Source organism: Onychostoma macrolepis, chromosome 13 (assembly GCF_012432095.1).
Source record: "Onychostoma macrolepis isolate SWU-2019 chromosome 13, ASM1243209v1, whole genome shotgun sequence".
In the NCBI taxonomy this organism is placed as follows: domain Eukaryota; kingdom Metazoa; phylum Chordata; class Actinopteri; order Cypriniformes; family Cyprinidae; genus Onychostoma; species Onychostoma macrolepis.
The window spans coordinates 31,749,508-31,821,596 of NC_081167.1; the positions used below are offsets into that span (position 1 = coordinate 31,749,508).

The 72,089-nt window shown below is 34.7% G+C and overlaps 2 protein-coding genes and 2 long non-coding RNA genes across 6 annotated transcripts in view; 1 reads left to right on the forward strand and 3 right to left on the reverse strand.

Moving 5' to 3' along the window:
• Positions 1–6,190: 6,190 nt before the first annotated feature.
• valopa (vertebrate ancient long opsin a) lies at positions 6,191–34,580 on the reverse strand. Of its 2 annotated transcripts, XM_058795735.1 has the most exons (6): positions 34,142–34,580; positions 29,246–29,456; positions 18,365–18,482; positions 17,914–18,153; positions 16,391–16,461; positions 9,435–9,483 (listed from the first exon to the last, which is right to left on the reverse strand). In XM_058795735.1, the coding sequence occupies exons 1-5, from the start codon at positions 34,479–34,481 to the stop codon at positions 16,426–16,428; spliced, it is 945 nt and encodes a 314-aa protein (XP_058651718.1). In that variant the 5' UTR covers positions 34,482–34,580; the 3' UTR covers positions 9,435–9,483; positions 16,391–16,425. The 2 variants fall into 2 exon arrangements, with proteins under 2 accessions (XP_058651717.1, XP_058651718.1); XM_058795734.1 differs by lacking the exon at positions 16,391–16,461 and having other exon boundaries at positions 6,191–9,483.
• A 2,792-nt stretch (positions 34,581–37,372) lies between these two features.
• On the reverse strand, positions 37,373–40,525 carry LOC131552168 (uncharacterized). The gene is made up of 3 exons (XR_009273919.1): positions 40,444–40,525; positions 40,258–40,344; positions 37,373–37,627 (listed from the first exon to the last, which is right to left on the reverse strand). It is a non-coding gene; the product is annotated as an uncharacterized LOC131552168 (long non-coding RNA).
• A 12,368-nt stretch (positions 40,526–52,893) lies between these two features.
• LOC131552167 (uncharacterized) lies at positions 52,894–69,094 on the reverse strand. Its single transcript, XR_009273918.1, has 3 exons — positions 68,973–69,094; positions 68,078–68,265; positions 52,894–53,464 (listed from the first exon to the last, which is right to left on the reverse strand). It is a non-coding gene; the product is annotated as an uncharacterized LOC131552167 (long non-coding RNA).
• Positions 69,095–69,144: 50 nt separating this feature from the next.
• LOC131552166 (transmembrane protein 254-like) overlaps positions 69,145–72,089 on the forward strand; it is a 9,890-nt gene continuing 6,945 nt past the window's right edge. The window contains exon 1 of one of the 2 annotated variants that reach the window (XM_058795737.1): positions 69,145–69,353. In XM_058795737.1, the coding sequence (XP_058651720.1) occupies positions 69,267–69,353 (87 nt within the window). In that variant the 5' untranslated portion in view covers positions 69,145–69,266. The remainder of the gene's footprint in view (positions 69,354–72,089) is intronic. The other variant, XM_058795736.1, reaches the window with a different exon arrangement.

Below are 72,089 nucleotides of genomic sequence, written 5' to 3' on the forward strand. Positions count from 1 at the left end.
TTTTATTTTATTTTATTTTATTTTATTTTATTTTATTTTATTATATTTTATTTTATTTTATTTTATTTTATTTTATTTTATTTTATTTTATTTTATTTTATTTTATTTTATTTTATTTTATTTTATTTTATTTTATTTTATTTTATTTTATTTTATTTTATTTTATTTTATTTTATTTTATTTTATTTTATTTTATTTTATTTTATTTTATTTTATTTTATTTTATTTTATTTTATTTTATTTTATTTTATTTTATTTTTTTTATTTTATTTTATTTTATTTTATTTTATTTTATTTTATTTTATTTTTTTATTGACATTGCTTTGGCAATACCAGACATGGCAACAAATTAGAATTTTACTCTGAATTTTTTAATTATATTTTCATATTCGAGTATATATTTATTTATTCAAGTATTTCTTTTTTTTATTATTTATTTTGTATGTAGTAGTATATGAGTCCACCACAAAGGAGCTGATTTGATATCTGTCTGACCACTTTGAATTTTCCGAGCATTAATTTCTCAGGTGAAAAGTAACAGAAACACCGTTTAATTAAAAATAGTTGTTAAATACAATTTTTTATTTTTTATTTTTTTTACATTAACAGAGTTAACTGTGCAGAGTCAATGAAAGAATAAATAAATAAAACACATACATATATACAGATATATATTAGTTACCAAATATAGTATTATTTTGTTTAAGACCAATTACATGTTAAGTAACTGGACTCAGTAATTCCTGTCCCTGGCCAACACTGTCTAACACTGACACAATCTGTATTGTTGAAAGCTTTATATAAGGTGTCTTGACTTAATCTAATCTAATGTAATGTAGTTTTTCCAGAGTAAAGCATCAGGCGGCGTATTTGCTGTGAGATCTGCTCCTTCAGTGTCTCTGTGGAACTGCTTTACAAACTAAACGAATCACCACACCGAGCCATTTTTCTCCGTTTCTCTCCTGAAGGTGAGGAGGAGTGTGATGAAGATGCAAACCGCTCTCCAGAGACCAGAACCCCATGCAGTTTTACCACGGTAAACCACGACCAACAGAAGCGAGTGTTTGCTGTGTATCCCGTGGTGGTTTCTGTCATGATTTGATATTATGAAGCTGTTGTTCTGCATGAGTGTCGAGCAGTGTTTCATTAAAACAGCACGTCATTTAGAGAATTAAATTACTGTAATGAAGACAGATCAGCAGATGAGCGCTGGAGGAGGATGATGATGTGTGATGATGAAGAGCGTCTGTCAGCATCGCCGCCGCTGATGTACAGCTCCATAGTTATTTATTTATTTTTATTATTAACAAGACAAACAACAACACTTCCAGAGTCACACCGACAACATCCGCATCATTTCTGTGATGGACTCAGAATCAGAAAAGCTTTATTAGGACACAATGATAACCAGCTGATGCCTTTCAAAAGAACAGTAGTCTTCAGCGTTATTTTAGTATAACTGAGTTGTTGTAGTTTTTAGTGTTTGAATTTTTTTATATATATTTTCTATTTTAAGTTTAGTTGTAAATTTAGTAATGTTTGTTTTCTGTCTTTTTGATGTTTTTAGAATGTCTTTTTATTTTTTTTTATTTTTTATTTTACTTAAAGTTCAACTAAATTGAGAAAATTAAAAATGTTGCCATACAAACCATAACATTTTTTTTTTTTACTAGAAATAAAATGTTTAAATGTCACCTAATATATATATTTATTTATTTCAAGGCATTTCTCTTTTCAGTTAGCTGAAAATATAACTTTACAATAAAGACAAAACAAAAAATATATTATATTATAAAAATATTCCCAAAGAAATACAATAAACCTAACAACAAAGTACATTTAAAATAATAAAGTAAAAAAATAATGAATACAATGCAGAAATAAAATTTAAAAAACAATAAATAATAAAAATGACAAATATCAACAAAGTTTTAAAACTTTAACTAAAAATAAAGTAGAAACAAAATATATATTCATAAAAATCTAAACTAACAAAAACTGTAAATTAAAATGATATGAATTGAATAAATACTATATTATAAATACTATAAAATGTAAAAACAAACAAACAAAAAAAAATATATTTGAACTATTTTACAAAAATATAATATACATATATATATACATACACATAGCCTACATAAGGCTTCCTTTGTTTTCAGAACAAATGCATATCTGTGATGCCCTGCAGTGCTATCTATGTAGGTGACTCGCAGGGTTTTATAGTTTCATCTGGGTTTGTGTTTGATTTACGCTGCATGAGAACTCGATTACAGAAGTAATGACAGTCGTATGTTATTCTGTGTGTGTGTGATGTGAAAACTGAACGTCTGAGCTCCTGGTGAGTGATTTCCAGTGCAGTATACAGTACTGAAACAGCTCATGAACTATTAATACAGTGACAGATCCAAAGTGTGTTCACAAGCAGCGTGGAGGAGGAGAGACGAGACCCAATACAGTGCCAAAACCATTTATCAAACTAAATGTCATGCAAATCAAACTTTGACATTTGCTAATTAATGGGAACAACAACATGCAAAAATATCAAGATGACAATTTGAAGACTTTGGTTTGTAAATGTCTTATGAATTTCAATGCTTCAATTAATGTTTCATCAAACAAAACCAGGTTTATCGGTGCTGTCAGTGCAGCTGTATTTAATGTCATCTAGGGTGTATTTTCACAGTGTTGTTGATGTTTTTAAGGATGAGGGCATCACACGACCTGTCCGCGTTTCATCCCTCTGATTTGACAAGCTTCTGCTAAATCAGACATCAGCAACAAAAGATACCGCAAGAGTTTTTGTAAATATGCATCAGTTTAAAGGTTTTTGCATTTTATTATTTGAATATAACATTATTCGTTACATGCTAAAGTTGATAAATCTTTATATAAAAAATATGCATATATGTCTTTATATTATTAATATGCATGAGTATAAATTTTTGGCATTTTATTTTTTGCATAGCATTATTTGTTACATGAAAAAGTTGATATGCATATTTACAATATTCTGTAAAAACATGAGTATAAAGGTTTTTGCTTTTTATAATTTGCATGTTACATTATTTGTTACATGCAAATTTTGAATAAGACTGACTATTGTATACAGTCATGGCCAAAAATATCGGCACCCTTGGTAAATATGATCAAAGAAGGCGGTGAAAATTAATCTGCATTGTTAATACAAAAAATATAATAAATTTTTATATAACAAAGAATTCACAAAAATCTAACCTTTCATTGGATAATAACATTTTAAAATTTAAAATAGGGGGAAATATTTTTCTCTAATACACATTGGCCACAATTAATGACCTTTTATTCAATACTTTTTGAAACCTCCGTTTGCCAGTTTAACAGCTCTAAATGTTCTCCTGTAATGCCTGATGAGGTTAGAGACACCTGACAAGAGATCAGAGACCATTCCTTCATCCAGAATCACTCCAGACCCTTTAGATTCACAGCTTCTTCTCTTCAGTTCACTCATGTTCTGCAGGGTTCAGGTCAGAGGACTGGAATGACCAGCAGAAGCTTGGTTTTTGTGTTGTTTTTGAGGTTTGTGTTTGGATTATTGTACGGTTGGAAGATCCAAACATGGCCCATTATAAGATTTCTAACAGAGTCAGTCACTTATTGATTTTTTATCTGTTGGTATTTGATAGAATCCATGATGCCATGCGTCTAAACAAGATGTCCAGGACCTCCAGCAGAAATATAGGCCACAACATCAAAAATACAGCAGTATATTTCATTGTACACATGGGGTACTTTTTATCCCTGTGTTCACCAAACCCATCTTGAGTGTTTGCTGCTAAAAAGCTCATTTTTTAGTTTCATCTGACCATAGAAGCCAGTCCCATTTGAAGCTCCAGTCGTGTCTGATAACTGAATATGCTGGAGTTTGTTTTTGGATGAGCGAGGAGAATTTTTCTTGAAACCCTCCCAAACAACATGTGCTGAGATGTTTGACCATTTTTTTTAAGGTTTTCTGACCCCGAGACTCAACTATTTTCTGCAATTCTCCAGCTGTGGTCCTCGGAGAGTCTTTAGCTGCTCAAACTCTCCTTCTCACCGTGCATTAGGACGATATAGACACACGTCCTCTTCCAGGCAGTTTCCTAACATTTTATGTTGATTGGAAATTCTTAATTATTGCCCTGATGGTGGAAATGGGGATTTTCACTGCTCTAGCTCTTTTCTTAAAGCCACTTCACTAATTTGTGAAGCTCAATTATCTTTTGCTGCACATCAGAAATATATTCTTTGGTTTTTCTCATTGTGATGGATGATTAAGGGAATTTGGGCTTTGTTTTCCCTCCTATTTATATTTCTGTGAAACAGGAAGCCATGGCTGGATAATTTCATGTTCATAATCACCCTGGAGAGCTCAAAATTGTGAATATGAATGGGAATATACTTCAGAGATATTTTACTCATAAGAATTTCTAGGGGTGCCAATAATTGTGTCCAACGTGTATTTGAGAAAAACATTTACTTCATAATGATATTTCCCCCCATTTTAAATTCTTATTATCCAATGAAAGGTTATATTTTTGAGAATTTTTTTTAATAAAAGATCAAAAGGATTAACAACACTGATTAATTTTCACAGCCTTCTTTGATCATATTTACCAAGGGTGCCGATATTTTTGGCCATGACTGTATATATGCATGAGTATAAGGTTTTTGCATTTTATTTTTTGCATGTAACTTTAAATTTTCTTGCTGCCCAGACACAGACCTTAGAGCATCAGAAACACTGAAGCAAGTAGTTTGAACCTTCTCTCTCTGTCTCTGACTCAGCACAACTGTATAAGCACTCCAGCGGCCAATTAATCATCCTGAAGGTGTGCGTTTCTGTTTCCTCAGCTTGATAAATCAAAATGAGTTCTGTAAGTGCTGCACTCTATATAAACATGTAAATTACTCTTTGAATTAATCACCGTCTGCAAACTATCATCTCACTCACGTTCTCTCCGTATTCAGGTCTGAGAGACGGTGGAGTGTTTGGAATTGGCTGCTGGTGTAATTTATCATGGTCCCGGTGTGTGAGAGTGTTTTATTCAGTGTGGTCTGGAGGAAGAGTCACAGCATGGGGTAAAGAGGACAGAGCCACTGATTCTGCCGTCATGATGCAGATTCAGCCCTCGCGAGTTACCGCCGCTGAGCGCATCACATATATACAGTATGGAAGCTTATTTCCACCATGGGGAAAAAATTTAAATAAAAAAAGCGACTTTTATCTCAGAGTTCAGGATTTGTTTTCTCGTAGTTCTGAGTTTAAATCTAACAATGAGTCAAAAAAAACAACAACTGCTAAATATAAAGATAGAATTCCAAGGGAAAAAAATGCAGAAAACGTCAACTTGCAATTGGGAGAAGAAAAAAGTCAGAATTGTGAGCTAAAACGTCACTACTTTGTTTAATAATTTTTTTATTATTATTTTTAATATTTTTATAAAAATCACAACTGCAAAATGTAAAGTTAGAATTCCAAGATATATTAAAATACAGTCAAAACTGCGAGACAAACTCAAAATTCAGATAAAATAGGAAGAAATTTGCAAGATATGAACTCATTATTCTAAGAAAAATCTAAATTGCAAGATAAAGCTCGCATTTGAGTTTATAACTTAAAATTGTCAGATATAAACTCTTGAAAAAAAAATCTAAATTGTGAGATTAAAAATTTGCAATTATCTTTTTTTTTTTAAACAGAAATGCAAGATGTAAAATTCTGAGGGAAAAAGTCAATAATGTTACATAAAAACTTGCAATTACCTCCTTTGTTTAGAAACAAAAACAAACAAACAACAACAACAAAAAAAAGTAATTTGAGACATAAACTGTAATTGTAAGAGGTAACCTCACAATTCTGAGGGAAAAAAAGTCTGAATTGTAAATGAAATGTCACAATTACCTTTTTCTGTTTTAAATTGTATTCTGTGGTAAAATATTTTTTTTAAAACATGAAAAATGCAAAGTTCATGAAATATTCACTGACTTTTCAATACAGCATTCACTGTGTGTCTGATATTGTAGGGTGCAATTTACATCTTTGCGTTTTTAATGTCAGCATAAAATGCATTAATTTCGTTTAACCTGAATCACAAGACCAGAAACATTTATTAAGAAAGTAAGATTTTAATTTCATGTTGATGCAACAGAAGGATCTTACATGGACGGCGGGTGCATTGGAAAATAGTTTACTGAAATACACACATTTTTTGATTCACAACATGCAGGCAGAACATATAACAGTGAATCTTAAACGCGACTCAAGAGAGTTCATCGTGACAGAAAACAGAAACAAATCGCTGACAAAGACTCAGATCATGCTAGAGTGAATCTGGAAGAAATAAAACACAAAATACAGCTGGTTCATCCGTTGTGCTTTAACCTCAGTGACCCTCTTATATCTGATTTAAAACTCACTTTATTATCATTCTGTCTTCTCAAGATAACACTCACGTCAAGATGACCTCAAGAAAATAAGGCAGAAGTGTCATAATAATGCCTGGCTTCTGTGGGCTTCTGTATGTTTGGAAACCTCATTATTTTTGGAATTCCATTCAGTGCCTCTTTCATTTCTTTTAATGATCATCTGAATCCACGTAAAGCCCAGAATTAATGCTACATGTAATGTTATTGCTCTGTCTTATGCAGGTATTAATATTGTATTTGCAGACCGTCTCGATGTAAAAAGTTGTGTTTATATGTAAATTCAAAGTCAGAACTGAGTTTGTGAAGTAAACTCCTCTTGATGTTGGACTGATGCAGTTGTGTTTGTGTGTTTTAGACAATTTGCTGACACCGGCAAACTCATGCTAACCTTGGAGAATCAATCTCTCTGATGTAGACACCAGATTTAGACGTTTGAATGATGGTTTTAACACTATCTGTGTGACGACGGTGTGTTCAAGTGTCCTAGTTCTCAATGTGTTCAATGCGTTTGTCAGTCAGCGGAGAGTCGATGCTACAGTAATTAAAGAAATGATCAATATTCATCAGAAAATGTCCAGAAATGCTGCCTGTTACTCCACTTTAGTCATTTACATGAGTGACAAATACATTACACATACAGCCAAGTTCACTCATGAAAAACATTATTTAGCGTTCAAAAGTTTGGGGGTCAGTAAGATTTTTAAAATGTTTGTATTCTGTCAATTTGATCAAAAATGCAGTAAAAATTGTGAAATATTTTTACAATTTTAAATAGCTGTTTTCTATGTGAAAATCTGTTAAAGTGTTATTGATTTCTGTGATCAAAGCTGAATTTTCAGCAGCATTACTCCAGTCTTCAGTGTCACATGATCTTCAGAAATCATTCTAATATGCTGATTTGCTGCTCAAGAAACATTTCTGATTATTATCAATGTTGAAAACAGTTGTGCTGCACAATATTTTTGTGGAAACCGTGATGCATTTTATTTTTCAGGATTCACAGATGAATACAAAGTTCAAAAGAACAGCATTTACTTAAAATAGAAATCTTTTGTAACATTATAAATGTCTTTACTGACACTTTTAACCAATTTAATGCATCCTTGATAAATAAAAGTGTTAATTTATTATTTTTTTAAAAGTGCAAAAAGAGCTGAAATGAAACCTTGTTCAGGCAGATTATCTGGAGCCTGAACTCCAAAAAAAAAAAAAAAAAATCTGAATTTTGATATTCCTTTCATAAAGGAATAAAATAAAAACACATTCAGTTGTTGAGAAGGATGCATCCTCAGAGCGTGTGTGTGTGTGTGTGTGTTTCTCTGGCAGAGATCAGAGCGTACAGTAGACATATAATGCATCAGATACAGTGAAATATGCCATAAAGATAGCAGTGCAGGAGATTTGGGATGTTGTGGATCATTACATAACCGTTGGCAGAAAGTTTGGCCGCCAGTGGTTGATGATTTGATGCCAAAACTGAAGGGCACTTGCAATTTTTGCTTGTTTGTCTGTTTGCATGTACACTTATTCCCTTCATTTTGAAAATCCACATGTACTCCTGTGTTAAGTGCCTGACTTATTTGCATTCAAGTCTGTTTTTCTGTTTGATTTCTTTAATATTTGTGCAAATGATCAACATTCAACAGTCAAGAGTCATTTATGCAGTGTTGGATAGTAACTAAATATAAAGCAACATTAAATGCATTTTTCTGTAGTTCAGCTGTTAAAAAATGCAGTATTTTAGACCACATAGGATTACTGCATTTAAACATTTGTGTTCATATAATTCTTCCAATGAATTCTTTGCAGTTCTTTGGGGTTCCACGTAAATATCATGGTTTAGCACCATGATATATATTGACGTACTGTGATATTACTGTCACTGTACCATGATATTGCCATAGTACTGTACTTTCAGAGCAAGGACAGTTTCAGGATGGTATTAGTGGTAACATTATTTGAAGCCTTTATATAATGCATTATAAAAGTGTCACAATTAACTTTTTTTTATATTTGTATTCCATGTTGGAAAAAAAAGTGCAAAATGTAAATTTAGAATTCAGGAAAAAAAAAAAAAAATCTAAATTGTGAGCTATAAACTCGCAATTCTGAGAATTTTAGCCCAAATTGTGAAATAAAAAGTCACAATTATCTTTTTTATCTTAATGCATTAATTATGCTTTTTAATGCAACTTGTAAGGACATCAAGAATAATTGTAACCACAGTTATATTATAATACTTATCGACTCATTTTACTCATGTTGCACCTTTAAAAAGTATAATGCATTCAAATACATGACAAACAACCAGTTTTAGCTGTAACAAGCAAATCTGCAAATATAATGCATTTTAACTTTGGTTCCAATTATTTATGAAAATATCTAATGCATTACAATACATTATGAATGCCTATATAATGCATTATACATTAAGGCCTCAAGTAGTGTTACCATATTAACTGTATTAAATTAATAACTGTGTTGCAAATTAATCTTTTTTTACTTTTTGCATCCATATTTGTGAAACTGTTGCTAAATAAAGCGTTCAAATAAATGCAAATTATATTTTAAAAGATGTCACTCCTTAACCACCTTGTAGTGAATTAGTTTTTAAGAGTAGTTTCCAGATAGTTTCATCCCCAACACTGAATATTTCAGTGTTTTTTAGCGCACAAGCTGCAGAATTTAATGCTGAATCAATGTCTTTTAGACTAAAATTTGGATGCCAGCATTCGAAAGAAAATATGCATTCAGCCAGAGAACATGAGTGACAAACAGGTATGTTGGTGCTTGTCTTCACATCGGACATACTTTATTCTCAGGAATGGGAATTTGGGCGAAGGAGCTGCGTTCATTGGGCTGCTCTTCTGTTTTAGACAGGATGGTTCCAGCTGCGGGGATGCGTGCGGCGATGGCGGACATCTCCCCTGTGTTGCTCTCATTGGTCATGCCTGCGCGCTCGGTGGTCTGGTTGATGTTCCCCTCAATGACGGTGACGTCACTGCAGCTCAAGAGCTGAACCACACACTTTCTGAACTGAGGAGATCACAGGGAAGAGAAATGCACAGGATTATTCTCCACTGAACTCTGCTCTGAGCTAGAAAAACATCCTTGAAATTAATTTGACCTCCACTGAACATCTCCCAAAAATTCATAAACTCAAGATTAGGGTTCAACATGTCTAAATTTGTAATTTCCTTAAGGCGAGACACTGCAGGTGAAAAAAACTAATAGTTATCGCCTTACTTACCTAGTTAATTGATTATATTGATAATTGCAAAAATCTCAAAATCTCAAACTTGACAGGTGCATGAAAAACAGTGTTTTTGTAAGGAAATGTGTTTTTGGTCCCAAACTGTCTTACAACAAATTATAAGGCAAGAAACCACAGGTAAATAGAGTAAAATGTTAACTAATAGATATCAACATACATTTTGTTGACATGAGAGTCAAGGTTTTTACAGAGGAAGCTTTGGATTTCTCTTTTTGTTACTCCATTAATCATAAAATACTATCAACAGACAGAAAAAAATGTAAATTTTTATCATGTTTTTCGTAAAATGTTGTATAAATCAGTGTGAATGATGTATGAACAAATCCCACAGTAAAAATCTTCAGAATATAGAGAGGAATAAAACTGTAAAGTTTGGTGTATGTTAGTGTTACTGAAGTGGAGAATAAAACTTTTAAAGATATGGAATTGAAATCTACAGTCGCAAATAGATAATGTTTTAGGAATAAAAAGGTTTAATAATGTTACATGAACCAGGCTAATGTTATGAACAAACCCCACAGTAAAAATCTTCAGAATATAGACAGGAATAAAACTGTAAAGTCTGGTGTATGTAAGTGCTGCTGAACTGGAGAAGAAAACTTTTAAAGATAAGGAATGGAAATTATGGAATTGAAATCTACAGTTGCAAATAAAACGTTTTAGTAATGTTACACAAACCAGGAAAATGCTATGAACAAACCCCTCTATAAAAACCTTCAGAATATAGATAAGAATAAAACAGTAGATTTTGGTCTCTGTTAGTGCTGCTGAAGTGGAGGAACAAACTCGTTTTGAGAAAACGGCCTTTAAAGATATGAATTGAAATCTACAAACACAAATAGACAAAGTGTAAAAATAAAACCAGGCAAATGATATAAAAACAAATCCTTCTGTAAAAACCTTCGGCATATAGATAGGAATAAAACTGTAAATTCTGGTGTATGTAAGTGTTACCGAAGTGGAGAAAAAAGCTCATAGCCTTTAAAAAATTGTATTGTATGTGAAATCCACAGTCACAAATAGATAACGTTTTTAGGAATGTTACATACAGTAAATAAGAAAAATGTTATAAAGTACAAAAATAAAACCATGCAAATGATATATGTACAAACCCCTCAGTAAAACCCTTCAGAATACAGACAGAAATAAAACTGTAAATTTTGGTGTTTGTAAGTGCCACTGAAATGGAGGAAAAAAGGTATTAAAGGTATGGATTGAAACTGAAATCTACAGACGCAAACAGATAAAGTTTTTTAGTAATAAAATGAGAATTTTGGTTTGAATGTTGGTTACATAAATCAGGCAAATGTTATGAACCAATCACTCAATAAAAACCTTCAGAAAACTCAAGCACAATAAAATGCAATAATAATAATAATAATAAAACATTTAAATGTAGATTTAAGATGCTTTAGAGGTTTTCTTTGCATTGCATCTGAACATAAGAAGACAAGAAATAAACAAATAGCCAGTGATCTCAAATTCAACCAGTGCATTAAAAAAAAAACAATGCCTGAAGTGTCTCGCCTTAAATTAATGACCAGAGACTGTGAAGTTCAGTGGATTTTACTGATGCAATCAGGCTACTAAACCCACAGTGAAATCGAGTGATCAGTTGCTGTGGTGCTTCTGTGTGTAACATGCGCGTACAATTAGTCAATCGTGATGAGGTCATAATTGCACAGTAATCATTAATTGTTTCCACATTAGCCTGCGGTTCACATCGTCCTTCTCATTCCTCATTAGTCCTTGTCGTTAAACTACAGAGTCCGATAGACTAATTAGTTTGTGTCCTAAAGTCACTTTAAAAACCCATCTGTGTCTCTGCTCTTCTGAGGATGAAGCTTCACAGTATTTAGAAAAGATTATGTGATTATGGAGGATTTCAACTACTTTTCTTGACTGTAGGTTTAAAATCACTTTTAACATGCGATATTACACTGTAAACACAGAGTTATTAAAGTAACAATTTTATGTTCAATTCAGTGTTACTTGTCATTTTCACATAACACATATAACCAAGTTAAGTCTGTCATAACTTAAATATATTGGGTTTCTTCTGTGTGTATGTGTATATGTATATATATATATATGTGCATGTGTGCGTATGTGTATGCATATATATAGTAGAAACTTAATTTCCTGTAAAGCTGCTTTGCAACGATTGTATCGTAAAAAGCGCTATACAAATAAACTTGAATTGAATTTCTTTGTGATTATTTGTCAAATTTAGTTTGAAAAAAGTTTCAATGTAAATCCTAAACATTTTTTAGTGTACACTTAACTTGTCTTTGAAACCATTTTTACTCAGAAACTGATTAAAAAGTTCACAAATAAGAAAAAAAAAAAAAAAGGCAAGAAACATATTGAAATAATCATTAAAATTTTGAAGTGGAAAGACAGTATTTTTTTTTGTAAAATGTACTTCAATAATCATTGGGTTATTTACAAGTTTAAAAAATACAGTGTATTAATATGTCCAGCACTAATTAGTAAAACACCAAGACACTAAATTCTACAAATTTTATTACTCGTTGCTTTTCAGTCTAATTTCTCAGTATAAACTGTGATCAGCACTAAAACTGTAGGTGTGTTTGTGTTATTAAGATATGATTATAGTTTTACGGTTATTAATATTTTTGCATCATTTTCATTTTATTTAAAGTTTTGGTAAATTCATTGTGTTTTTGTCATTTGTAGTATTTTTGTTTATATATCTTATATATATATATATATATATATATATATATATACACATACACACACACACACACACATATACATATATATATATATATATATATATATATATATATATATATATAGTATTTTCTTGTTTTCTTTACTATTTTGAAAAAAAACATTTAAAAATATCTCTTTTATTTTTCACCCATTTTCTTTTTTAAACCATTTAAGAAGTGCATCAAACTGACTGAGCATCAGCCTTCAGCAAATCCATCTGACCACTGACAACGTTATTTAGTCTGAGATGACCATCATTGTGACAAAAATCACAAGCAAACAAGAATGTCGTGTTGCTGTTCATGTATTTTTGCAGGTATCTATTCCTGACGAGTGTGGACAGAATCCAGATGTCAGTGTTTGAATGGAGGAAACCAGCAGCTAAACTGACAGCTCCAGCTCAGCAGGAAGATGGAAAGACACGGCGCTGCCAAACACTGTTTACGTCCAATAACCTGCACAGCTGTTCAATAATTCAACATATTCTCCTTTGGAGTGCACCAGGTTTGATCCAAACCACAGGTATTTATTTATTTTTTATTTTAGCAATGTATGTCAGATATGTCAGCTCTGGTGAAGTGATATCATCCCACCATGACAGCTTTAGGATTTTTCTAAATCCATAAACTGTGTCCTGTGCTCTTCTCAAACACTCTATGGGAAAGCAACCTCAATCCTAAATGGCTTGCATAAAGATTTATTTCTGTCAGGCGAAACCTTCAAGCTCTTTCAGCTACAGTAACCTATTTAACCAGTGGGGATTTTAAGTGGGGCGCTGGAAACTTTCTCGCCGCGCCTCGAGATCTTCATGCAATATTACGCTTAAGATCAAAATTTAAGTACAAGCATCACCACAAAATCACTGAGCAAAGCAAATTGCAAACTGCGTTCGAGTTTGGCCTTTCTACTATTAATTATACATACATGCATACATGTATATATATATATATATATATACACAGTATATGGGCCATTCTACAGAATTGGTGCAAACTGCTGTTCCACAAAAAAATAAAATAAATAAATAATAATTTTAAAAGCATTTAAGTAATCAAATCTTAGATGTTTACAAAGATCTTTCTATTATCTATTGAAACCTACAATAGTATTTAAAATATTAGTAAGCTTAATATATACAAAATCATCATTTTTTGGGTACTTTCAATTGGGAGGTGGCTGTCCCGAACCCTAACCCTTAAATTTATGAAAATTATATTGAAATAATTTTTGTATTTTTTTTTTTCCATTGTTGTTTTTAAAAGTATCTTTCTGATTCTTTTAAAAAGTGAAGTTCCAAAAAACCTTTTCCAACCGCATTTTTCATGTCACTACTGAAACAGTGTATGTTTTAGTCCATTGGCTGAGAATGATTTTAACTAAATCCATAAATTTATGATCAGGAAATATTCCTGTGTCCCCCTCTCTTATAGCTACAAGGTGTGAGTAGATAGGTCTCATCATTGAGGTAAACAGTTTTAAAAGTCTGAAAATCTGCATTTATTTCTGCAGCTTGGTTTTTTGGGTGTTATCTCATTAAATTGTCACTACCGAAACTGTCACAAACGAAACATGTTTCTGTAGTGACAAAAGGGAACACATAATCCTCATATTTGGGAGAAATATACAATTTTTTTTTTTTTTTAAATGCATAACTGTACTAAAATTTTGTTTGTTTTAGTATGCAATTTAAATATCTGTAATGTGATGTGGTCGCTACCAAAGCATTACTGTCACTACCGAAAATATGCTGTCTACTGAAACATGGGATGTTTTGTCAAAAATAAAGTATACTGAATTAATAACTAAGATGTTTTTGATTCAATGTATGTTCAAACTAATGAAATCAGTATGATCAACTTTTTGCCTTTTACAAATAAAAATTGGATTTAAAATTAAATTTAATTAAAATTAAAAATCTCATAAATCACTCTTGAAATATTGTTAAAAATGTAATTTTTATTGATTTATTGATTGTTTTTTTTTGTTTTTTTATAAAATAGCAAAAAATATATTTACAATGTAGATGTAAACAAAATAAATAGGTCAATATAACCCTTCTAATTAAATTATTGCTGTGTTTCGGTAGTGACAAATTTGGGAAGACTTTCTGAAAATACAATATGAGAATTACTTGCACAATTACTAGAACAACTCTGTATTTGGATCAATTCTGTAGAATGCCCCATATATATATATATATATATATACATATATATATATATATATATATACAGTATGTATCTGTGTGTGTGTGTGTGTGTGTGTGTGTGTGTGTGTTTGTACAGTATATATATATATATATATATATGTATGTATGTATATGTATATGCATGTGTGTGTGTGTGTGTGTGTATAGGTACAGTATATATATATATATATATATATATATACATTTTATCTTCAGACTTTGTTTCTTGTAATTCAGTTTGTAGCGATTCTGACATTTTTTCATAAAAAATCAAAAGATAATGGCAACTTTTTGACTTTTTTTTCTCATAATTGTGCCTTTATATTTTTCATTTTTCATTTATCATTTTATATTCTGATTTTTCTATGAATTTACATCTTTTTATGAATTTACAAGAAAAAAAGTACAAAGATATAAACTCAGAAAAAAAAGTAATTTTGAGAAATTCTGAGAAAAAAGTCAAAAGTACAAGATATAAACTCAGCATTCTCAGACTTTTTCTTGCAATTCTGGGTTTATATCTCACAGTTCTAAGAAAAATGTCAGAATTGTGATATAAAAAGTTGCAATTACCTTTTTTGTTCTTTAATTCCATTGTGGAAAGAAGCTTCCATAAGAAACACTAATAAAAATGCATAGGTTTGTCTGACGCTGATGTAATATCACTGTAATCAACATTAAAGTAATTGAAATGAAGATGTTTTTAGCGCCTTTTTGATCATGAGAAGCTTATGAGCACGAACCCAATGGAAATACGGTAAGACGGTGGTCTTACTTTCAAAGGAACTAGAATTGTATTTCCATTGGGTTCGTGCTCATAAGCTTCTCATGATCAAAAGATCAAGTTTAATTCTTCAGACGTTTGAACTGCTTTATTAAATAACGCATCCATTTATAGAGCGTTTAATAATAAAAACACTTTCCTAGCGATAAGAAGAGGAGAAAAGAATGGGAAGATGCCTGTGGACGAATAAAACTTCCTAAAGACCTGCTTCTTTGTTCTCTCCACTTTAGCCCTGATGCCTTTGAGTCTTTTAGTAGACCACAGCTCCTGAAAGAGCTTACAAACGGCTGAGACAAGAAACGCTAGATGCCATCTGTTAGGATGTAAACATGACGCGCGGCCACTAGAGGAGTTTCTCAGTGCGGATTTCCCTCGATATCCGGGACGTTTACACTCCTTGTGGGGAAAAATCGATGGTACAGCATTTGGTTTAAACCTATACTTATATCCATCGCCACCTGTAAGCTCTTTCAGTAGCTGTGGTCATCATATCAGTATTTTATTTTCCGAGTTGTGTATTCTGAGTTGTGTTGTGGTAAAAATAGTAACAGGTAGCGCTAGTAGCTCACCGAGTGCAACCATTTTACGTCATCAGAATAATGGCGCCCCCCATAGTCCAAAATATGCATAAAACGATGTGATTTTTAAAAATAACAAATCTTTAATGGGTTTTCTACTACATATTTCAGTAAGAGACATCATTTACTTTATATTAAGCCATACAAGTCTTAATACCCAGGGATCCCTTTAAAACCATCCTGTGCTCGCTTCTCGCTGCATTTTACTCCTCATTTATTGATGATTCATGTATTATTTAAGATGAAGCTGACAACTAACAACACCAATCAAAGGGTGAGTTTATGTAACGCTGTCGCTCTGCTTTCTACCGAGGTTCTAATAACACATGATGATGATGAAGATAGATCATCTTCACCTGCCTGTCCAGTAAACAAACCTCTGGAAACACTGGCTAAAACTCAAGGCTGATCATCAGAAGGTAGACTTCAGGACTCCTGTGCTCTGATGCTATAAGAAAGATTAAACAAAAATCTCATTCTTCAAAAATTCTTCTTTTGTTCTTTACAGACAAAATAACAGCATATGGGTTTGGAACAACAAGAAACAGGTGAGATTATGACAACAATGGCCTTCTCCTTTAAATTTTAACATTCATTGAACATTACTTTAAAACATTAATAAATAAATAAAAATAAATAATAAAATAAATAAATTAAAAAACTTTATATTTTGGGTGAAAAAGTTAGTGGAACGTTGTAAGAAACGCTTTTGTAACCTTTAAAAATCATTTTAATGTTTGTAAAATAATAATAATATATATTTTTTTAAATTTCAAAAATATAATGGGCAAAAATAAAGGTAATACAACATTGTAAGATAAGTTTTTGTAACTGATAAATTACATTTTAACCATGGCAAGAAAACTGGACGAGATTTTAGAAACATTTAAAAACTGTTTTTTTAATCATCTAAATGTGTTACCTGATCTAATTTGTTACCTGGTCAAATGACTAATGGGTATTATTATAGTCTGACATATGAAATAATAGTTAGAAAAATCTTTTTTTCTTTTTTTTTAAAAAGTATAACAGTTTATTAAACCTTTAAACAAAATATTTAAAACAATCTAACAAAACAATACAATCTAAATCATATTTGCTCAATCAGGCTTTTATGGCTCATATAATCTGATATACAGCCTGGAAAAAAAACGGCTTAATTTTATTCAGAGACTCAAACTGAGCAAAATTTGCTGCAGATGCTGATATTTCTATGATGAAATTCTGATGCTTGTAATGTAAATAAACGAGATGTTTATAACAGTGCAGCAGATACTGACATAAAATGAATATCAGCGCTCGCTCTATATCTCCAATAATGTGTCTCAGTAAAATGAGAGTGAAATGATCCAAACATATAATGCAATGCTGATTGAGAGATGAAGACATAAAGGCTCCTCAGAAGATGTGAGATGAAGATCATTCCTCCGCTGAGGAACAGTGAAAGTAAAGCTCCTCAGAAGATCCTGATGATCAGATTTGAGACGCGCTGATTTTTCTAGAAAATGATTGATGGAGAATCAAGTAAAGCTGAGCTGCTTCAGTCCAGCAAGTGTTCATCTGGAGACATGACTGCAGTTATTCTGACGTTTACTTGATCAAAATCAGTCGAAGATCTGACACGAGAAGCAGCAGCTGATGCTGGACGCTTGTACAATTACACTAAAAGAGCTTTTACTGGATAAAAAGCTCTAAACGATCAACCAGACGACAGAAAACACGAGGAGACTGAATGTGAAACAGGTTTAACAGAGCTTTAGAAATGTGTGCATCAAATGTAATACATCATGGGTTTGATTCTCAGTCGATGCATGAACTGATAACATGTTTGCACTGAATGCATTGTAAGTCACTGCGGATGAAAGCGTCTGACAGATGAATGCATGAATGTAAACGTCACCTGTTTGTTCATGAACACGTAGATGATGGGGTTGTAAACGGCTGCGGTTTTGGAGAAGAACGCCGGAACGGCTGCCAGCCGCGGGTCCAGGTGAATGCTGGGAAGGGCCGTGACCACGATGGAGAACGCGGCGTACGGGGTCCAGGCCACCATGAAGGCCACGATCATCACAACCACCATACGAGTCACCTGACGCTCCGGTTTCCTGGCATTACCCAGCCTGCCGTGCGTGTTGGACACCTGCGAACACACAAGACAAAACAACTGCTATCATGGCTAGATGTGATGATGGCAGTGGATATAAATAATGTTCTGTGCATAGTATCAGGATTATCACACGTGTCAGTGATCTGAGGTCAGTTTGCAGTTGTAATGGCACATTGAGATCATTAGGATTCAGTGAATCACTCGTCTAATGAGCCGATGGACTCAAGGTGTTGGAGCGACTGACCTTTCTGAGCTTCCGGAGCAGTTTGCAGTAGCAGACGATGATCACACCCAGCGGAAAGATGAAGCAGGTGGTGAAGAACGTGATGATGAAGGTGTGATCGTGGATGTTTCCTGAATACCTGTGGAGGGACAAAATCTGTGAGTGCAAAGATCTGACGAAAACCAGAAATTTGTATATACACACACACACACACACACACTCTACCAGTCAAAAGTTTTTGAACAGTAAGAATTTTAACGTTTTTTTTTTAAAGAATTCTCTTCTGCTCACCAAGCCTGCATTTATTTGATGCAAAGTACAGCAAAAAAATTTTTTCAATATTTTTTAATATTTAAAATAACGGTTTTCTATTTGAATATATTTAAACTGTAATTTATTTCTGTGATGCGCAGCTGTATTTTCAGCATCATTACTCCACTTTTCAGTGTCACACGATCCTTTAGAAATCATTCTAATATACTGATTTGCTGCTCAAAAAAACATTTATTATTGTTATTATTATTATTATTATTATTTTGAAAACAGCGGAGTAGTTTTTTTTTCAGTTTTCTTTGATAAATATAGAATGGTCAGAAGAACAGCACTTATCTGAAATAGAAATCTTTTGTAAGATTATAAATGTCTTTATCATTTAAAGCATCCTTGCAAAACAAAAGTATACATTTTTTCTATAATTTGTTTTTTGTTTTTGCTTTTTTTTGTCCCGGACCCAGATTATCTTTAAAATTAAATTTAAGAAAAATTAACATACATCATTATTGCAAACACTGATAAATAATTTCCACACAATTAATATTAAATTGGTTATTATTAAAATGGTGTGCATTACTAAATGTTACATTAACATTTATTAATTTAGCAGACACTTTCATCCAAAGTGACTTAAAAATGTATATATTTACTATACATAATTTATATATTTATTGTATTTATTGTTCAGTAAAAATTTAAATGGTTATTATTTAAAATGGTGTGTGTGTGTGTGTGCTTGTGTGTATTTTAGTATTTATTGTGTAACATTTTAATATTTATTGTGTAAAAAAGTTATAGCTTCAATAAAGCTTCCATTATTTTTTTAAGTTCTCGTTTAACAATGAGATGTCAACAAAGAGCTTAAATATGAGTTAATGTGATGAGTGAATATAGTAAAGAGAGAAAATCGAGGTAAATATCACTTGTGAGTAGAATTTTTTTTTTATTGTGCAAAATTTCAAATGAAGATGAAATTATCAAAATATGCAAAATGGGTGGACATATTTAATTGTGTTTAGCGCACAGCATTTTTGGAATAATTCACTATTTATCTATTAATGGCACGTAATCTGAAACACCCTAGAGCTCAGAAAAGCAGCGGGGAAATTAAACAACATTTTTATTATACAAAATAGTTCTGTCAGTGGCTCAGAGCTTCTCAACAAAGGAAGTCTGTTTCTTTCGCTCTGGATTTTCTCTGTTGAACACTAACATCCGTTTTTCCCATTTTCAGCATTACACGTGCAGAAGCTGAAAATCTTATGAAAGCATCTTGGCCTGAGTCTGTTTAATGAGATGTATTAATGCTCATTTGCATTAAGTCATTATTTTTATTATAACTCCATAACACTTTCCTGGTGTGTACACAGGTGTTAATTTACCGGCAATGTCCAGTTCAAGCGAGATGGGTGTGTTTGTAAGTCCAAGTCTATAGAGTCAACAGGTTAAACTGTGACAGTGAATATGAGATGAAAGGGTGAAAGGCCAAGTAAAATGCAGAATGTCTGAATATAAAGAAGAAGAAAGGAGGTTATAATGCAAAATGACAGTATAAGCCGATGACAGAAGGAGCAATAAACAAAACCTGCTAGTTACACAATACAGCTGGAGGATATTTACCCAACACTCACACAAATGCCAGCACTGGTTACTATTTACGATGACTCTTAAAGGATGTTGTCTAAAGTGAAGTCTCTTTAGTCAGGTGTTTATATCAATAACACTGAAATGATGCCCCGATGTGCCAGTTATTTTAGTTTTCTGATGATTGTGCAATTTTTTATTATGTTATATAATATGTTTACTCTTATTTGACATGACAAAACTCATCACATGCAGAGTAACGTGCAACAAGACATTTGTATTTTTGACCAGTAGAATAAATCTGTTATTTTTTCATAATATCAGCTGTTTCTCAGTCACCAGACTGTCAAACTCATTAACGTATGGAAGCCCATTTCTTACACAGAATATTTTTATATACAAGCAATATATAATAGACTATATAAGTAATTGTGACTTTTTACCTCAGAATTCAGACTTTGTTTCTTAAAAAAGTCAGAATTGTGAGATGTAAACTTAAAATTGCAAGACGAACTCTCTTGTAAAAACCAGAATTACAAGATATATACACAGAATTATGAGATATAAACCCAGAATAACAATTGCCTGATAAAATCTCAGAATTACAGGATATAAACCTATAATTGCAAGATGTAAACTAAAAATTATGAGATATAAACTCAGAATTACAAGATATAAACTTAGAATTACAAGATATAAACTCAGAATTATAAGATATAAACTCAGAATTACAATTGCCAGATACAAACTCAGAATTGCAAGATATATACTCATAATTATGAGATATAAACTGAATTATAAGATGTAAACTCAGAATTATGAAATATAAAATCAGAATTACAAGATATAAACTCAGAATTTCAATTGCCAGATATAAACTCAGAATTACAAGATATAAACTCAGAATTGCAAGATATATACTCAGAATTATGAGATATAAACTCAGAATTACAAGATATAAACTCAGAATTGTATGAGATATATACTCAGAATTACAAGATATAAACTCAGAATTTTATGAGATATATACTCAGAATTACAAGATATAAACTCAGAATTTCAAGATATAAACTCAGAATTTCAATTGCCAGATATAAACTCAGAATTGCAAGATATAAACTCAGAATTGCAAGATATATACTCAGAATTACAAGATATATACTCAGAATTACAAGATATAAACTCAGAATTACAAGATATATACTCAGAATTACAAGATATAAACTCAGAATTTTATGAGATATATACTCAGAATTACAAGATATAAATTCAGAATTGCAAGATATATACTCAGAATTACAAGATATAAACTCAGAATTTTATGAGATATATACTCAGAATTACAAGATATAAACTCAGAATTTTATGAGATATATACTCAGAATTACAAGATATAAATTCAGAATTGCAAGATATATACTCAGAATTACAAGATATAAACTCAGAATTTTATGAGATATATACTCAGAATTATGAGATATAAACTCAGAATTACAAGATATAAACTCAGAATTGTATGAGATATATACTCAGAATTACAAGATATAAACTCAGAATTTTATGAGATATATACTCAGAATTACAAGATATAAACTCAGAATTTCAATTGCCAGATATAAACTCAGAATTACAAGATATAAACTCAGAATTGCAAGATATATACTCAGAATTACAAGATATATACTCAGAATTACAAGATATAAACTCAGAATTACAAGATATATACTCAGAATTACAAGATATAAACTCAGAATTTTATGAGATATATACTCAGAATTACAAGATATAAACTCAGAATTTTATGAGATATATACTCAGAATTACAAGATATAAATTCAGAATTTTATGAGATATATACTCAGAATTACAAGATATAAACTCAGAATTTTATGAGATATATACTCAGAATTACAAGATATAAATTCAGAATTGCAAGATATATACTCAGAATTACAAGATATAAACTCAGAATTTTATGAGATATATACTCAGAATTACAAGATATACTCAGAATTTTATGAGATATATACTCAGAATTACAAGATATAAATTCAGAATTGCAAGATATATACTCAGAATTACAAGATATAAACTCAGAATTTTATGAGATATATACTCAGAATTACAAGATATAAACTCAGAATTTTATGAGATATATACTCAGAATTACAAGATATAAACTCAGAATTTTATGAGATATATATTCAGAATTACAAGATATAAACTCAGAATTTTATGAGATATATACTCAGAATTATGAGATATAAACTCAGAATTACAAGATATAAACTAAGAATTACAATTGCTAGATATAAACTCAGAATTGCAAGATATATACTTAGAATTATGAGATATAAAATCAGAAATACAAAATATAAACTCAGAATTACAATATTTAAGGTTGTGTTCGGACTCCTGTCACACTTGTTTTGTTCCCGGTCAAAAATGACCGGACTCCAAACAATTGCTTATAAATCTGTCATTATGCTATATTATCACCAAATATTGGATTCATTCTTTTTGTCAACTTGTTTTCTTTCATTTAGGACTGGTTTTGTGTTTCTATTTGCATCCGATTAATCGTAGGCCTCATTTATCTGAGAGTAGGCACCTCATTTTTGGAGTGAAAAAAGCATTTTTTATGAATAATTTTCACAATATGAGATAAACAATTATGAAAATTTGCACTGTTTCTCACACTAGTGTGCTTTAATGATTAATCAGGATGTTTGGTTTTAAATGCTTTTATTTTGCACAAAATTGCAAAAAGTCACACTTGTGGTGTTCCCGGTCAAAAATGACCAGACTCCGAACAATTGCCCATAAATCTCTCATTTTGCTATATTATCACCGAATATTGGATTCATTCTTTTTGTCAACTTGTTTTCTTTCATTTAGGACTGGTTTTGTGTTTCTATTTGCATCTGATTAATCGTAAGCCTAATTTATCTGAGAGTAGGTACCTCATTTTTTGAGTAAAAAAAAACATTTTTTATGAATAATATTCACAATATGAGATAAAAATTTATGAAAATTTGCACTGTTTATCACACTAGTGTGCTTTAATGTTTAATCAGGAAGTTTGCTTTTAAATGTTTTTATTTTGTACAAAATTGCACAAAGTCACACTTGTCAAAAATGGCCGGCCATTGAAAGTGAAGAGTAAGAGTGAAAGTAAGAGTATTCAGGAGCATGTTGTGCTCTGCAAACCAATCTAGGGGACGGACGCACCCAAAAATGCGTTTCTGCGTCAACATCTTGAACGGCATCTTGTGAAGTGCACGGTTCAAAACTCGCAGATCCAAGATCGGTCGTAACCCACCGCTTTTCTTGGGCACAATGAAGTAAGGGCTGTAAAACCCCGACCTCATATCGGCTGGAGGGACCGGCTCTATCACGTCCTTCGCCAGCAGGACTGCAATTTCATACGCAAGACAGGGGCATCGGCGGCCTTGACTGAAGTGAACCGGATGCCCCGAACTTGGGGGCGCCGGGCGAACTGAATCGCGTAGCCGAGTCTGATGGTCCGCAGGAGCCACCGAGACGGACTGGGGAGCGCTAGCCAGGCTCCGAGAGACCATACCAGCGGGACCAACGGGGCCACCAACATACCTGCGGTGGGGCAGCGAGGTGGAACACAGGGACCCGGCCCGGAGCCTGTGACAAGGCCTGTGACGGCGGTGGGCGGGGTCTGGGTGTGCAGTGTAACACTCGCCTGATTCCTCCTCGTGAGGGAGAAAACACAGGAACCCGGCTTGAGGCTTGTGACAGCCTGGCGTGTGACGACTTGAAGCGGGGACTCGAGTGCTACCGCCCTTACCTGGTTCCACGAATGGGCAGGAGGGGTGCTCTTGGGCAACCCACTGCTGCCTGCTGGCGAGAGAGGAGGAGGAAAGTGATCCCGTGATGCACAGCTCACTACTCTCCTCCTCTTGAGACCCAGAGATTGAGGAAACCGCCCTTTTATTGATGTTTTGGGTACCGCTGGCTGCTGGGCCAGCGGCGGAACAAAAACAAAACGAAACAAAAGATTCTCCACCCGGTCCTCCTCCGAGGGAGGGAGTGGTGCGGTCACCATCTCCCGACGAGCAGTCTCCTCCATCCCTGGGTCGCCCGGGCCTGGACGTGCTGGGCGTCCTGCCTGCGACCGGGTCCACGGCGCTGCCTGGTGGAAGGCTGCTGCGGCTGCACGGGAGTCACGCAGTCTGCTTCTGGGCTGCCGAGAACTGCTGGGTAAAGCTCTCGACAGCGTCGCCGAAAAGGCCGGTCTGCGACAAGGGAGCATTCAGGAACTGTACCTTCTCCTGCTCCTTCATGTCAGCAAGACACAGCCAGAGATGGTGCTCCTGGACCACTAGCGTGGACATCGCACGACCCAGAGACTGTGTGGTCACCTTCGTCGCTCGAAGCGCGAGGTCCGTCGCAGCACGCAGCTCATGTAGAACCGCCAGGTCGTGACCACCCTCGTGCAGGTCTTTCAGGGCTTTGGCCTGGTGGACCTGCAGTAACACCATGGCGTGAAGGGCAGAAGCCGCCTCCCCACAGGCTCTATAAGCACTGCCAGTTAGACCTGACGAATACTTACAGGCCCGCGAGGGGAGACACGGGTCACCCCGCAGAGTGGTAGCAGCTGTTGGACATAGTTGCATGGCCACAGACCTCTGCACCGAGGGGATGCCCGTATACCCCAAAGCGGCCCCACCATCGAGGGTGGTGAGAGTGGAGGAGCCACAAGATTTGTTTCGGGCAGTAAAAGGTGCCTTCCACGATCTTGTAAGCTCCTCATGCACTTCCGGAAAGAATGGCACCGGAGGGAGGCGCTGAGAACCAGCGCGACCCCCACCGAGAAACCACTCGTCCAGCCTCGAAGGATCGGGACGCGGTGGAGGATTCCACACGAGCCCGACATTCTCGGCGGCCCGGGAAAGCATAGCCGTCATCTCTGGGTCTGGCTCGGACAACGCTACCACACCCGAAGGGGGCAACGCAGCCGAGTCGTCATCCCCAGAGAGCGACTCCCCCTCCGATGCAGCGATCGACATCTGGTCGTCAGGGGGAGCACCGAAGGAAACAGGTGGTATACCCCGCTCTGCAGAGGTCCCAGCCCGCTCCAACGGCAACCCCACCGGCTGCGGAGCGCCTGAGGGATGAGGAACTCCTCTTGGGGAAGCCCTCACCGTAATCCTCAAATCACCTCTGACTCCACCGGATCCAGCGCCGCCCCAGGAACGAACACTGGATCGCGGCAGAGGCAGAGGGACTCCACCATGTTTGACGCAGCGGAGTCTATTATGCAACTCCGAGATGGTCACGTCCCCACAAGAAGAACATGAACCATCCATGAAAGCTTCCTCAGCGTGCTGAATGCCCAGACACGTGAGGCAGCGATCGTGACCGTCCTGAGGCTCCAGGAAACGACCACACCCAGAAACGCACGGGTGATAAGACATCTTTAAAAAGACGCGATCACCCGTGTTACTCTTTTAGAGAAATTGCTCTTTCAGAGAAATGCTCTTTTAGTGCTGAAGCACGCAGGGGAGCTGGCCACCGCACACTCCTAGTGTGGCTGTCAGCAAAGACGATCTTTCTCTCCCGCCGACGTGACCACCGTTGCTACGCCGTAACGCCCGTACTCGCTCGCAGAACACTCTCTGGAAAGGAAGAGCAGTAGCTTCACCACTACCGCTCGGCTCCGAAGCGAAAGGATGAATTAATGCGGTGCACCTGCTGCCTCTTATACTCACGCTGTGATCAGCGGCAGCTGGATGCAGTGATCGCATGCCAATGTCCATTGGCTCGTTTAGTTACACTCGAAGTGGATTGGTCTCTCTGGCGAGATCCCAATTCGTCGGTCATCCGACGTGACTCGGAGTGACCGACTGAAAGGGAACTCAGAATTACAAGATATAAATCTAGAATTGCAAGATATAAACAAAAAATTATGAGATATAAACTCAGAATAACAAGATATAATTTCAGAATTACAAGATATAAACCTAGAATTGCAAGATATAAACTAAAAATTATGAGATATAAACTCAGAATAACAAGATATAAACTTAGAATTACGAAATAAAATTGTGAGAGAAAAAACGTCACAGTTACCTCTTTTTTTTAAATTATTCCTTGGCAGAAACGGGCTTCCACACTAAAGCACAACGATGTTTGAAGATAAAGATGTCGATGGTAAAATGGAGTTTGAACAAGTAAGAAATCCTGGCGGTGAGTATTTCACATGGCCAAAATGAATTGAAATAAATTAGCATGTCAGAACAAGGCTGGCATTTATGGATAAAAGAACTAATTAGTGAAGAAGAGACAATAAATCTGAGCTGGTTAATGAGCTGCTGGTTTAGGCTTAAATGAGGAAGAAAAGCTCTCGTGGCGGTGAGTTTGACAAGCTCCATCCATTAAACCTACTCATCGTATATTGTGGCGTCCCTCGTTTGAAAATGAAAAGACTTTAGACAATTAGAAGATGTGCATAGAAAGAGCTCTCATTTCCAGTGTCCTCTCTGATAAAAGCTTGAAAGATTTTTTTATTTTTAAAATTCTGCCTCACAAAATGACAATAATGACCCTATGAAGGCCCATTCACACAATAGACAGTGATCAAATCACATCACATGCAGAACTACAGCTCCTCATTATTCTGCACAACGGCTCTTGGTGAGAGTAGCAAAAAATTACTGCACATTTATGTAGGTTTGTTGTGTTGTAAACTACTGCAGAACAACTGAAGATACTTCAGACAAACACTTTCTTCAAAAGACATGCAGATGAATCAGGAACATGTATTTCCAGCTGACAAAAATACGTTTTTAAGAACGTTTTGCTGACATTTCCATTAACTTATTAAAAGGTTATTTCTGAATGTTCAAAACATACAGTTTTTTGAATGCTAAGAAACTATATATTATTTTTATTATTATTTTTGAACGCAAACATTGACGGAACATTTCATTTTAGAATATTGCAAACATTTTCTAAACATTTTGCTAACTTTCCCAAGAAGTTATGAAAATATTATTTATGAATGTAGATGTAATACATCAAGTTTTTCAAAAAAGTTTTTTTTATGCAAACATTTTCCTAATGTTTTACTAACCTTACCATTAAGTCATGAAAATTATATTCTTGAATGTTTTTTTTTTTTTTTTGCCAAAATTCACATGAAGCTATGAAAAGTTATAAAACCGTTATTTCTGAATATTCTCTAAATATTCAAAACTTCCAGGTTTTTAAAAAAAATGTATTAATTTATTAATTTATTTTTATTTACTGATTTATTTATTTTTTCCTTGACGTTTCCATTTTATAATTTTATAATATAACGTGTAATTTGAATGTTCTCTGACCGTTCAGAAACAAGTAGTAACATGTAAAAACATTAGAAGAACATCCAACTAAAATGTTTCATGAATAAAACATTCCATGAACAATGTGAAAGTAATGTTTTGAGAATATTATCAAAGCCCGGATAAGTCTGAACAAACATTCTATTAACATTACTTGAAGAACACTTTTCATAACTTTGAAAGAATCTTTGCAGAGCAATCTGAGAACGTTCCTTGTTAGCTGGCTTTGGAAAGCAAACAGTACTTTGAATTCATGTTGATCTTCTTTAAAGGGCAGTTAGACAGTGATTTGAGGCGACGTGAGCGACAGAGACTCTTTCTGATGCATCAAAATTGAGTTTAATTTTATGGAAATGAGCAGTAGTGCAATGCAGTGATTATAAATGAGAAGAAGAAAGCTTCTAACTAGCAACGCGCTCAGCAACTTACTGCCGTTACTCTCGGTCTGTGTGAAAACACCTCAACAACAAGCCAACACACACTAATTTTAAGCGTAATTCCCAGTCACACATTCAGCATCTCGGTCTTTAGAAGTGATGGATAAACTGCTTCATTACTGAGCCGTATTGTGCTCATGAGAAGTGCATGTCAAGCGTGCCATTTACAGGAGATGTTAGATATCATTTAACCTCGCTTTAACCCCAGAGCTATCGGCTCCTGTTGATAGTCCAGTCAGAATTATTGAGCGCTTCTGTTTTCTGATTGACGGAAATGTTAAAGTGAATCTGACAGTATAAATGAGCTGCATGTAAATGCAGTGTTTGAAGTGGAAGAGAAAGTGTTTGACATTCAGTCCAATTAAAACTAAAACAAAACAAAAACAAAAAGTTGTGGACACTTTTTCACTCAGAAATTGCTAGTAAATTTCACTAATAATTCCAAAGAAAATATTTTATTTTTACAATGTATATGCAAATCATTCACTGTTATCTTACTAACCATGTGGCCTTTTTTCTTTTAATTTTAGGTTTTTAGCTATATACAGTATACATGTTTTTGTCAAATTTAAATTGCAATATATATACTGTATATATTAGTGCTGTCAAACGATTAATTGTGATTATTCACATCCAAAATAAAACACTTGCATGAATAAATTGAAGCAATATGCTTCAACCAATTTATTCATACATGTGTTTTTTAATTACTGTATTTATCAATTTTCAATATAACTGAAACATCAAAATAATAAAGTACAATGAACAGTATAACAGAAAAGACAACAAATAATAATAATTTGTTTATTAATAATAGTTTTTAATCATAATAATAATAATAATATAATACAAAAATTGTGTGTGTGTGTATCTATATATATATATATATATATATATATATATATATATATTATATTATATATAAATTATATTTTTTCTGATTCTGGAGAAATCTATTTATCATCGATATTATTGTTTTGTTTGTTTGTTTTTTACTTTAAAGTGGGGTTTTTTCTGATACTGGTAACTTTTATCATTATTGTTTTGATTTTTGTGTAATGTTAGAAATTGATCTTCAAAAAACAAAAGAAATATTTAAAAAATGCATGTACTTTTTTTTTATTTAATCAAGATTTGAGATTAAAAATGCATAAGGGGAAGCATTTTTAGGTGCTGTAATTAGTCTTTCTGCCTAAATGTAATTGTTAAACGGCCCCGCGGTGTGATAAACGAGTGTTTGCGCTCCTCACCAGTTGGGTTCGCAGGTGGTGCCGATCTTGCTGACGGTGTAGCTGCTCCATCCCAGGACAGGAGGAATGGTCCAGATGAAGGAGAAGGTCCAGACAAACAGCAGACCCAGAGCCGCGTGTTTGCCTCGCAGGCGGATGTTCCCCAGCGGCCGACAGATGACGAAGAAACGCTCGAACGCCAACACGGCCAGAGACCACAGAGCCACGATCCCTGCAGATTCACACAGACAACGATTAACGGCAGAACACAGAAAATCTTCCAAAACACCTGAGAAGACTGAGCCGCATTCTTCAGGAACCTCATGAAACATATTTATTGCACGAGTTATGAGTCATTTTAGATGTGTTTTAACTAACATTGTGTCATTTTCAGACAGGTTTGCATGAACTTTGAATGAACTTCGCAACATCAACCCTGTTATTGAACTGAACTGAATCAATGCTGGACTAAACTGAGCTAAATAATGACTCTATTGTCTCCTGTAAAGTTGCCTTTTTAGCTATATACAGTATACATGTATTTGTTAATATATACACACACACACACACATACATATATATATATATATACAGTCATGGCCAAAAATATCAGCACCCTTGGTAAATATGATCAAAGAAGGCTGTGAAAATTAATCTGCATTGTTAATCCCTTTGATCTTTTATATAAAAAATTCACAAACATCTAACCTTTCATTGGATAATATGAATTTAAAATGGGGCGGAAATATCATTATGAAATAAATGTTTTTCTCTAATACACATTGGCCACAATTAACGGCACCCTTTTATTCAATACTTTTTGAAACCTCCGTTTGCCAGTTTAACAGCTCTAAATGTTCTCCTATAATGCCTGATGAGGTTAGAGACACCTGACAAGAGATCAGAGACCATTCCTTCATCCAGAATCACTCCAGACCCTTTAGATTCACAGCTTCTTCTCTTCAGTTCACTCATGTTCTACAGGGTTCAGGTCAGAGGACTGGAATGGCCAGCAGAAGCTTGGTTTTTGAGGTTTGTGTTTGGATTATCGTACGGTTGGAAGATCCAAACATGGCCCATTATAAGATTTCTAACAGAGTCAGTCACTTATTGATTTTTTATCTGTTGGTATTTGATAGAATCCATGATGCCATGCGTCTAAACAAGATGTCCAGGACCTCCAGCAGAAATATAGGCCCACAACATCAAAAATACAGCAGTATATTTCATTGTACACATGGGGTACTTTTTATCCCTGTGTTCACCAAACCCATCTTGAGTGTTTGCTGCTAAAAAGCTCATTTTTTAGTTTCATCTGACCATAGAAGCCAGTCCCATTTGAAGTTCCAGTCGTGTCTGATAACTGAATATGCTGGAGTTTGTTTTTGGATGAGCGAGGAGAATTTTTCTTGAAACCCTCCCAAACAACATGTGCTGATGTAGGTGCTGTTTGACCTTTTTTTTTTTTTAAGGTTTTCTGACCCCGAGACTCAACTATTTTCTGCAATTCTCCAGCTGTGGTCCTTGGAGAGTCTTTAGCCGCTCAAACTCTCCTCCTCACCGTGCATTAGGACGATATAGACACACGTCCTCTTCCAGGCAGTTTCCTAACATTTTATGTTGATTGGAAATTCTTAATTATTGCCCTGATGGTGGAAATGGGAATTTTCACTGCTCTAGCTCTTTTCTTAAAGCCACTTCACTAATTTGTGAAGCTCAATTATCTTTGCTGCACATCAGAAATATATTCTTTGGTTTTCTCATTGTGATGGATGATTAAGGAATTTGGGCTTTGTTTTCCTCCTATTTATATTTCTGTGAAACAGGAAGCCATGGCTGGATAATTTCATGTTCATAATCACCCTGGAGTGCTCAAAATTGTGAATATGAATGGGAATATACTTCAGAGATATTTTACTCATAAGAATTTCTAGGGGTGCCAATAATTGTGTCCAACGTGTATTTGAGAAAAACATTTATTTCATAATGATATTTCCCCCCATTTTAAATTCTTATTATCCAATGAAAGGTCAGATTTTTGTGAATTTTTTTAATAAAAGATCAAAAGGATAAACAATGTAGATTCATTTTCAAAGCCTTCTTTGATCATATTTACCAAAGGTGCCGATATTTTGGCCATGACTGTATATATATATATATATATATATATATATATATATATATATATATATTAACACTTGTATAAATATATATATATACAGGTGCATCTAAAAAAAATAGAATATCGTGAAAAAGTTATTACAAAAAGTGAAACTTTCATATATTCTAGATTCATTACATGTAAAGTAAAACATTTCAAAAGTTTTTTTTTTTTGTTTTAATTTTAATTATTAGAGCATACAGCTCATGAAAGTCAAAAATCCAGTATCTCAAAATATTAGAATATTTACAAAAAAAATTGAAATGTTTTACTTTACATATAGAGTTGCCTTTTAGCTGAACCAAACTTTTTTTATATAAATGATTAAATATGCAATGTAGATAGTTATTTAACTGAATAGCATTAACATTGAACTGATTTGACATTGATGCTATTGTCTTCTATAGAGCTTCTTTACACTGTAGCTGCAACACTGAAATTGTATTGAACTGGAATGAATAAACATTGCACTAAACTGAGCTGAATAATGACGCTATTGTCTTCTGTTGAGCTGCTTTTTAGTTTAATCAAATTCATTTCGTAGTTGATGAACTTTGCAAGATCGACAGTTATTTAACTGAACTGCATTGACATTGAACTGAATTTATCTGAATAATGGCTCTATTGTCTTTTGTAGAGCTGCTTTACAGCTGAATTGAATTCATTTCATAATTAATTTGACAAAGCTGTTATTTTCATTTGTATTTCTGCTTTGAAAGAGTCTGTATTGTATAAAGTACTGTAGAAAAAAATGACTGAACTTGCATTGAACTGCATTACTAATGCATTAGTAATCAAAACACATTTCTGAAAAAGACATTGAACTTATAACTCAAACTGAGTATGTGCATTAAAAATTAAACTGGTAAATAAACTCCATTCACCGAGGTGGAGATCATCATGTTAAGATTCAGACGACAACAGAGAACTTCTATTTCTTTTAATTATAATAATGTTTGGTGGGTCATTTATTCTAATATATTTGAAATTAATTTAATCCCATACAAATTTACCCTGAAAGATCAAAAAAGAGACCAAATAAAATATTGAATGTTGTCAATACACAACTCTTGTGATGCGCTAGTCTTGACAGTTCATTAAATCTGAATCAGTGCATAAAAGTTCAATGAAAAATTATTTGTGCAAGCTTGATGTTTCTATTAGAAACTCTAACTTCAACGATTGCACTTCTTATGACCAGATGTTACATAAATGATAGTTAATGAAGAGCCACTAATAAAGTGTCTACTGTGAAATCAATATGAAATCACACTGCTTTACTGAACATCTGACATCTGTAATAAGTTTTTTCTCTGGCAATATCAATAACTTTCTGTTTATCTTCTCTTTAGTTTGTCTGAGAAGATACCAGAGTGATCTTGAGATTGACTTGGATCAGCCAATAAAAGTCTTATTAGCAGCTCAGAGGTCTTTATAAATCTACATTTCCAGCATGATGTACAAACAACATCCTAATAGCAAGTTAACAGTGAAACCATGTGTGGGACTTTTTGACCTCCATGTGTCACTAAAACCATTTACACAAAAATGCATTAAAACAGATCATGTAAGCATAAAAAATAAATAGCAATTAACCTTAAAGAGGATCAGTCAAAGCTGCTTAACGAATGTGGGTCTGCGATCACATGAATGGTAAATACTGACACCTGCAGTTATTAAACAGATGTGAGAGCAGCTGTTCATCAGGCAAATCAACTACAGCTGATGATTTAACATGCAAACTTATGTACTGTGTTAGTTTGATCAGATTTCATTATATTAACCCTTAGGTTTCGAGATTAACTTTGAGGTCCCTGAAACCATAATGAATAAATGTGACCCTGGAGCACAAAACCAGACTTAAGTCTCTGGGGTATATTTGTAGCAATAGCCAACAATACACTGTATGGGTCAAAATTATCCATTTTTATTTTATGCCAAAAATCATTAGGATATTAAGTAAAGATCATGTTCCATTATTTTGTAAGTGTCCTACCGTAAATATATCAAAACTTCATTTTTGATGAGTAATATGCATTGTTAAGAACTTCATTTGGACAACTTTAAAGGTGATTTTCTCAATATTTAGATTTTTTTGCACCCTCAGATTCCAGATTTTCAAATACTTTCAGATGATGCATAAATCTCAATTTTGAAAAATTGACACTTAAGACTGGGTTTGTGGTCCAGGGTCACAAATAAATAAATAAATAAATAAATAAATGTCATTACTACTACTACAACTAATAATAATAATAAATATTAATAGTAATAATAAATATAAAATTTTAAAATGTATTTAATTTTCCCATCAGTTACTTTTAATAATGTTCCTCTGATCTAATTAAATCCCTTTAGACAGATACTGACGTTTTAACTCTGTTTTATCATTAAGTAGACATGCACTTTTTTAAAAATGTATGTAACTATTAATATTAGCAATTTTTTTTTGCTTTTGTTGGTGTCATCTTAACACTGATAAAACTGTGGAAAATACAATTAAAAAATAAATAAAAACATAACTGGCATGAGTGAAATTTTAGAGTATGTATATACTATATTTATTTATTTTTGGATCGCAGTAATTTTTGAAACACCAGCAGAAGTAATATCATTCACGCGGGATGTTTGAAGCATGGGATCAAACTGAAGGTGTTTACGGTCAGACTTTAGAAAATGTAGTGTCCAGATATTAAAATGAATCACTCAAACCCCAAACGAAACATCATAAGGTCCAAAGCAAACTTTTGACTCACCAAAATAGGTGACCGCGAATCCCTCCAAAACACAAGCCCATCTCCCCAAGAAGAAATACCCGTGATAGTTGGTCAGAAAGCTGATCGTTCCTCCGGTCAGAGACACGAGAAAGTCCGCCAGAGACAGATTGACGATGATATAATTGAGCGGCTGTCGGAGCTGCTTGAACCTGAAGGTGACCAGCATCACCGTGAAGTTCTCGCACAGAGACACCGAGGTCACTACGAACATCAGTGCAGCCAGGACTTTATAGTTCCAGGGCGCGATGAACGACAGCGGTCCAGAGAACGGGTCCTCGGTGTGAGACACGCCGTTCACCGCCGCCTCGAACGACTCCATCGCTCCAAACGAGTCAAATCAATCAAACCGAGCCTACATCTGGAGAAAGTCCGCGTGCATCTTAAATCCAGAGTGTTTGTCCTCTACATCAGCAGCCGAATCCAGCGGACTTTGTTGACTGTCTCTTGCTGGATGGGGTTTATATAGGCTACCATCACAGCAGGTCAGGTCAGCCACGTAATGCGCCTTCATCATCATCATCATCATCATCATCCTCGCTTCTGTGTGCAGAGCTCCAGTCAGTGCGCTCCTGCTACAAAGAATAGTTCCGAAGGTTTTTACGCAGACGCTCGCGTTCTGAAGATATATGACGCTGGAGCACAAAAGCAGTCATAAGTAGCACAGGTATATTTGTAGCAACAATAGGCTACATTGCATGGGTCAAAATTATCCATTTTTCCTTTATGGCAAAAATCATTAGGATATTAAGTAAAGATCATGTTCCATGAAGATATTTTGTAAATTTCCTACCGTAAATATATCAGAACTTTTTTTATTTTTGTATTTTTTATTAGTAGCCTACTATGCATTGCTAAGGACTTGATTTGGACAACATTAAAGGCGATTTTCTCAATATTTAGATTTTTTTGCACCCTCAGATTCCAGATTTTCAAATAGTTGCATCTCAGACAAATACAGTATTGTCCTATCCTAACAAACCATACATCAATGGAAAGATTATTTATTCCGCTTTCATAAATCTCGATTTTAAACCCTTATGACTGGTTTTGTGGTCCAGCGTCACATATATTCATAACTTCATCCATTCAGCTTTAGCGTCTCGTGCGTATTTCTGACGCACAGTCGCGCGGACTCCAATCGTTGAGTGCGGCTTTGCATCAGAAAGGGGACTGCTAAACAATTGTGCATCTCGTCGATAGTCTTTCTCAGTCCTTCTCTGCGGAATGAGAGGAGTGTGTGGAGAGGATCGATGCTGGAGACCCAGGAGAGCTGCTCTGATTCATCACACTCTCCAGCTGCAGCACGCATTAGGTCAATAACGCGCAACACGCGCTAATAGAGTTATGCATTATAATGTGACTTTTTTGGGATTCTATGGTTTAATTATACAGATTGCCTCTAAGTTTTAAATAAAATGGACCAAGAAAGTCAGCGTTGTACGGGAGACTTCGGCACTTTTACTCTAGTGAATACTTCATCATCTCAGGGTGTCAATTTCGGTACAAATATTAAAATCACCGAAAAATAAACACTTCAGTAACGCTACTGAACATCGGGGCAAGTTGTCACAATGGGAGCCTGTAAAACAAAAAATATCTTGCAAAAAATATACAATACTGTATTTTATAAATACATATCTATTGGCAATTTGAATATTTGAATGCAAGTAAAAATAATAATAATAATAAAGTCCCATTGCAAGACAAAATTACCAAAAAGATCAGGGTTATTAATTATGCTAAAACTAAAACATAAAAATCGGTTACTTAAAAAAAAAAAGTTTCAAAGTTTTATTTCAGCTATTTGCCAAAGGAAGCACGTATAATTTTTATTCACTTTAACTTTATTTATTAAAATAACTAAAACTACATACAAAAAAATAAATAAAAAATACACACAACAAAATGCTGAAACTTTACAATAAAAATGGGAAAACACACAGAAAAACCTTCAAAATATGAATCTGCATGTGTGTAAAAGTTTATAAAAAAATACTGTAATTTTAATTAAAGTTAAAAAGCATTGTTTGCTTTTTAATCAGTGAAGCATTAATACTGATAATCTGTTCAAAAATATTTGTAGATACTGTTTGAGGATAAAAATCTCAAAGTTTTTGACCAAAAGATATTGTATTTAATGTAAACATCTTTTGGCCAATGTAAATATTAGAAAGCAGAAAAAAGTAATCTTGTAACAAAAATGTAACTTAAAGCAAAAACTAAAGCATTAAAAATTAAATAGTAAAGAAATTTTACCTAAATGTTAACTGAAATGTATTTTTGTTGGCCAAAAACTGAGATTTGATCCTCAATCAATGTCTAAAAATATTTTTACTGTATACATTATCAGTGTGCGTGTGTTTTATATTATATATTATATTTTATATTATTTAAACCTATTGTATTTCAGCTAGTTTTCATTTTTATTTGGTGTAACTTGATGTACTAAAATAACTACAAATGAAATTAATAGTGTTAAAAAAAATACACAACAAAATTACTAAAACTTTAACTAAAATTAAAATGAAAATGGAATGAATTCAAACTATTATTAAAAACTAAAAGACACAAAAGTCCCATAAAAACAACAACAACAACAACAACAACAAAAAACGGTCAAATTGCTGGCAGTTACAGCTGCCAAACAAAAACAGTAAAATTACAGTAAAATATCATAATTGAAACAAGGAAAAATCTGTAAAATAACTTTTTTTTCTGTAAAACCTTTAATGAAAATTTCTGTAAAATTGTTTTTGCACTTTATTTCAATTAAGATATTTTACTGTAATTTACAGTTTTTGTTTGGCAGCCGTTATTTGATCATTTTTAAATTTTTTTTTTTTTTTTTACAGTGTAACATATACTTCAAAAACAGACATTTTAGACACTGTTGAGGATCTCCTCATAGTAAAGTACAGTAATGCTGGAAAAACTGATTCCAGTTCAACATAAAAAGTTTCTCCTCTGCTAATTCAAACCGACAGGCTTCATAAATTTACCCATAAGTCTTTTGGAGCGCAGAAGCGGAGGACGCTTGAAGGACTGCAGAAGACGTCCCTGGTTCTGCTGGAGGAGCGACCGCGGCCCGCTTTGATCCGACAGCGTCAGAGATGAAGATTTATTACCTGTGACGGACCTGCGGCTCGGCTGCAGGTGTTCAGAGTCCGGCCTTTAGAAGTTCAGTGTAAGTTCTGTACAGAGGACAAATGAGAGACTTATATTACACAGTCCTTTAACTAGTGGACAATCAGTCAAGATTTCACCATCAACTCAAAACTCTGTTTGCATTTCAGGCCGATATGAGACGGAAAAAAACCCTTGTGCATCACTTTTAGTCCTTTCATGTCCACAGCCGTGAATGTTAAACATGATCAGACTCGGGGTCAGAATGAGGAACCGGCTATATGAGGTTCTTCTGATCACATGGCAGTAACATCTCCCTCCACAAACGAAGACTATTCACTTCTGAAAAAGAAGCTGAATTCAGTTCAAATGTACACTACAGTCAAACGTTTTTGAACAATAAGATTTTTAATGTTTTTAAAGAATTCTCTTCTGCTCACCAAGCCTGCATTTATTTCCATAGTACAGCAAAAGCAGTAATATTGTGAAATATTTTTACTATTTAAAATAGCTGTTTTCTATTTGAATATCTGTTAAACTGTAATTTATTTCTGTGATGCGCAGCTGTATTTTCAGCATCATTACTCCAGTCTTCAGAGTCACATGATCTTCAGAAATCATTCTAATATGCTGATTTGCTGCTCAAAAAACATTTTATTATTATTACACCTATTTTGATGTGTTGACTAACATACTGAAGTACATGTATATCTTAGTTTATCACAAATGCTTGTGAGAAGATTTGTACACTTTAACCATATTTCAAATACAACTGAATTATGAAATTATGTATGAAGATATACTTAAGTCCTACTTGAGTAACAAAAGCAGTAAGTAAAAGTAAGCAAAAGCAGTTCAAATAAATACATTTAATATAAAACTAAACTACAAAACATTGAATTCAATTACAACGAACATGCATTAAAGTTTATATTGAACAGTGTATCCATTAATGGAAATACAATATCTCTTGTCCAACATGAGGATGCAAATGAAAAAATGCAAATAAAAATTATAACATCACACATTTATTACATCTATAACATTATACCAATTCAACAAAACTATGTACCACAAAAGGATTATTATACAGTATATACAGTATATATATATATATATATATATATATATATACATACATACACATACACAAAATATATATATTTTTAACTATACGACATATATATTAAAAAAACAATATAAATACAACAAAACATTATTTAATTGCAACTAACTAGCCAAAAATTGTGGCTAAAAACAATCTAAAGAAAAAAAAAACATTTGTATTTAATTGCAACTAACATGCAATAAAATGTCCAAAAACTATATAAATTAACTGAAATATTTTTATTTAGTTGCAACTTACATGCAATAAAGTGTCCGAAAACTTTATATTTTGCACTTGTATGTTTTTCTGAAGTATTATTATTTCTGTAATAAGTCCTCTTTTTTAAACTATGCTACAGTGTAGCTCTTTTCCTGCAGTGTTGTGATTTGTGCTCTGACGCTGATGGTCACCCCAAACACTGACCTGTGCGATTGGCTTTTACAGTCCATTCAGAAAACTCTCAGGATCGGAAGGGAATTTACTTAGTTACTGAGAAACGTGGGAAAAATTCAGAGAAGCAGGAGAAGTTATTTCACAAATGTGAGGCGTTTTCTCAGCGTCAGCGGGGAAAAGGCCAGAGAAGACGTTTAACAGCACTGCCTCTCAAAGCGTCCGATCTGAACGGGGTGAAAATGTCAGACGTCCATGTTCAGGAAATATTAGATGTGAATCTTTGCCAGCTACATGCACCATCAGACGAAAATATTCCTGCTAATAAACATTTCTTCTCATTTACAGCTTCACTTTACTGCTCATTTGTGCTATTTTAGCTATTAATATACTACTAGTTTTACTTCATATTAGATTTTATTTTCATATGTTCTGTTTTCAATTTAGTTTTAGTTAAAATTTTAGTAATTTTGCTGTTTTAGTACTAAATGGGAAATGTTGTCTTGGCAACTAGCAAGTTTTTTTATATTTTATTTTATTTTTTATTTTATTTCAGTTAACATTTATGTTATTTCAAGCAACAAAAATTACGAACCACGTTTTAATATTAACCCTTGTGGAAAAACCCCACTTTAGCATACACTTAAAAAGAGTTTATTATGGTTAAGTTATTTTTATTTATTATGGAAAATATGCGCTTTTAAAGAATATACTTTATTGCAAAGTGTTTGTAATGTTTTTGGACACTTTATTGCATGTTAGTTGCAATTAAATTAAAATGTATTATAGTTTAAATTTATATTAAATTTTGTTATTTAAACTTGCTTTTTTACCTATTTAAGTAGGACTTAAGTACATCTTTATATGTAATTTCATTATTCTATTTTATTTTAAAATATTGTTTTAAATATAGTTCAATTTTACTGCTAAAAGTCCTGACAAGCATTTATGATAAACTTGAAAAATACTTCAATGTCCTTTCTATTAAAACTTTTATGTCATGCATTTAAATATATCTGTAGTTACATATTTGCAGTTAAGCTGTGATTAAGTCCATTTAAAATGTATTAACTTTAAATGTAATATTAAATACCACTACAGTTAAAATTCTAATCAAGTATGTGTTTTAGTTTGATTTAGTATCAAAACAAGTGTACTTCTTTACAGCATGACAAAATATTATTAAAATATAATGATTTAAAATGTACTTTAAAATAAAACTTTTAATTTGAAATTATTACAAAATGTGTGTTAAACAGTCATGAAAGTATCTCTCTTTAAATGCATTTAAGTGGCTTTTATTATAATATTATATTATCTGCGAGTACAGTTTTTTTTTTTTTTTTAAATACACTTTTAAGATTTGAAGTACATTACATGCACTTTCAATATAATTAGTGCACTTCTTTTTCACAAGAAAAGGCTCCATCATGTGCTTATGGATTATCGTAGAGAAGTCAATGAGACGACAGACCTGTAGATGATTGATGATTGGTCTGATTGATTGATCAATGAAGGCAGGGGACTGATCCCACTTTTCTTTATCGTTCATCAAACAGGCCTACAAACAAAAATAAATGCTTGCACTTGAGTATGAATGGACATATCTGTCATGAATTACAGTGAAAGCCATTGATGTTGTCTACCATATTTTACTCACCACTGGCGAAGAATGTTTTGGAAAGACAAAACCAAACAATCAGTCTTTTGTATCAGTCTTCAGGGAATCCTGTGAATTCAGGCCGCCTTACACATTGCTAAGGAGAATTACAACTCAAAAAACCAACACCAACCACAACATTTCCGGTTTCTCGTTTGCTAAAGGTTAATCTCTCATGACAATGGGTTTTGAGGACAAAGGTACAGCTGAGGTATGTTTCATCACAATCATAAAGGTTAGAATGCTTTAATAGGGACATTTGCATGTAATCAGCATGTCGGGAGATTTAAATAGGTATGAGAATAACTAACATGAAGACATTAGCATGAATATGAGCAGTCTTTGTTTCACACATGAAGATAACTTCCTTTCAAATGTCACAGCTGTGTCAAATCAATATAACTGAACCTAAAATCATCAAAAGGAGAATATGACTAATTTCAGCTGCTCTTTTGAGAATTTTGCTTCTCAGGTAAATGTGTCTTGATTTAAGAATGTTTAGATATTTGTGCTGGAAAAGCTGTAAGTAATAATTATAATTAGGTTGTGATGCGGCCACAATGCAAAGGAACATTGAGTTGCTTCATTAAAAGCTTATAGTATTACTATATTAAAAGCAGTGTATTATGTGTAGTAGAGTATTATGAGAGAGAGATGGAATGAGCGAGTGTGATACAGCATTCATCCTTCAGATCAATCTCATATTCACAATAAATCATTAGTTTGAATGTCCACTGAGGAAAGCAATATCTTTGTCGTACTATCCTTTCATCTGTTAAGGGTAATTTCCGATGACAGTGCTGCTCAGTGCATTTGTTGGCTGCTGAAAGTAAAAAAAAACTCTTTGTTTACAACAGCTTTTCAGTCCCTTTCAAAATAAAGTCTTTATTGCTGACTCACTCAGAAAAACAGTCTCTTGTCGCCATCTAATGGCGGAACAATGTAACTAAAATCACCATCACGAACACACACACTGTTTCCCAATACTAAATACTACTATTATTTATATAAAATAATATATATTGAATAGTAACATTTAATAATCAACAACAGCCATTATAAAAGTTGCTAAGAAATTTAGTCAAAGGTAAAGCTTATTAAAAGTTATGAAACTTTGCCCCCATCCAAAACTATTTGCTCTTGAACAAAACAATAGATTAATGAGACCGACTATTCCCCGTTGGATTTACCCAAAATTAATTATATCTCATGTTTAACCACTATAGAGACATCAGAGCCAGCAGTAAATTCCAGAAGATCTGGCTGAGGTGAGGCGCTCTCTCTGCGGGTTTATGAGCGATGAACGGCTGCTGGCACACTGGAGCTCACTTCCCCGAAAACATCGAAGCAAATTTTCAAGGAGACATTATCTTTATTAACAAACCGCATTTTTGAAGTCTAAACTGGATAGACCTCTCAGCCAATCAGATTCGAGGGCCAGAAAGAACTGTTATTCATTTACTTACTTAGTGTACAGTAAGTTAAATCAAGATCAGACTGAGGAAATAAAGTGTGTGTTTGTGTGTATATAAGAGATATAATGACTAAGAAGCAGCAATGTTGAATAGGGGTTCAATAATTATGACAGCTGTATTATTAAAAAATCTTTTAACTCAAAAATATTGCATTATATATTGACATTATCACTTCTAATATGCCAGTAAAGTTTTATAAAGTCCTGGATCTTCAGAAAAGCTTGTATTTGTAAAGCACTGCAGTTTCACTGCAGGTTGAATAATTTTGATTGCAACTGTATATATATATATATATATATATATATATATATATATATAGGTTACAAGGAGTGTAATCCAAATACACATATCTTATTTATTTATTTAGAGTGAGGGGATTGTTCATAGAATATTATGTAATCTTCAAGCCTTGATACAGTATGTCTGTGTTCATGTTACACATATGAAATAACCATAATTATACATACGGCAGCAAAACATGAGCTTCTGCTTCTGATGACAACATACAGTCATGGCCAAAAATATCGGCACCCTTGGTAAATATGATCAAAGAAGGCTGTGAAAATTAATCTGCATTGTTAATCCTTTTGATCTTTTATTTAAAAAATTCACAAACATCTAACCTTTCATTGTATAATAAGAATTTTAAATGGGGGGAAATATCATTATGAAATAAATGTTTTTCTCTAATAGACATTGGCCACAATTAACGGCACCCTTTTATTCAATACTTTTTGAAACCTCCATTTGCCAGTTTAACAGCTCTAAATGTTCTCCTATAATGCCTGATGAGGTTAGAGACACCTGACAAGAGATCAGAGACCATTCCTTCATCCAGAATCACTCCAGACCCTTTAGATTCACAGCTCCATGTTGCTTCTTCTCTTCAGGTCACTCATGTTCTACAGGGTTCAGGTCAGAGGACTGGAATAACCAGCAGAAGCTTGGTTTTGTGCTCAGTGACCCATTTTTGTGTTGTTTTTGAGATTATTGTACAGTTGGAAGATCCAAACATGGCCCATTATAAGATTTCTAACAGAGTCAGTCACTTATTGATCTGTTGGTATTTGATAGAATCCATGATGCCATGCGTCTAAACAAGATGTCCAGGACCTCCAGCAGAAATATAGGCCCACAACATCAAAAATACAGCAGTATATTTCATTGTACACATGGGGTACTTTTTATCCCTGTGTTCACCAAACCCATCTTGAGTGTTTGCTGCTAAAAAGCTCATTTTTTAGTTTCATCTGACCATAGAAGCCAGTCCCATTTGAAGTTCCAGTCGTGTCTGATAACTGAATATGCTGGAGTTTGTTTTTGGATGAGCGAGGAAAATTTTTCTTGAAACCCTCCCAAACAACATGTGATGATGTAGGGGCTGTTTGATAATTTTTTTTAAGGTTTTCTGACCCCGAGACTCAACTATTTTCTGCAATTCTCCAGCTGTGGTCCTTGGAGAGTCTTTAGCTGCTCAAACTCTCCTTCTCACCGTGCATTAGGACGATACAGACACATGTCCTCTTCCAGGCAGTTTCCTAACATTTTATGTTGATTGGAAATTCTTAATTATTGCCCTGATGGTGGAAATGGGAATTTTCACTGCTCTAGCTCTTTTCTTAAAGCCACTTCACTAATTTGTGAAGCTCAATTATCTTTTGTTGCACATCAGAAATATATTCTTTGTTTTTTCTCATTGTGATGGATGATTAAGGGAATTTGGGCTTTGTTTTCCCTCCTCAACAGCTTATACAAAGTGTAGAAGAACAAGCTGATCGACAGACTAATCGATGGCACAAACAGGGAGCGAGACCCAAAGGCACTCGAGACATCAGATTGTCACGAGTATCTCGTATTGCTGCGGTAGCATCCTCTACCCCAGATACGGCTATGACAAGACTTGTAAACACTGGCATTCTACAACCCCCTATACATCTTGAGAACCAATTTGAAGCATTAATGAATGTGGGTGAGGAATCCCCAAATGTGACAAAACATGGATCGTGTCAGCCAGCAGCTAACATCGCTACTAACAGGCGCTCGAGGTTGAGCAGACAGCGGCATTCAGCTCAGAGCGCAGCCGAGCCCAGGACTCTGATAGTGGTGACTCTATTATCAGAAACATCAGTAGCAGGACTACAACTACATGCTGCTTTCCTCAAGCAACCGTCTCTGATGTGAACAAGGAACTTCGGAACATTCTGATGAAGCACAAGACTGCAAATCGAATCATCATCCATGTGGGGAAGAACGATATTCGGAAAGAGCAGTCAGAACTGCTTAAGAAGGATTTCAGTGAACTCTTTGAAACACTTCAAAGACTTGAAGTTCAGTCGTTCATCAGTGGACCACTCCCAGCAAGGGGAACTAACATGTTTTCACGGCTGCTTGGGCTGAATACATGGCTACAAAGAACCTGCAGTACAAAAGGAGTCAACTTCATCGACAACTTCAATCTTTTCTGGGGCCATAGACAACTGTTTAAACTGGACGGCTTCCACCCAAACAAACTTGGTGCGAGAGTGCTAAAGGACAATATCTATTTCTCCCTCCGTCATCCTTCAGTGGTGTGTGCCAATCCACCTGGCCTCAATGGCACACACACACCTGGACAGAATATAAGTGACCACAGGACTTCATGTCAGCCTCAGAGTCATCCTGTGGTTGACACATCCCACAAGGACACTGATAACATCACGCAGCCAAAACAAACTTTCCTCACAGAGACTACCCCGGCTGAGCCCTGTCCAACGAGCTCTTCACAGACAGACTGTGACGTACTACAACAGCTCCAAGACTCAGCACCCAAGGACAACTATCTGGAAAACAGCCAGGGAAGCCAGGACAACATATCACAGCCACTGGAAACACCAGAGCCAGAGCCCATCTCACCAGACACACTATCCCTCTCTCCAGAATCTCCACTTCTAAGCTTCTCACAGAAAATGGAGGAACTGGTGTATGCTGGGACCAAACTCTCCCACTCGTTCGCTGCAAGCCCCAGATATCAACTAAAAACGGCGGGCCCCACAACCACCAAAGACAGCAGGCCCAGCTCTCCTCCTCCTCCTGTGAGAGCTCTCCGACCGCTGCCACAACGCCAGGGCCCAAACCCTCCTCCATCGGCTGTAGGTGAACCAAAACAACTGATAACAGCTCTCAGTGATATGTGTCGGGTCCCGCTATATTAGCAGCAACACTCACAAATGTTCACAGAACAAGCGGGAACCCAGTGTGCCTGTAGCTTTCTATATTTCTGTTTTATCACGTGATAGAAAGTCTAAGGCCTTCTCAAGCCGTCTGACTGACCCATCTAATCTGCGGCCTGTAATGCGTCAATCTAAGATTGCTGTAGAGACAAAATGTAATTCCATCAAGTTAGCATTTTTAAACATTCGCTCACTAAAAATAAATCATTTCTGATCAATGATTTTATAACCACAAACAACCTGGATTTTATGTTTCTAAATGAAACATGGCTTGAAGACAGCTGCAGTGCAACAGTCCTCAATGAAACAGCCCTCCTAACTTTAACTTTACAAGTGTCTGCAGGACTGTTAGGAGAGGTGGAGGTGTAGCTGCTCTATTTAAAGATGTTTATCAATGCAAGCAAGTGTCATTTGGTCAGTATTTGTCCTTTGAATATCTAGGTATTGTGTTGAAAGGTGCTCCACGCATTCTGTTTATCATTATTTACAGGCCTCCAAAATACTCTCCAGCCTTTGTTGAAGAGTTCACAGAACTGTTATCAATGATTTCCTCAGAGTTTGACTGTTTTACTATTGCAGGGGATTTTAATATTCACATAGATAATGCAGAAATCAAAACTGCAAAAAAATTATTACTGTTTTAAACACTTTTGATCTGATCCAGCATGTGCATGAACCCACACACAATCGTGGACACACTCTAGATTTACTCATCAGTAAAGGTCTAAACATTTCATCCATTGTTGTTAAGGATGTAGCACTATCTGATCACTTCTGTATTTTCTTTGATATATTGATCTCTGTTACCACTGAATCTAGATCTGTCTCTGTCAGAAAGAGATGCATTAATGAGAACACTAGTGCGCTATTTATGAAGGCTATATCTTTAACACCAAGCATTTCTGCAGACTCTGTTGATCTTCTCCTGGATTCTTTTAACTCAAAAGTTAAGAATGTTATTGATGATATTGCTCCGACAAGGGTCTGCAAGAAGAATGGCAGACAAAAATCACCATGGAGAAAATCAACAGCAGTTCAGAGTATGAAAAGACAATGCAGAAAAGCTGAGCGGATGTGGCGGAAGACAAAACTTGAAATTCACTATAGCATCTATAAAGACAGCCTTCATGCTTTCAATGTGGAACTAGCCACAGCTAGACAGACCTTCTTCTCAAACCTTATAAACAGTAAATTAAACAACTCTCGCACTCTTTTTGCTACTGTGGAGAGACTGACAAACCCCCCAAGTCAGATTCCTAGTGAAATGCTCTCCGACAGTAAATGCAATGAGTTTGCTTCCTTCTTTTCTGAGAAGATCAATAATATCAGAAAGGAGATTGGCATATCTACTTCTGCAGAGGTCACACAGATTCGACCGCAATTTCAAAAAGAAGTGACTATGTCTGTTTTTGAAGCAATTGATTGCAAAATTTTGAAAGAAATAGTACAGCACCTTAAAACATTTATTTCATAATGATATTTCCCCCCATTTTAAATTCTTATTATCCAATGAAAGGTTAGATTTTTGTGAATTTTTTAAATAAAATATCAAAAGGATTAACAATGCAGATTAATTTTCACAGCCTTCTTTGATCGTATTTACCAAAGGTGCCGATATTTTTGGCCATGACTGTATGTAGGATCATGTGAATAATGCATACAAACTCTGTCTTTATACTGTGAGAGCATTAAACTGCGATCTCCGAGACGGTAAGATGCTCATTGCAAATCTCAAACAACTTATAAACTGAAATTTGTGTCTTTTATGGAGGAGAGCATTCAAGTCATGTTGCATAAACTTCTGCGCCATTCTCCAGTCCATCTGAGGATCTGCTTTCATGCCTTCCCATGATGCTGAGAGTCATGAATCCATATCATAACTGACACCTGCTGTCAAACAGAGAGAGAAGCTCAAGCTTCATGTGAAATTCAGTGTCAGTGATGCTCTCTCAACAGCTTATTTCAGCAGAAGTGACTTTCTGACTTCTGTCCGGCTCCGTGCCGATACTCGATAAGAGTAAATCAATGATTAAATAGACTGCAGACAAGTTTCATATTTCCTCTCCTCAAGCTGTGTAATAGATGTTATTAAAGCCAGTGACCCATGACAGCAAAATATGAGATCAGGATACTATAAACTATGATGGGTTTTCTACAAGCTTTCCAAAGCACAGTATATAAATATCACTACTGATCTCTGAAATGCACAAAAGAATCATAAAATTATTCTGATTAAAAATGCATTTGGGTTTATGTTGGGTTGTCACAAAAATAATTCTGACCCATTTGGCAAATATTTTTTCTTGTTTTAAACATAAATTAGTTTATTTTTGGTGCATTTTTCAATAAATAAATAAATTCAAGTTAAATATCTCAAGTAATATCTTCTTATTATCTTGCTTCTCAAGTAAATGCATCTTGATTTATGAATATTTAGGAAAATTTAATGAAAAACCAAAATTTCTATAATTTTTATTTATTTATTTATTTTTGGTCTTAAATGACAGGCTTGACTTTGGTGATGTAAAACAAACTGGAACTTATGCTAACTTTAAGAAGGTATTATCAAATATTTTAAAGAAGAAAATTAAATCGTAAAGTTTTGTCTTCAGAATCTTAAGAACATTCTTGAGTATTTTTGTGAATGCAATATTTTCTCTGTTTTTGCAGTTAAGAATAATTTAATACTTAACGTTTTCTGAATTTATTCCAATCCCTATAAAGCCATCAGAACCCAACCAAATATAAAATGTTGTAAAAACTCTTTGCTGATATGATACAGTCGCATATGGCAACTATACAAGTTCAGAAGCAACAATACTCCAGCAAGTGAACTTTCTATAGAAATCTTCACCCTTTGTCTCATAAATCATTCACTGTTGAGGGTTTGACACGACAAGCTGAAAGACACAGCTGGAATCTGTATTCTGCTCTGAATCTGTGTTGAGCTGAATATTTGATCAGCCAGTGGATATATATATACATATATATATATATATACACACACACATTTCTCCAGGAGGATTCACTGCACCGCGTCCATCAGCTCATGATATGGGGTCACACTGGGTCATGAAAATGAAAGGCCACATGGTTCAGATCATCAATCACAAGTATCTTTCAGAAAGTGACGGCTAAGATGGGACAAAGTGATGCATGCCGGACATGCAGAAGGCCTGGAACTGAACAGAAGATGAAATAAAAGATGACAGCCAATACAACAGGAAAGGCTCATTTCCATTTCAAAGAACGAAGACTGGAGGAGTTTGATGCGATGCAGCTCTTAGACTCATAACTCAGGCTTTGTTGTGAAGATCTCCAGAGCTTCTTTTGGTCTGTCGTAACGCCTGTGGTCTGTATGAACAAGTTCGGCACTCAATGAACAGCCTGTGATTTAATATCTGATATGAGAAGTTGCTTTTGTCTGTTTCTGAAGAGAGTCTCATAATTAAAGTCTGTATGACTAATGACATTTTTATATTTAGACATCTGACATCTGACAATAATGACACAGACATCTGAAGGACACTCCGGAGTCTTGAGATTTGATACCTCGTCACATGCATTTATGTGCGTTTACACAAGTGTGTTATGGAAGCTTGTTTTTGCCACTGAATTAAAAAAATAAATGTCATTGTCTCACAATTGTTTTTTTAATGTATAAAACACGTAACTGCAACTTTTTCAGAGTTAACATCTGAATTTATTTAACAATTCTAAATGTTTTTTTTTTTCCTCTTTGTTTACATTTTGCAATTCTGTTTGGTTTTTATGAAAAAGGTAACTGCAACTTTATTTCACAGTTCTGACATTTTTCCTTGGAATTGCGACCTCAAATTTAAATCTCACGATTTTTTATAGTATTTTTTGCAACTTGCAACTTTTTTCCTCACTATTGTGACTTTTTGTCTCTCAATTCTGACTTTAGATCTCGCAATTTTTATTATTTCTTTATTTTCACAATACAAATTGTTTCTCACAATTGCAATTTTATGTCTTACAGTTTGAATTTTCAATTCTCATTTGCAAGTTATAAACTTTTTTCTCACAATTGCCATTTTTTAAATAAGAAAGGTAATTGAGACTTTATTGTAATTGGAGTAATTGACAAGTCAAGTCACCTTTATTTATATAGCGCTTTTACAATACAGATTGTGTGAAAGCACTTAACAGTATCAAATAGGAGGATAGAGTGTCAGTAATGTATAATGATAAGATTAAACACTCAATTTTCAGTTAAAGGCATTTCATTATTGAATTCAGAGATGTCATTGTCCAGCTCAGTTTAGTTTAAATAGTATCTGTGCAATCAAATCAGCGATAATCGCTAGAAATTAATTGTGACATTTTCCCTCAGAAATACGAGTTAAAACCTGCAAATTTGAATATTTTTCTCTGAATTCTGAGTTTACATTTCACACTTGTGTTTTGTTTTAGTTAATGGCTACTTTATATCTCACAATTCAGAAAAAGGTTAGAATTGTGGAGACAAAAACGTGCCTTTTTACTTGTTTATCCTGTGGCAGAAACTTCTTCCAGAGTGTGTAATATTTCACTTTTATCTTTAATGTCACTAATGTGAGTCAGTCACTTGTAGTTCGACTTCGCTGTGAAACTCTGTGATGCTTTCACAGCATGGATGTGTTTGTTTGAGCATCTCAAGCGGTTTAACACAGTAAAACTGACTCATTTGGTGATGTGTGATGGGTCAGACTGTCTTTTGCATGTCTGTTTGTGTAAAAATGATGATGCAGGAGGCACATCTGCATCTGTAATTCATCCGTAGTGCTTTCTCCTGACCGACTTCTCACTGAAAACACACTGATCTAGCGGGTAACTTTCCTGAAGAGCTCACTGCGCTTTACTTTTTCTTCTGCTATCTGTCCGTCTCTCACCTGTCAGAAAGGTTGTGTCAGCGCTGTACAGTTCAACCCATCACAGAATAAAATGTGCATGGTCCAGAGCCTAATATACTGTACGTGGGATTCAAGTCCAGTCATATTTATTTCTATAGGACTTTATACAATACAGACTGAGCAGCAAAACGGATCAATTATGAGTTCAATTAATCGAAAGCAGCTCTAAAGTTCTGTAAAAAAAATGGTTGCCTTAAACTTTTAAGTTTTCTCAACTTTTGATTTTGTAATAGTGTCATTATTCAGCTCAATGCTGATTCAGTTCAATGAGTTTTAATGGTGCAAAGTTCATCGGTTTTGAAATGAATTTATTTTCAGCTGTAAAACAGCTTATTCAGCTCAACTCAGTTCAAGTTTTGTTCTCATCTGTGAAGTTAAATCAATAATATTATTGAATGATGTCTTTCAAATCAATAAATAAGTATAAGGTTATTGCACATACTTTTATTGCACAATGTTCTCCCATTGTGCAACAAAAGTATGCGCAATAACTTTATACTTATTTATTACCCTTCATCCTTGTAGTAGTACATCCCTACAACTTATTTTTTTTATTCTATTCCTATTTTTATTTATATAAGTGTTTTTTTATTCACATCTTATTTATTTATTTTTTATCTGTGTGTTGTTGTCTCTGTGTACTGGAAGCTTGTGACACCACAACAAATTCCTTGCACGTGCAAAAAGGACATACTTGGTAATAAAGCTCTTTCTGACTTCTGAAAAGAATTTTAAATTTTAGAAAATTAAAAAAAAAAAAAATTTAATGGATAAATCTTTCAGATTAGTTGACGAATCAAACACGTTTTCTCAAATCACGCTGCAGAAGATCAGCTTTCATCCAGTGCTGTTATTATTAGGGAAGTTAGGAAAAACATCATTAGAGACACTGTTCAAAACTAAGAAAAACACATGGTGGGGAAAGCTTTATGTGAAAAATATGACTTTGTGTACATGAACAACCCTATAGTTTATGAGAACATGTGCACTGTTGAGTTAAAAAGACAAACACGCTTTTGACAATAGCGTCTACCACGTGTTCTGATGCAACGGTTGTCATGGAAACCTGCCACCTTGCTTCATTAGTTATGACAGATAACAAGGTTTATGAAAGCTGTGGTGTTCACATGTTCAGCAGAAGACGAAGTGTGGAGTAACTCAGTTAAACATGTGAAGCACAGCTGATTATCCCACCATTACACATTATACAGATTTGAATAGAGTCAGGTTCCAGTGGCACATACTGTACATTACACACACACACACACACACTCACTCTCTCTCTCTCACACACTCACTCACACACTCACACACTCATACATGTTTGTTTTTCTATACTTGTGAGGACTTTCATAGACTTCTATTGTTTTTATACTGACCTAACAATATTTTCTATTGCCCTACACCAACCCTACCCTAAACCTACCCCTTACAGAAATCTTTTGCATTTTTATATTTTGAGATAAACTTCATTCAGTATTTTTATGTGAGGACCGGCCAAATGTCCTCACAAAGTCAAAATGTTAGGTTTACTATCCTTGTGGGGACATCTGGTCCTCACAAGTATAGCTAAACAAGCCCACTCACACACACACTCACACACTCACACACACACACACACACACACACACACACACACACACACACACACACACACACACACTCACACACACACACACACACACACACACACACACACACACACACACACACTCTCTCTCTCTCTCTCTCACACACACACACACACACACACACACACACACTCTCTCTCTCACACACACTCACTCACACACACACACACACACACACACACACACACACACACACACACACACACACACACACACACACACACACACACACACACACACACACACACACACACACACACACACACACACACACACACACACACACACACACACACACACACACACACACACACACACACACACACACACACACACACACACACACACACTCACACACACACACACACACACACACACACACACACACACACACACACACACTCACACACACTCACACACACACACACACACTCACACACTCACACACACACACACACACTCACACACACACACACACACACACACACACACACACACACACACACACACACACACACACACACACACACTCTCTCACTCACACACACACACACACACACACACACACACACACACACACACACACACACACACATACGACTGTGCATTTTGACACATTCACAACTTTAACCAAGCAGCCTCACCAATTAAAAAAAGTTAACTTTTGAAGTCAAGTCAGATTTTTACAACATTGTTCAAAAGCAGTTTTATAGAAAATCATATTAATATTTATGATATCATAATTTCTGGATGCCATTTATTTTTATAGTTTACATTTTGCAATGACATAAGCAACCAGGAAACTGATATTTGCTTTATATATATAGTTTTACCTGCGTATAATATATGCATCAGTGTTATTTTAGCGTCACTGATATACTATTATAATTTTTTATTAATATTTTTAGTTAAAGTTGTAACTTGTGTTTTTTTTTTTGGACTATAAAAACCCTGATTTGAATGTGGATAATGTTGGATATTCTTATGTAACCACCTTAAGAGCTGAACTCATATATTTATATAATTTTATTTTTATTTTTATTTTTTTAATTCAGTATATTTTGCTTTCTTGAAGATACAGCACAATAAAACATTATGGAAGATTATGGAAAGGTAATGTCAATGTGAAACTCTTTGAAACATTTTACTTCTTTAAATTAAAAACAAAAATAATAATAAATAAATGAAAAAATTAGACTGAATTATGAAAAGTGCCAATACATGCTGTTTTCTTGTTTATTAATGTAAAGCTGCTTTTAACCAAACTGTATTGTATAAAGCCCTATATATAACTGACCATATTTATACCCATTTTGTATGAGACTTCAGAGCCTAAAATGTATTTTCTTCATCAGTAATGTATTGAACGAGTGCAGTAAACCATCATTGCAAGCAGTAACTTTGGCACCACGTTGATTTTACATAAAACTTCTATAACAGCTATTTCTGTTATAATATGCTTTTTCTAACACAAACAAACTGGAAGAAGAACCCAAAACATTTAGTTCTGTGTTGTTTTAACTGAGAATGAAAGATTCAGCTGATCTCTATGAACTGAATTGACTGAAACAGACTCTACAGCAGCAGCGCACAATACAGAAATACAGTGATTTCAAAACAACAATATTTGTGTTTCAACAAGCCACCCAGCATCTTCACTGCTGATAAACAGACCAGCAACCCTGATAATAAAAACATAACTTACCTAAATCACAGGCAGCAGCTGTTTCTTCTGACCGCAGATGTGCATCATCTTCTTCAAGATGTTTTTCTCTATAGACATCTGTTCGCTGAAAAAGAGGCAGAGAGACACTTTTAAAGCAGCATAAACACCACAAACACAGACCGTATGTGAGCCTGCAACACAGAAGCAGTCATAAGCAGCACAGCTATATCTGCAGCAATAGCCAACAATACATTGTATGGGTCAAAATTATACATTTTTCAGTTATGCCAAAAATCATTAGGATATTAAGATCATGTTCCATGAAGATAGTTTGTAAATTTCCTACCGTAAATATATCAAAACTTCATGTTTGATTAGTAATATGCATTGCTAAGAACTTCATTTGAACAACTTTAAAGGTGATTTTCTCAATATTTAGATGTTTTTGCACCCTCAGATTCCAGATTTTCAAATAGTTGTATCTCAGACAAATATTGTCTGATCCTAACAAACCATACATCAATGGAAAGATTATTTATTCAGCTTTCAGATGATGTATAAATCTCAATTTTGAAAAATTGACACTTAAGACTGGTTTTGTTGTCCAGGGTCACATATGAAATAATAATCTCTCTCTCTTTTTTTTTTAACAGAGCAGTTTTTTTTTTTTTTTTTTACCTTTAGAAAAAAATATTTAAAAAAAATTGTTTGCATGTGTTTTGTTCAATATCATATTTGCTGCATCAGGCTTTTATAGCTCATATAGTCTGATATTAGTGAGAATAAATAGTGGAAAAGCTCAATTTTATTCAGAGACTCAAACTGAGCAAAAACGATTTTGCTGCAGATGCTGATATTAATATGATGAAATTCTGATGCTTGTGATGTAAATCAGTGAGATGTTTATAACAGTGCAGCAGATAATGACATAAAATGATCTGAATATCAGCAGTCGCTCTATATCTCCAGTAATATGTCTCAGTAAGATGAGATTGAAATGATCCAAACATATAATGCAGTGCTGATGGAGAGATGAAGATATAAAGCTCCTCAGAAGATGTGAGATGAAGATCATTCCTCCGCTGAGGAACAGTGAAAGTAAAGCTCCTCAGAAGATCCTGATGATCAGATTTGAGACGCGCTGATTTTTCTAGAAAATGATTGATGGAGAATCAAGTAAAGCTGAGCTGCTTCAGTCCAGTAAGTGTTCATCTGGAGACATGACTGCAGTTATTCTGACGTTTACTTGATCAAAACCAGTCAAGATTTGACACTGAAGCAGCCGCTTGTCTTGAACTTGTCGCTGCTAGCTGTCTAGCAGACTAATGTGTCATTATATTATTTTTATGGATATTTCAATCACACAATTCACAAGCCAGAAAATAGACATATTTCGTTTTCTGCAGCGCTACAGATTCACCAAAACAAATATTAGTGTAATCTTCACCATTACATTCAATAAAATAACAAATAATCATTTTTCGGCTGTTTTATTCCCAGACAAAGAGCATGAAAGCATGAAATAACAGACGCTGCTGTTTATGGGAGTTTTGTATCAGACCCTGGGGAAGAAACACACAAAAACTGCTTCAGGAAAACATCTTTCAATGGAGGCCAGTTTCATTTGCTTGAGCTTTGTTGTAGGAAATGAGATGCAATGTAATTGTTAAATTCAAAATCTAGAGATTAAGAGAACAATATTCTTCTACACAATACAGGAAGTCGTATAAGTCAAATACCAATAATATCTAAAATATGAAAACACAGTGAACATAAAACATCAGAACTTTAGACTTCTGTGGACTGTTGTAAGTTCTTTCACTTAGATGTGTTTTGGAGGAGTTTCTTCATCAGGTTTGTAGAAATGTGTCTCTGCATCAGTGTCTCAGCAATGGATGCTCTGCAGTGAATGGGTGCCGTCAGAATGAGAGTCTGATAAAAACATCACAATAATCCACAGCACTCCAGTCCATCAGTTAACATCTGGAGAAGACATTTGTTTAGAGCTGTTTTGGACTGTTTTAAACGCTGCTTGATCTGCAGATTTCTCTCCTGATTCAGACACTTCTTCACTGGAGGAAGAGTTATTATGGATTATAGACTCGTATTTGAGTTAAAAACGTCTTAATGCTGGATGTGTCTCAGCTTTTGTCTTCTCCTGATGGACTGGAGTGCTGTGGATTATTGTGATGTTTTTATCAGACTCTCATTCTGACGGCACCCATTCACTGCAGAGCATCCATTGCTGAGACACTGATGCAGAGACACATTTCTACAAATTTATATCATTAAGAGTTCATTCTCTTAGTTGAGTTCAAAGTCACAGAGAAGGTGATCTGTTGTTTAAAACCCCTTGACAAGGAGAAGGTGTTTTGTGTGCTCTTGTTTTCCCGTTCTCTCAGACTAATATGTCTTCATTTTGAAAGCAGGCAGAAGATGCTGTATTAATGCAATCTTGCCGCATGGCTTTTCTGCTCAATGAGTGAAATTAATTGCTCAGGAGATTGCGAGTGACCAGAGGTCCCACCTCCGAACTGGATTTGCAGGCGCTCCGCCGCTCGCAGCTCGCTGGATCCGTGCCGACCAGTTCATCTCTATCAAGGAGCAAATGAGCCATCGTGTGTGCGGAGAGCCGCTCAAATGGGGATGAATGGGATCTGGCTTTCTGCATCGAACACACAAGCAGACATCTAGGGAAAAGCAAGCCTGCGTTCTCAGCGAGTAAATCAATAACCTCGACGCTAATGAGTGTTTAACAGCTAATGTATGTTGAAGCCACTAATTACAAACTGAGACACGGAAAATTTGCCAGCTGATAATGAATCTAATGGGAATAAGCAGTAAATAAATGGATCCTTGAAAGGGACATATTGTAGGCTATAAAGATCGCAAATTTAGATTTTAAACACTTTGCACTAAATAAATATGCGTGACAGAAATATGCTCAAATTATTCTGAAACAATTTTCATTGCCAATAAATAGTTTTTGAAGCAGAAAGTCAAGTGTATATCATTGTTCACTTTTTACAGTGCATCAATAATTATTACCTGTTTTTCTGATCTAACAGGATGGAAAGAAAAGTCAAGTCACCTTTGTTTATCACCTTGTGTTGGATGTTATCTTTGGATTGGAAATACTGATATTTTCTTTGTAAACATTATACTTTTTTTTGCTTATTTCAGTTTTATATTATATATAAAATGATATTAAGTTATATTTTCTTAATTAGGGGCAGTTGACTGATTGTGGCCTAATGAGTCAGACTTATAACCAAAGGTCGCGGGTTCGAGTGGGATTGTCGGTGGGGCAGTGAACGTACAGCGCTGTCTTCCTCCTTTAATACCATCACTGAGACCCTCGAGCAAAGCATTACAAAACGAGATCGGAAGAACATTTAAATAAATCTGACCAAAATGTCTCTGTGTGGGTTCCAAACAAATGAAGGAATCTTCCACAGAAGGGACAAAAACAGCAACTCGCTTCAATCTCTGACTTATTATAATAACATCCATAAGCTTTTTGTGAAATGTGGAGTAACTTAATCTGTTGTTTGAGCTCTTCATATTTCAGGAGAGAACTATAGAGTCAGACATCGGTATTATTAATTTAGCTTCTCTTAACTTTTAATTTAGTAATTTCAATTTATATTAAATAAATACATATTTATAAAATATATTTTAAATATAAATATATGAGTTAATGAGTTAAAGTAAAAAAAAAATTTGTTGCCATAACTTAAAACCATAACATTTTTTTTTTTTTACAGTGGTGGCTGTATTAAAAAAAATAGTGAAATTACTATTTTTGTTTGTTTATTTTTTAAACAATTATTTTTTTTAGGAGACAGTTGTGTTGATTTTTTCCCGTCGCCCCGCGATGAAACAAGCCGTCCAATTAGATTTGAGCTTAATGTTTTTATACTGGAAACACTATCTTCATTATATTCTTTAAACACAGCACACTACTTTGTTTCTTTTTCTAACAAGGCGCATAGAAAGATGACACACTTACCCTCGATCTGGAACTCTCTTCTGCTTTCCTAAGAACAGGGAACGCTGGCTTTTTCTGTTCCTTTCACCGTATAATAAATCAAAAGCTCATGCTTGCTGATGCTGGTACAAAAATCCATTTCCTTTCTTTTTCTGTGCTTCCAGAATCAAATCCGCTTCTGAAATTAGTGAAGGTTCTCTCATGTATTTTGACATTGCTATTTCGAGAGGGAATCCCGCATAAATATGCAGATGTCATTCTTGAAACTTTGTCCAAAAAACAATAATTTACAAACTCTTAATTGATTATATATAGCCTCGAAAGCACGCAGAGCACTTCCTTCATAATCACTAAAAAGCTGTCACTCCTCTTTGCTCATCACAATCTCTGAAAAATCCAGTATAATCAATGAATCTTATTTACATCACTTGTTGGTTATAACGAGAGGATTTGCGAGCTTGCAGAGCAGAGTGAATTCTGTCTAACTTAAATGCCTCTGATTGCGTTCAAGACATCAACATATATGGCTGCAATTGCTGCAAAAACGTGTTGTAAATAGAAACCTTTGACGCTACCGCGCTGATTAGCCGAAGACCACCAATCATTTCGCGTTTGGTGTGAAAGCACCATTCTTCGGCGAGTCGCTTCACTTTATCACGTCTCGCTCAGTGTGTAAGGGCCTTAAGAAAGTAACATGATTTAAATATTGAAATAAATTAAGTAGAAAATAAAAAAAAGATTAATTGTAGTAATATTCACCTTTAAGTCAAGTCATGTTTTTTTATGAAGTGCTTTATACAATACAGATAGTTTCAAAGCAGTTTCACATTAATAAAGCAGGAATATGACGATGGTAATGTTGTAAAATTAATCAATTATGATATTAATTCAATTTCAGTTGTAAAGCAGCTCTACAGAAGACAACAGTGCCATTATTCAGATCAATTCAATTTAATGTTGATTCAGTTCAGTTCAATAATAGTGTTAATGTGAAGTTCCTGTTTTAAGTGCAGTTAAATATTACTGAATACAAATTGTCTTTCTCTCCATGCATTTATTATATTGATTCAGTTTAGACAAGAGCGCTTCAACAGTATTAGACAACATCAACAGTATTTCCAAACTCGAAGATGAAAAACTAGAAGAGAAAAGTCTAAGTTTTGTCCAAAACAGATCCAACCAGGCCTTCACATTGAGGCTCATGTTTGCACCATCCATCATTGACCTGTGAACGCCTGGAGAATCTGACTCAGGAACAGCACCAGGGTCGAGCCGCCACAGCGAAACACTGAATCTATTACATCCATTATGATGCTGACACCGGTAAGCAGAGTTCATGCAGTATACTGGAGTTTACTTTGGGCTGAATGTTAACTACTGCAAACTCAACACTCAAACTAAACTTCTGCTGGTCCTCGTCCACTTACAGTGTCCTTGTGCTGACTCACACACACACACACACACACACACACACACACACACACACACTCTCTCTCGCACACACACACACACACACACACACTCTCTCTCTCTCTCACGCATGCACACTCTGTCTCTCTCTCGCACGCGCACACACACACACACACACACACACACTGTCTCTCTTGCACGCACACACACACACACACACGTTTGTTTTTGTGAAAAGTGGGGACATTCATAGGCGTAATGGTTTTTATACTGTACTTACTGTATGTGCTATTGTCCTACACCAACCCTACACCTAAACCTACCCCTTACAGGAGACTGTGCATTTCAGCTTTCCCCAAAAAAACCTCATTCTGAGTGATTTATAAGCGTTTTGAAAAGTGGGGACATGGGTCAATGTCCTGAGATGTCACCTTCAGCTTGTAATACCTGTCATACCCTCGTCATTATACACATCTATGTCCTGACTTTTCACAAAAACGCGCACAGACACACTCTCTCTGTCTTTGCACGCACACACACTCTCTCTCTCTCGCACGCGCACACACACACACACACACACTCTCTCGCACACACACACACACACACTTTCTCTCTCTCACACATGCACACTCTCTCTCTCTCGCACGCACACACACACACACACACTCTCTCTCTCTCTTTGCATGCACACACACTCTCTCTTGCATGTACACACACACTCTCTCTTGCACGCACACACACACACACACACACACTCTCTCTCTCTTGCACGCACACACACACACACGCACTCTCTCTCTCTCTCTCTCGCACACACACACACACACACATCTAAATGAAGACTTACTGTACTGTACATACTGGCTACTCTTTTGCAAATAATGATGCTTGAAAAGAAGTTTAAAAAAATTGATTATATAAAAGTTGATTTATGACTTTTATTAAAAATGTCAAGCGGTGTAACTATCAAGAAAAAGCAATAAAGCACTGTACACTCTCTTTTTTTAAACATTAAAAGTTCTTTTTTCCCCTGAGAAATAAACTTTCTGCAACTACTTGAAGGTGGCAGATATCAAGGTAATATTCCTGCAGCAACAAACTCCATGAGTTTGAATGAGCTCAACAGCAGGTTTGAAAACACACCCCACACCCGCCCTGAACACCTCTCCACACAACCATTAACACCTCCAGCAACCCCCCGCTCCCCCACACCTGCACTTCAGATGATACACGTCTTCCGGAAGCAGAACAGAAAGAAAGTACAAGGGCAGGCCCAGATTGTGTGACACCAGTCTGTCTGAAATCCTGCGCTGACCAGCTGGCCCCCATCTTCACACAGATCTTCAACAGATCACTGGAGCTGTGCGAAGTCCCCTCATGCTTCAAACGCTCCACCATCATCCCCATCCCAAAGAAATCCAAAATTACAGGACTAAATGACTACAAACTGTGGCTCTAACGTCTGTGGTCATGAAGTCATTTGAAAAACTGGTGCTGGCCCACCTGAAGGACATTACTGGACCTCGCTGGATCCTCTTCAGTTTGCCTACAGAGCAAACAGGTCTGTGGATGATACAGTCAACATGGGACTGCATTATGTTCTGCAACATCTCAACAAACCCATCACTCCTCCAGACCAAACTAACTCAGCTCTCCGTGCCCACCTCCGTCCGTCAGTGGATCACCAGCTTCCTGACAGACAGGCAGCAGCTAGTAAAGCTTGGTAAATTCTCATCTAGCACGCATACGATCAGCACTGGTGTCCCCCAGGGCTGTGTCCTCTCACCACTGCTCTTCTCCCTCTACACCAACGACTGCACATCTATTCACATCTATCATTTCTCCAAATCTGATATAGAAACAAACTCATCCTAATCTTGGATAGCCACGAGGGTTTTCATTTAGATTTTATGGCTGAACTATTCCTTTGATTGAGGACAAAGAAATTACTCTCATGAGGTCGAACTGCAAATCCATCTTTCGTTCCAGCCCATGCTGCAGTGAAAGGAGCGGACAAAGACACATAAGGTGGAGTGAACCAAGCCACACATGGAGAATGTGACCTCACTGGGAACCCTTGGGAAAATACCTTCCTTCCTTCAGCTCCAGAGCTCCTGCTGAGATCAGCGCCGCAGACACAGCATCCCTATTAATCCACATTCACTTTATCTCACTTATAATAAGTGCACATGGCAACACTTTTAAAGAGTGCAAGCATAAAGAAAACGCAACATCTGACCATAATGGCTGCATCCAAAAGTGCATACATACTATTCATGACACTCTATTCACATTTTGTCTTTTGCTTCCTACATAGGGAAGTATGTCATTTTGGACACAGCCAACAAGTCTTTGGTCACGGTAATATTAGCAGAGGTGTCAAGTAACGAAGTACAAATACTTCGTTACCTTACTTAAGTAGAAATTTTGGGTATCTATACTTTACTGGAGTAATTATTTTTCAGCCGACTTTTTACTTCTAATCCTTACATTTTCACGCAATTATCTGTACTTTCTACTCCTTACATTTTAAAAATAGCCTCGTTACTCCTATTTCATTTCGGCTTGTCATCGTTCAAAAAAAAAAAAACCTATCCAGATAAATCGCGCCATCCGGATCGAGTGAATTTGATTGTGGTTGGATGAGAAGTATAAACGTATACCATTCCGACATCCTATTGGTTTGTACGCGATCCATCGCACCTGCACATGACACGAATCACCTCACACTTTAGCAAGGACTCTGGGGTCGTTACTCAAAAAATATTATTTCTTAAAAGTTATTATTTCTCCACTACTGGCTCATAAACGGGTGCTTTCTCTTCTCCTCCGCAAATTAAGCTACAGTAGGTAGTTCGGTAGAGAGACGTTTGAATAAATTAGCGTTTGCGATTGACAATGTTGTGATAAGTAGGCTATACTAACTTTGTAACTCGTTACACGCAACACTGGACACAGCAGACGTATGTAGCCAAGTACGCAGATGTCCGTGGCAGAGACTCAAGAAGAGAACTCGAGCGGAATGTAACTGATGTAGAGTACCCTGTTGTTGTACATACAGCATTGAGTCCAAAGTGTTTGTTACATCTTCTAGATAAATGTGACATTGTTGCCATTAGCTAGAATGAGCATAGTACAAACCAGGACGGTATCAGGATTGAGTTTATTAATCACTTTGATTAATCATCAATTTTGACAGCACTAATGTTTATTGTATATAGACAGGGGTGCACATAAGCGGTCCGCACGCGCGACCAAAATTAAAAATGCGCTGCGTAAATAAGTTTTGACAGCGCTTTTGCGTACCGACCATTTTAGATCGACAAACTGTACTGTATAAGATTTCTATCCAAACTGAAAGCATAATCTAGGCTACCTGCTGCCGTTTTCAAAGCAAAACTGTGACATTTCATACACTGACGCAATTCCATCAGCAGCGCTAAACCCGGAAGCGCATAATACTTACTTGCCGGCAACCCGCCAAAATAAAAGCTCGCTGATTTTACGTTTGAAAATGATGAAATTTAAAATAAAAATAATGATAATAATAAAAATATTAACATTTTATTTTTAGGTTTACTATGAAATAATTGCATTTGTATTATCACACTTGATTATTTAGTTTATTTTTTTTTAGTTAGTTAATTTATATATATATATATATATATATATATATATATATATATATAAACAAAACAAAAAAATGAAGTGCAATAATATTATTATCACTATTATTAATTAATGTTTTTATAGTTATAGTTTATGGGTCACACTACATGCCATGGCCTGTGTGAGGACCAAACCAAATCTCCAGGTTCTCATATGAGAACCAGGCTGAAAAACGTATGTGCACCCCTGTATATAGACAACCATACAAGAGTAATTGTTACTAAGCCTGCCCTGGGTACAGCAATTGTTTTGTCCGTTGCCCTCACGGATTCCTGCAGCTAAGCTCGGGTGTACATTTACATTCCAATAAAGGTTAATGATGACATTCCTCTGAAGTTTGACTTTTGCACCATTACAATACTTATAGGCAACTAGTCATCATATCTTCCGCTCCATGAAACACGTTAATGCTCAGTAGTTCACATATATGGTTCTTTAATGTATTTGCATTGTACTAAAATGCGTTCATTTTTAATGGGCATATATGCGGCTGAAACAGGTAGCCTAGTGCAACCCAAATTTTTCAACATTAACATTTTAATATAACATTATAGTCATTATGGCCTTTAGAAAAATGTTTTTGAGGAGGTGGGGTAGTGCACAATAGGCCCTGTGGCTGACCTAAGCTTTTGTCCTTAATGGCATTTTTCCTTACATTACTTTTACTTTTATACTTTAAGTAGTTTTGAAACCAGTACTTTTACACTTTTACTTGAGTAAAAAGCTTGAGTTGATACTTCAACTTCTACAGAAGTCTTTTTAAACCCTAGTATCTATACTTCTACCTGAGTAATGAATGTGAATACTTTTGACACCAGTGAATATTACTTTAGTCAAAAATAGTGATTCGCTTCCCTATTTAAATGCAGATCGCTCTTGAAACTTCACAATGTGTCTGTGGCCTTAAACAGAGAGTACACTGATGTTTGTGGAAAGCATGAACAAAACAGACCAGCACATAACAACAGGTATAAAAGCTCTATCTGCACATAACGTGCAGAAAACTGAATAAGCCTCTACAGCCGCTGGGCTTTGAAGGCAAGAAAGTGAACATAATGTGTTTATAATATACAGGCCTGCAGCTTTAATGGACAGCAGCACATGTGCATGTGAAATGAATACAGCACATAATGAGGTTCATTACAAGTTACATTAAGCCTCGTCTTTCATTTTCTGTGATGCTTCAGATATACTGTATGTATGAGTGTGTTCATACACTCCAACGTGAGCCATAATTGGTGTGAAAAATGTATTTTCACTGCATCTGGTTTTTGTCAAAAAGTGATTGGGTTTGAGGCTCAGGTGCCCTTTGATTGCAATTTTATGAATCATATGACACTTTGTTGTTTCGTTCCTCCAGTCTCATTCATTTTGGCAGTTTTTGCATATTTTACGGTATTGTTCCAAACTTGTATGACTTTTTTCTATGTAGAATGCAAAAGGAAATGTTTAGCAGAATGTTCATGCTGTGCTTTTCAATTGAAGCATGCAACAACTGATGCTGTTTGTCCTTGTTGATGCACATATACATTATTCAACGTATATGTAAAAAATGCTTCTATTTTCTGACTAAATTCAAAAATTGCTTCTTTTTTTCTCAGTAAATTCAAAAATTGCTTCTTTTTTCTCAGTAAATTCAAAAATTGCTTCTTTTTTCTCAGTAAATTCAAAAATAGATTTTTCTTGCTAAGTAAAAAAATTATTCTATTTTCTCACTACATTCAAAAACTATTTCTATTTTTTCACCAAGTTAAAGTATTGCTACTATTTTCTGACTAAATTCAAAAATTGCTTCTTTTTATCACCAAATTCAAAAACAGATTTGTTCTCACTCATTTAAAAAATTGCACAAATTTACTCACTAAATTAAAAATAGCTTTTTTCACTAATTTTTTGTTTTCTCACAAATTAAAAAAATAAAAAATAAACAAAATAAATAAATAAAATCGCTTCTTTTTCTCACTAAATTAAAAAAGTCTGAGATTTTTCTCACTGAACAAAAAATGATATCACTGTCAGGCCTTTTGTGGATTTTATAATAAAAATGATTCCCTTACCCTAAACTGAGTAGTTTAGCAAAGAATATTAAAGCTCCAAATTGAGTTGAAAATGCTCAGATCAGCACAAAGGAGAAGCAAGAGCCCTGAGGGAAGGTCAGTCTTTCTTCTCAACGCTTTACTGTACTTACTGCAGATAATATTTGCATGTGTGATGTGACTCTGCCCTTGAAAGCGTCCTGGTCTTCCCTCTGTCAGGTTGATCAAAGATCTGCTCACTAAAGGTGAACCCCAGCACTGAATCTCTGTCTGCAAACTCTACTGTACAGCATTTCTTATTCAATACGGGGCGGAGACGATTTGATTCCATTAAGATGGAGTGCAAGATTTATTTACATTGTACTGTACATGAGGGTTTAGTAAAGCTCAGGGTCTGAACGGAATATGAGCAGTACATCTTTTGAATCCGCGTGAAGTGAAGTTACTCGCTCTCTATGGAAAGCAGTATGTTAAATCATAAGTTATCAGCTCCGCTGATCTATGGGAATGTATAGTTATTACAACATATACAGAGCAGAGAAAATGCTTTGGTTTTCTCTCTAAATTAAAAAATGGCTTTGTTATTGGTAATATTAAACATGAGTAATTCAACAATTTAGAGGTGGCGCTGCATTGAGATCCCCGTATCTTTGGGCTGAACAATATCAGGCCTTAAAAATGACCGTACCACAAGAAACGTTGGTTAAGAACCAAGATCTAAAATCATGTTCAGATGTTTTGGAAAAAGCAAATCTTAGGCACTCTGACACATTCTATGCATGTTATATGCAATTGTTTTGATGGAGGGAAACAAGATACATTTCTATTTTCAACATTATTTGTTCTTTTTAAATTAAAAACCATATTTAGATCCCAATATCTCTGGAATTGAACCATTTAGGGCCTTAAAAAGTAAAATACCAAAAGACTAGTTTGTTAAGAACTAAAATCTAAAAGGAAATTTAAGATATCTTTAATACTTCTTGAGCTACAGGCATGCAAACTTCGGAGAAATTGTTTTTTTGTTTTGTTTTTTATTCATGGAGCCAAATTGAAATCCCAATATCTCTGGAACTGAAACACATAGGGCCTTATAAAATTTAAATACCAAAAGAAAAGTTTGTTAAGAGCGAAAATCTAAAAGGTTATTAAGATATATTTAATACGTCTTGAGTTACAGGCATGCGCATTTTAAGGAAAAACACACAAAAAGTGCTTTTTTCCCATTTTTTGAACTGTCACAACTGGCACATAATGCAACAAAGATTGCTAAAGATCAACAGATTTTACTAACAGACCTACCAATCTCTGTGTAAAGATAACATTATGATGCTGCCATCTTTCTAAACTCATTTTCTCCCTCCTGTAATTTGGCTTCAAATCCCATTTTAACACTTCTCTACAAAATAGTGGATTACTCAGTAAATATATATCCATGACATTTCATATTTGGGCTTTCATCACCATTTATGTTTGTCTTTCTTCAGAAAAAAGTTGGAGGAAAATCAGAAAATCTGTACAATGATTAGTCAAGTAGAAACAGAGCACTGCATTTTGCATTACAGTTTTCAAACTGTATATGATTTAATTACAATGTGCACTAATAGAATTTATATTCATATTCATAATAATAAATAAGAAGAGACGTAAACAATGCAATGCATGTTGCCAGATGGACCGATTGCTGATTCCTGCACAGATCAATAGCCTCTGTTTGGACTCCGGTAACATCAGCCCGTGTTTTCAGAGTCTTTTTCTCAGAATGTCATATCTGTTTACTCTCTACCTGCTTGTGTTTTGCCTGTCGCGCGCGGGATGGGATCTGGGATTCGACGTGCCTAAACAGAAACCAATAACAGGGCCTCCATCACGACCCTCTCCAGGGGTATCGCTGTAAAATTTCCGGTGTCTGATGCCTGGGATCTCTTTATATCTTAGTGGACCGGCTTTACAGAGCCTCTCGATGTCAGAGGCTATTCCCACAGAGACAAACGCTCGCTACAGCAAATTGTTGAGATGAGCCAGGCATCAGACGCCAATGTTATTGCAGCTGCTGGCAAATCCTCTGCGGTTCAGCCACGCTGAGCTGTAATTTTCTCTCTGGCATCTTCATTAAATTGCTCCCCATGCTGTTGTTAAATAGAGCTGCTGCTCTTAACTGTCTTTAAGACTATAAGAATAAAGTGCTTGCACTGTTTGACAACACAAAGCACGTCTGGAATAGCCATAAAATGATTAATCGAATGGATTCAGCCAGTTACAAAATCCACCAACAGCAGATAAGAAACAATTTGTGTTCTTTAGTTTTCTGAGTAAATTATAAGATAAGTGTTGGCGTGATTTTGTGCACATCTGGTTTGCTGAGCATAAACTATGCAAATATCTATATTAACGCAATATCTATATAATCGCTCAAACGTTTTGACACCAAGGCTTCCTCATTGTTCATAAAAATATTCAAATGTTGCATGTGTTTTCCAGTTGTTTGAGAGTTTTGTTGTTTTTTTTTACTCACAATTTCTACCCAAACTACAAACTACTGTAAAATAAAATAAAACATTTTAAGTTGTAAATGAAACGATGATTACAAGAAAAAAAATTCAGCTGCTGAAAATTTAGGTTTGCTTCACAAGAATACATTTCATTTTAAAATATATGTTTTGTACTACTATGTTTTTATTATATATATATATATATATATATATAAACATAATGGGCAATTAAAATTTATTTTCTCACAAAATTCTAAAAGTCTGAGCAATGAAAATGTATCTATTTTCTCATTAAATTAAAAAAATGTTTCTATTTTCTCACTAAATTCAAAAATATATTTTATATTGGAGAACAGTTTTATAAGAAAATACTGTTTTAATCTTTCTTTTTAAGCTTAAATTCCGTGTGTTACTTGTTTTTGTAATTATTTGTGAAAAATAAATTTATAGAAAATGCATATTCATTGTAAAAGTATATTCATGTTAAGATTTTATTAATTTACTTGGGTTTTCCGGGTCTAAAAAACACCCTCTTTTTTTTTTTTGGTTCTTAAAAGACAAAAAGAGTTGAGGGGGTGAGTGAAAATGAGAAAGATTTGTTATTTTAATGCTTGTTTTGTCTTATTTTAAATCATTTTAAGCCATCTTGAGTCCCCCTAATGGACCCCAGACCCCCGGCTGAGAAGCACTGATATAGATATATAGAGTGCTATTCTTGCAGCTTTGTCATAACATGGTAAATTGTTGGCCTATGGTGAATACATTAACATAAATAGGAACAATGTAGTTTAATGAGCCGTTCAGCCACAGGAAACACTGAAGTTTAATATGATGCTGTTCAAATAAACAGCATGAAATTGATTTAATCATCGGGAAACATTCTGCTTATTTTCACTGTAATTACACTCAGTTCTGCCTCAGACGATCCTTGTTATGAGGAAAAGAAACCCTGGTGTTATTTAGCTTATTGTTTACCCGCACTGACACATAAACGTGGTGTGAAGTTGTCTCGTTGCAGAAATATTGAGATGGCCTGGTGAAACACATGACTGTGACGGCAATATTGCTTAAATGTTATGATAATGAACATTACAGAAATAGTTCACCCCAAAATGACTATTAGCTGTGAATGTGCTCACCCTCAGTTCATCTGAGATCAGGAGGAGTTTGTTTCTTCATCAGGTTTGTAGAAATGTGTCTCTGCATCAGTGTCTCAGCAATGGATGCTCTGCAGTGAATGGGTGCCGTCAGAATGAGAGTCTGATAAAAACATCACAATAATCCACACCACTCCAGTCCATCAGTTAACATCTGGAGAAGACAAAAGCTGAAACAAAAGATGTTTTTAACTCAAATACGAGTCTATAATCCATAATAACTCTTCCTCCAGTGAAGAAGTGTTCTGGTCTGAATCAGGAGAGAAATCTGCAGATCAAGCAGCGTTTAAAACAGTCTAAAACAGCTCTAAACAAACACGTGGCTGGATTTTGATGAGAGACAACAGCAGATGCACTTTTTCACTGGAGGAAGTATGGACTCGTGTTTTAGTTAAAAATGTCTTAATGATGGATTTGTTTCTTACGAACACACAGCTTTTTGCTTCACATTTTCAATACGATTCCTTTAAATATTATGTCTAACAGATAATGAACACATTAAACTTTGATTCATATACACTGTTCCCTTATACTGGTGATATGATACCATGATACTTTAAAATACTTTACAGAACCAAATGATTACTATATTCGTGCACAACGAGGTACTCAAAACAAGGTACTTTAAAAATATTGTTTTGCATTAATGTTTTTGCTATTGCTCCTTGACTAGCTTTGCAAATTATTACAATGATTTTATAGCAGATCCAGCTTTTATTGGGTTTTATGATCAGCCTTAACCATCTATAAACACTCAGCAGGGTTCGTCTTGTTTTAAGTCCCTAAATTTTGGCAATCAATTTCTCTCACCGTAGGGAAAAATCAGCCATTTTTAAATCCGATAATGTGACATGATCACAGAGAGTTGATGAATTACCTTCAGTTTAGGAGATTTACTGGCCTTAATATGTTGCTTGTAAATAAATGCAACTCTGCGTGTTTTGGGTTTTGAATCATCTCAGACATTTTTAGCTTTAAAATGCGTGACTTTTATTTTGTGACTTTTAAATGAGTGACCGTTATTTTGTGCAGTGGTACGTAATTTCCGGTGCTGAGCGGTCTCCATGGTGACGGACTGATTGGCGGGCTGACAGAGAGGCTGAGAGGAGAAGAGACCAGTGCGGTTTACAGTAGTTTAGTTAATTAACTAGTTAGTGATTGATTGCTCATCATGGCCAAAAGTGATGGTTGCTCCTATTTCAAGAGAACCAGTCCGTTCTGCATGGTGGTCGTGACAATTTATGTGTGTCTTCACACGGTAAGTTGCAACTTTAATGAACTAACGGTCATGATGAAGCTCCTGAGGAGAATTTCAGAAACTATGCGACTTTCCATATTAATGTTTGGTATGACTGTCAGAAAAGCCATTTGACTTCTCTTAGACTAGCTATTATTATTATTATTATTTAAGTTACCAAATATTATAGCTTCTCCTAGATTTAAAGCTAACTTACATCCAACCAAACTCGGCCCAGATCTTCAGACTGTTCTGACTAAGTTTGCTTTATTTTTCTGATTTATCTGACGGTTTTCATAAAAATGAAGATTAATAAAAAGGGAGAAAAAAATCCCCCAGACTTCTAATGACGGAACGTTCAAATGAGCCAAGACTATTCAAACTTCAGCTTGTTAATTCAAATCTAAACACTGAAGCCCATTAGACTCAATTAAACCACCAATCTGTGTAATATATATTTAATAAGCCATTTAGGCGCCTCTTTTGCGCGCTCAAATTCATTCAAATGTAGAGGCGCGGAAAGCGCGCGCGCTCTTTTTTTTCTTCTTTGTGGCGCGTCTACGCGGCAGAGATGAAAAAGGCTGTCTTAATTAAAATTTTTAATTAAAATAAATATTTCAAATTATTATAGACATACATTATTTTATTATATTATTTGCATCTTTTAATTTTACCGTGCGTATTTGTGAATTGTAATTGCCTATTTAATGTTACCTATGTTATGTCAATGTTAAGATTAAACAGGGTTTCCGCGAGGCATTGAAAGTCATTAAATGGATTTTTCGAAAATTAAGTCCTTAAATTGCATTAAACGTTTTAAAAGGCATTACAAAGTTTTAGATACTAGCATATTACCATTTTATTTTGAATATACAGCAGCCTTCTTAATTAATAACTTTTTAATTTGCTGTCGCAAAATATGTACATGGTGGGCTGGGACACGCAGGAGTAAAAGTAGAATGTCGTGGAGAAATCAAAAGAAATGAGCACAACAGCACAAAGAAACTCATAAAACATACTGAGATAAAAATTGAGTTTTTACATTTATAACATATGATATAGCCTAGTTAAGCAACATGAGACGACCCAGAGAGCGCTGTTTTCAGAATGTCAGCACGATTGCAGATTTGACATCGGTTTTATTCATTCAATAAATCAGTACTTACCATTAAATGACTTACATGGCGGTGTTTCATAACTGAATGATTCAGTGTTTTTGAATTAATCATTTGAATCAATGATTGAGTCTTCATTCTTTAATGAATCGGTTGAACTAATGACTCAAATGCTCACTCATTAAAACAGTCACTTTCCGCCACCTACTGGCGGCTTACTCCTAAGTATCATTGCATTTTTCCCAACCTATCATATTTTTATATTACAAATTATTACAAAATAAAATAAAAAAATATTTTTTCCAGTCATAGGCTGATTTTTCCGTATGTCTAGCATTCAGTATCTATTGGTACTTTGTTAAATAAGTTTTGAAATATCTGAATATGTATTTTGATGTTTTAAGCTGTCTGCTGGTCCATTTCTAATTTAGTTCATAAAGTTTATTTAAATTTATGTAGATTTTCTCAAATAACCAAGATTATCATCATTGTCGAATTGAATGGATAGCCTACTTTAATTAAAACATATAAACGGTCAAAAGTATGGGATCATTAAGATTTTTTTAATGTTTTTGAAAGAAGTCTCTTATGTGTACCAAGGCTGCATGTATGTGATCAAAAAGACAAAAACATTAATATAGTTTATTCTTGTGATTGAAAGCTGAATTTTCAGCATCATTACTCCAGTTGTCATATTTCTTTTGTGGAAACCATAATATACAGCATTACCATTCAAAAGTACCATACATATATATATATATATATATATTTTTTTTTTTTTTTTTTTTTTTTAATAAATACTTTTATTCAACAATGGCAAATTATGTTTAAAAGTGACAGTAAAGACATTCATAAAGTTACAAATGATTTTTTTCAAATAAATGCTGTTCTTTTGAACTTTCTATTCATCAGATTTTATTTTATTATTATCAAAGTAAAATGTATTACAGTTTCCACAAAAATACGAAGCAGAATGTTTTATTTTTTTTTTAAATTGATAAGAACCATTATTAATAATTGAGCACCAATAATAACTGATCATAACAGAGCAGTAAATCAGCATATTAGAATGATTTCTGAAGATCATGTGACTCTGAAGACTGGAGTAATGATGCTAAAAATACAGCTGCACATCACAGAAATAAATTACAGTTTAACAGATATTCATAAAGAAAACGGTTATTTTAAATTGAAATAATATTCCACAATATTACTATTTCTGCAGCCTTAGTGAGCAGAAGATACTTTTCAAAAACATTAAAAACCTTTGACCGGGAGTGTGTGTGTGATATATACATATATAGGTTGTGTATAGAATTAAACAAATGTAAAAATGGCATTAAAAGGCATTAAATTAGATTTAATGATATCGGCAGAAACTAGGGCTGCACGATATTGAAAAAAACTCACATTGCAATATTTTTTTTTTCTGCGATATATATTGCGATGTGTAGAAATACAGGAATGTACATCAGATGTCTTGACTTGCTCAAAAATTAAATAATTAATAATTCTAGAATAATTGGGGTTATTTTGTAAGCATCTTCATGGAAAATAAATATAATATAAAACCCTGAAAATAACTTATTTATTTATTGCATTATTTTGCATTGTTTATTACACAATTTGACTCACCTTATTC

Bases quoted from the DNA above. Each gene is read 5' to 3' on its own strand.
- valopa (XM_058795734.1), bottom strand. From the start codon at position 34,481: ATGGAGTCGTTCGAGGCGGCGGTGAACGGCGTGTCTCACACCGAGGAC. The intron at 29,457-34,141 runs GTGAGTCAAAAG...GTGAATCTGCAG, and splicing joins ATTCGCGGTCACCTATTTTG to GGATCGTGGCTCTGTGGTCT. The intron at 18,154-18,364 runs GTCAGTCGCTCC...GTGTGTTCGCAG, and splicing joins TGCTCCGGAAGCTCAGAAAG to GTGTCCAACACGCACGGCAG.